At 42.2% G+C, this 71697-nt stretch overlaps 4 protein-coding genes, 1 long non-coding RNA gene and 4 other non-coding genes across 11 annotated transcripts in view; 5 read left to right on the forward strand and 4 right to left on the reverse strand.

Annotated features, from left to right (window-relative positions):
- LOC106599061 (two pore channel protein 2-like) overlaps nt 1-5867 on the reverse strand; it is a 6235-nt gene extending 368 nt beyond the window's left edge. For both annotated transcript variants that reach the window (XR_006757098.1, XM_045688462.1), the window contains exons 1-7: nt 5273-5867; nt 4758-4935; nt 4038-4154; nt 3744-3848; nt 3576-3648; nt 724-823; nt 1-62 (exon numbers count right to left, since the gene is read on the reverse strand). The exon at nt 1-62 is cut by the window's left edge. Coding sequence is in view for 1 of the 2 variants with exons in the window: in XM_045688462.1 (XP_045544418.1) it covers nt 735-823; nt 3576-3648; nt 3744-3848; nt 4038-4154; nt 4758-4935; nt 5273-5304 (594 nt within the window). In the remaining variant the exon portion in view is untranslated. The remainder of the gene's footprint in view (nt 63-723; nt 824-3575; nt 3649-3743; nt 3849-4037; nt 4155-4757; nt 4936-5272) is intronic.
- Nucleotides 5868-13245: 7378 nt separating this feature from the next.
- trnap-ugg (transfer RNA proline (anticodon UGG)) lies at nt 13246-13317 on the forward strand. Its single transcript has one exon. It is a non-coding gene; the product is annotated as a tRNA-Pro (tRNA).
- Nucleotides 13318-16247: 2930 nt separating this feature from the next.
- On the forward strand, nt 16248-16319 carry trnap-agg (transfer RNA proline (anticodon AGG)). Its single transcript has one exon. It is a non-coding gene; the product is annotated as a tRNA-Pro (tRNA).
- A 1385-nt stretch (nt 16320-17704) lies between these two features.
- Nucleotides 17705-19204, reverse strand: LOC123723869 (uncharacterized). The gene is made up of 3 exons (XR_006757100.1): nt 18853-19204; nt 18128-18192; nt 17705-17814 (listed from the first exon to the last, which is right to left on the reverse strand). It is a non-coding gene; the product is annotated as an uncharacterized lncRNA (long non-coding RNA).
- Nucleotides 19205-21524: 2320 nt separating this feature from the next.
- Nucleotides 21525-25459, reverse strand: LOC123723960 (two pore channel protein 2-like). The gene is made up of 4 exons (XM_045688464.1): nt 23347-25459; nt 22833-23010; nt 22112-22228; nt 21525-21922 (listed from the first exon to the last, which is right to left on the reverse strand). Exons 1-4 carry the CDS (start codon nt 23376-23378, stop codon nt 21800-21802), a joined length of 450 nt encoding a protein of 149 aa, XP_045544420.1. The 5' UTR covers nt 23379-25459; the 3' UTR covers nt 21525-21799.
- A 5713-nt stretch (nt 25460-31172) lies between these two features.
- Nucleotides 31173-31245, forward strand: trnap-ugg (transfer RNA proline (anticodon UGG)). The gene has a single exon. It is a non-coding gene; the product is annotated as a tRNA-Pro (tRNA).
- Nucleotides 31246-34140: 2895 nt separating this feature from the next.
- Nucleotides 34141-34212, forward strand: trnap-agg (transfer RNA proline (anticodon AGG)). The gene has a single exon. It is a non-coding gene; the product is annotated as a tRNA-Pro (tRNA).
- Nucleotides 34213-35500: 1288 nt separating this feature from the next.
- On the forward strand, nt 35501-49032 carry ric8a (RIC8 guanine nucleotide exchange factor A). Of its 2 annotated transcripts, XM_014125745.2 has the most exons (12): nt 35501-35749; nt 39312-39359; nt 39848-39865; nt 43576-43863; nt 44258-44647; nt 44844-44938; nt 45350-45500; nt 46219-46314; nt 46421-46565; nt 46816-46960; nt 47235-47354; nt 48065-49032. In XM_014125745.2, exons 1-12 carry the CDS (start codon nt 35666-35668, stop codon nt 48303-48305), a joined length of 1821 nt encoding a protein of 606 aa, XP_013981220.1. In that variant the 5' UTR covers nt 35501-35665; the 3' UTR covers nt 48306-49032. The 2 variants fall into 2 exon arrangements, with proteins under 2 accessions (XP_013981220.1, XP_013981221.1); XM_014125746.2 differs by lacking the exon at nt 39848-39865.
- Nucleotides 49033-51679: 2647 nt separating this feature from the next.
- Nucleotides 51680-55033, reverse strand: LOC106561622 (cytochrome c oxidase subunit 8B, mitochondrial). The gene is made up of 2 exons (XM_014125747.2): nt 54609-55033; nt 51680-51913 (listed from the first exon to the last, which is right to left on the reverse strand). The coding sequence occupies exons 1-2, from the start codon at nt 54717-54719 to the stop codon at nt 51818-51820; spliced, it is 207 nt and encodes a 68-aa protein (XP_013981222.1). The 5' UTR covers nt 54720-55033; the 3' UTR covers nt 51680-51817.
- Nucleotides 55034-71697: the final 16664 nt, after the last annotated feature.

A 71697-nucleotide genomic window follows, 5' to 3' on the forward strand; every position in this document is an offset into this window, starting at 1 on the left:
TAAGTATCCTCTAAACTGGTTGTATATGATGGCAGTCAGCAGGTTCATCAGGATGTATGTTCCTACAATAGAGTGTTAACATGTAAAGTAAGCATTTATTGAACATACAGATTGAATCAATTCAAACAGTTTGAAATATATTTATATCTAAATAATATTGTAATCAACACAATGGCACAGAAACACATCAAACAAACTCAACAAATGTCACGCTTGTTGAAAAGAGTGGACCAAGGCGCAGCGTGCGTAGAGTTCCACATTATATTTAATAGTGACACAACAAAACAACAAAGACTATAACAAACGTGCAGACACAGAGCGCACAAAGCACTAACCAAAACAAAATCCTACAAAGCAGGTGGGAGAAAGGGCTTCCTAAATATGATCCCCAATTAGAGGCAACGATTACCAGCTGCCTCTAATTGGGAACCATACAAACCAGCAACATAGAAAATGAATGACTAGAACACCCCCCTAGTCACGCTCTGACCTAAACACCATAGAGAACCGAGGGCTCTCTATGGTCAGGGCGTGACACCAAATCCACTGAAGAGGATGAAGAAGACAGAGAAAACTCTGTTTAAAGTGTAAGCTGGCATCATCACATTAGAGCAGAGAAAAACATGCCATGTCTAAAATGAAAAGCTCATCCACTTTGACTTACAGCAGTGATAAATTAAAATCTACACTAGCATATGAAAAACTTGTTATGAATAAGCCTACCGTCAGGGTTGTTAGCAGTTGTGAGAAGAACCAAAAGAGACGTAAGAGACCGAGAGAGGTTTTTGAAATAGAACTCCCATTCCATGTTCTTCTCTGGGTTCTAGAACAAGACACATCAGAGCAGGTATCACATAAGAACAATAACTACTTGCTATGCAGACTATGCACTTTGATTAGAATGTTCTATGTGTTTTCACTGATCTGCCCTTCTTGGCAAGGTCTCCCTTGAGAAAGAGGTCTTCTAACCTCAATGGCACCTCCTGGTTAAATAAAGATGAAATAAAAAATTATCAAATATTCTCATGAAATAAATCTTCTGAAAATCCTCTGAAGGCCACTGGCCTTCAACTAAAATTAGCAGATAATTACAAAAAAGACCCAAGGGCCTACACGCTTAAAAAAAAAACATTATTGTGACGATCGTCGTAAGGATCGACCAAGGTGCAGCGTGGTAAGTGCTCATGATTAATAATTTATTATAACTCAGAACACTAAATCAAAACAACAAACAAAGGAAAACGGACGTCACGTTCTGCAGGCTTTACTGAGCTGTGCAAAAACAAGATCCCACAACTGAAAGAGGGAAAAAGGGATGCCTAAGTATGATTCCCAATCAGAGACAACGATAGAAGAAATAGAAAACATAGAATGCCCTCCCCATGTCACACCCTGACCTAACCAAACTAGAGGAAATAAAACGTCTCTCACAGGACATGGTGTGCCGCAAACCTGAACCTATAAGGGAGGGTCCGGGTGGGCATCTAACCATGGTGGCGGCTCCACCCGCTGATCCCTCCGCTTTTGTATTACCGGACTGTGGATCGTTTTCAGAGGAACCAGACTGGGGACCGTCGCCGGATGCTCCGGACCGGGGACCGTCGCCGGATGCTCCGGACCGGGGACCATCGCATCCGCCAGATGCTCCGGACCGGGGACCGTCGCATCCGCCAGATGCTCCGGACCGGGGACCGTCGCATCCGACAGATGCTCCGGACCGGGGACCGTCGCATCCGCCAGATGCTCCGGACCGGGGACCGTCGCATCCGACAGATGCTCCGGACCGGGGACTGTCGCCGGATGCTCCGGACCGGGGACCGTCGCATCCGACAGATGCTCCGGACCGGGGACCGTCGCCGGATGCTCCGGACCGGGGACCGTCGCTGCAGACTCCGTGCCACGGATCGTCACTACAGGCTCCGCGCCATAGATCATCACTGGAGTCTCCGGGCCATGGATCATCACCGGAGGCTTCGGGCCATGGATTATCACCGGAGGCTTCGTGCCATGGATTATCACCGAAGGCTCCGGGCCATGGATTATCACTGGAGGCATCGGGCCATGGATTATCACTGGAGGCTTCGGGCCATGGATTATCACTGGAGGCTTCGGGCCATGGATCATCACTGGAGGCTTCGGATCATGGATCATCACTGGAGGCTTCAGATCATGGATCATCACTGGAGGCTTCGGATCATGGATCATCACTGGAGGCTTCGGATCATGGATCATCACTGAAGGCTTCGGATCATGGATCATCACTGGAGGCATACATTTTTTACATTTACATTCTTACGTGGAGCTGGAATCGGTCTCACCGAACTGGGGAGACGCACTGGAGACCGGGTGCGCAGAGCAGGCACAGGGTATACTGGGCCGTGGAGGCACACTGGAGGTCTGGAGCTAAGGGCTGGCACAACCCATCCTGGCTGGATGGTTACATTAGCCCGGCAAATGCGGGGCGCTGGCACAGGACAAACTGGGCTGTGAAGGCGCACTGGCGACACAGTGCGTAGAACTGGCACAGTATATACTGGGCTGTGGAGACCCACTGGAGGTCTGGAGCATATGGCTGGCACAACCCGACCTGGCTGGATGCTCAGTTTAGCCCGGCAAGTGCGGGGCGCTGGCACAGGACGAACTGGGCTGTGAAGGCGTACTGGCGACACAGTGCGTAAAGCTGGCGCAGGATATCCTGGACAGAGGAGGCGCACTGGAGACCAGGAGCGCTGAGTCGGCACAATCCATCCTGGCTGAATGCCCCCTCTAGCACGGCAAATGCGGGGCACAGGCACAGATCGCACCGGGCTATGAATGCGCACTGGCGATATAGTGCGCATCACAGCATAACTCGGTGCCTGACTGGTCATCTGCTCCCTACGGTAAGCACGGGGAGTTGGCTCAGGTCTGAACCCTGATTTAGCCAATCTCTCCGTGTGCCCCCCCGCCAAAAAAAGTGTGGCTGCCTCTCGTGCTTGCCTCGTTGCCGTGCTAGTTCCTGATCTCGTTGCCGCTCTGCTCTCGCTGCCTCCACCTGTTCCCATGGGAGGCGATCCCATCCAGCCTGGATCCCCTCCCACGTCCAGGATCCCTTGCAGTCCAGGATGTCTTCCCAGGTCCATGTCTCCTGACCACGCTGTTTGGTTCTTTTGTGGTGGGATCTTCTGTGACGATCGTCGTAAGGAGGAGATCAAGGTGCAGCGTGGTAAGTGCTCATGATTAATAATTTATTATAACTCAGAACACTAAATCAAAACAAAAACAAAGGAACAAGAACGTCACGTTCTGCAGGCTTTACTGAGCTGTACAAAAACAAGATCCCACAACTGAAGGAAAGAAAAAAGGCTGCCTAAGTATGATTCCCAATCAGAGATAACGATAGACAGCTGCCTTTGATTAGGAACCATACTCTGCTAAACACAAAGTAATTGAAAACATAGAATGCCCACCCCATGTCACACCCTGACCTAACCAAACTAGAGGAAATAAAACGTCTCTCACACGTCAGGGCGTGACAATTATAGTAATGTTCACACTATCCAATCAATAAACAGGTACTGGGGATGTTACTGTACCTCTCCCTTTGTGAATAGCAGCATTCCAAACATGGTGAAGACACACAGGTGGAGAACCACTACTAAGATCAAACTGGAGAGAAGAAGAAAGCCCTATAGTCAGCCAAAATGAAGGACCTTATGCATTTCTGTATTCACTAATCATTTGACTCAATTCAATACCATTACCTTGTTATTTCTGGTATTGTTCTTTTGATGCATTTCAACGTCTTCTTCATCAATTATGAGTTGTGAAGAGGAAAATGGCCGAAGAAGTTTTCTGATTCTCATAGTCTACGACACAAATGATGCAAAACATATCAGGACAGAAGAATCAGATGACCTTTCTACTTCATGAAACAAGCTTACTAAGTGTTGTACACTCAATATACTGTAGAATAGAATAGAATATGATTACATGAAAAAGCATATCAAGGTCCCAGAGGAGAGATTATAAAGGGGTATACATGTGACTTTGCTTACGTCATCACAAGCCATGTTCAAGGTCAAGGTCCGGTCAGTGACAGACACTGAGATGACCACCATGTAGCCCACCAGCCATTTACACTTCAAAAACTCCTCATGACGTATCAGGAACCTCTACAAAAAGAGTAAGGGGGAATCCCTTCCAACAAATAGGCTACTGATCCTCACAGCAGTAAATTAAGATGTCATGTAGCCTATGATGTGCCTACTAATCTACACTCTTAGAAAAAAGGGTTCCAAAAGGGATCTTAGGCTGTCCCTATAGTAGAACCCTTTTTGGTGCCATGTAGAACTATTTTCGGTTCAAGGTAGAACCCTTTTCAGTCCCAGGTAGAACCCTTTTTGGTTCCATGAAGAACCATTTGGGGTTTCATGTGGAATCCTCTGTGGAAAGAGTTGTACATGGAATCTAAAAGGTTCTACCTGGAACCAAAATGGTTCTTCCTGGAACCAAAAATAGTTCTTCAGAGGGTTCTCCTATGGGGACAGTCGAAGAACCATTTTAGTTTTTTTCTAAGAGTGTATGAAATTGATTGAGAAATGTACTCAAAAGCTGCATAACCATGACATTACACATGATCAATAGATATCTGATGATAACGGAATAATATGTTATATTAATAGTATTTGTTTAATAGTATTAAGGTATTACAGAGTGTAGTAATAGTTTTATTTGGTGGTTCACTACATCAGAAGTAGATTTAGAGTGTATATTACCTTAACGATGAGGTGGAACGTGAATATGAGAAGGCAGATGATCTCGATGCCCTTGGTGAGGCCACATGGGGGTTCCCAGAGGGTGTGTTTAGAACACAGGCCAGAAGTCACAGACAGGGAGGAGGGCCTCGCAATGAAGGCCAGGGCCAGGATGACAAATATCACCACATTCAGGCCCCTGAGGGCACAGAAGAAAACTGTTATGGGTTATAACTAATATGAAACAAGAACAGTAGACATTTCATGTCCTGTACTGTAGGGCTGTAGATAGCCTACACTAGAAAGTAACATGACTAGAACACACTTTTCACCAAGCAGATTGTGTGTCCGGATCTATCCATTTTATAATGATTTACTCATTGTACTTACTTACTAAAGAAAGCATTAACTATTTTTACTGTCAATAAATAAAAAAAGTTAAGTAGATATGGTAAGAGCAGTAATCAAGAGAGAAACAGAGCTGCTATACATGAACAAATATATATATTTATTATTGACAGAGCCTGGAGTAGTACCATCTGTAAAGTCCTATTGATCTTGGGTCCATGTGATGGTTGATAGATCGATACTACTACTATAAGGAATGTAAACAAATGTACTACAAAAGTGTTGATAAACAAAGTAATGTACAGAAACTGTATTTAAAAAGCAGCTCATGGTGGAAAATAGCAAGTTATTCCTAAATGTACAGCATCTTCGTTGAGGACCACAGCCTGTTGAATGTACAGCTCCTCATCTGTTGGAAAGGGAAACATGGGGAGAACATGGGTTTAATTGAATGATAGGGTTACTAGGCATTTTGTTGTTCTGATAGTGCTGTACATGTAGTGTTGTGTCTCTCTTGTTGTTCTGATAGTGCTGTACATGACTGTCGGTGTGCTTCACTTCGGCGAGGCGCTAAACATTCGGACTAAGGCACTTCACTCTGAAAGAGTCATAGTGAAAGTGAACCTACCTCACCAGCAATGAAAACACAGTACCTAGAGAAAGATTCATAGTGAAAGTGAACTTTCCTCACCAGTAATGAATACACAGTAACTAGAGAAAGATTCATAGTGAAAGTGAACTTTCCTCACCAGTAATGAATACACAGTAACTAGAGAAAGATTCATAGTGAAAGTGAACTTACCTCAACAGTAATGAAAACACAGTAACTAGAGAAAGATTCATAGTGAAAGTGAACTTACCTCAACAGTAATGAAAACACAGTAACTAGAGAAAGATTCATAGTGAAAGTGAACTTACCTCACCAGCAATGAAAACACAGTACCTAGAGAAAGATTCATAGTGAAAGTGAACCTACCTCACCAGTAATGAAAACACAGTAACTATAGAAAGAGCCATAGTTAAAGTGAACAATGTCAAGTCAGTGGGAGAAACAAGCTGTTTCAGTGCCTGTGTAAGCCCACTGTATTTCTAGAGAAAGAGCTGCACAAAGGAAAGGTAGATCTAGCCAGAAACACAACACTCAATTGAAAGTTGAGACACAAGTTGGTATGTTTTTACACAGAGAGAGTAGAGAGATGAAGTCACCCAGTTTCCAAAGCCCCAGCAGCAGCTAACCTAACCACCCCCTCACACCATGTCATCAGCTATCTTCAACATTCAGATGGTACCTGTCTATCTATTGAACTCCTCAAACTGAACAAAGAAAATCTTTGCGTCCATGACTGAATTATTAGGAGTTTAGTATAACCCTTTACGCAGAATGTAGAACTTAAAGCACTCAACAGGTGATGTTATATCGGACAATATTGTGTTTCAGAGTCAGTAAAAGAAGCAGTAGAGTTACAAAACAGTCTTTTGATCCACTCAGGAAACAATGCAAAAGCTCATTCATAGAACCGCAATTAAAGCAATAACCGGGAACCCGCTTCCATTACACCCAATATCTATATTTTATCCAGTGACGGACATAGTTAGGTGCTGAAGGTGTGGGTGGGCATGCAGTTTTGTGACAACTTTCTCTTCAGTAGGCTCTGCTATCTGTTGTCTGAAAAACTAGGGGTCAAAACACAAAGGCAAACCTTGCAGGGTACAGTTTGTGAAACAATCAATGAAATGTATTTATAAAGCCCTATTAACATCAGCAGACAGCAGTTGTCACAAAGTGATTCACAGTAACCCGGCCTAGTATATATAACCTGTATGAAATCGGTCCAAACCTTTCATATCTGAAATGACAAACTTGGCAACAGAACAGATAGTTCCATATTACATAATGCCAAGAGCACACTTCCTGTGTGTTGACAGATAATGTAATCAAGTGCAGTGGCTGCTGAGATAGCTCAGGTCTGCCAAAAGGCCCAGCGCATACTGCGGCCAATCATCAACTCAATTCATTAACACTAATGGCAGGACCAAAACACAGAGCAAAGCCAAAGCATAGCGTACCTACAATGTCATGAATGCCAAGTCAAAAGCAGAGCTAAAGCCTGTTGAGGGCAGACCCAAAAACACAAAGCCAAAACAAAAGCCAAAGCTAAAACCTGTTCAAGGCAGACCCAAAAACACTAAGCCAAAGCTAAAACCTGTTCTAAAAACACTGGTGTTACTGGTCCTACCTGAACATCAGCTGGATGGTAGTGTCATGACGTGGCCCTCTTTGGGTACAGCGAGCACCATCCCCCTCTCACCACCTCTCTCTCTTCCCCCTACACCCAGGCTCTGTTAGGCAGGTCATAAAGTCCTAGAGGAGTTTCTCGACTCACGGCCAGAGTATTGAGAGAGTGAGTTTCACAGGAGAACAAAGGAACCTCTTCCACATCACAGAACTTGAGAACTGAACAATGTCCATGTTTTGGAGAATGTGTACACGGTCTGGGAAGAATCCAGCTACGACCGGTCCATTTCATTTAATGTTTGTGAAACTCATGAGAGACAATACAGCCACATTACCATAACTCTGTTTATACAAGAGTCTCAGTTGTGAGGCTTGCATCTAACTGTTGTATAAAATGAATGAGTAAAGATGAAACTATTTGTGAAATTATGTCATGTGATTAAAAACTGTTTAATGAAGGAAACTCCAATTACCTTTGGGGTTTAACTAGGTCATAGGCCCGCCCCATGAGCACAGACATTGACCAGGCGTCATGGGACAGCGCTCTTCTGCTGTTACGAATATAACCCCCACCTGAAGGATTTCTTATCAGACCAGCTTACCTCGATTACCACGAGAGGGCTAAGGTTTGAGTGGATTGCTGAATCTTTTAACCATACCACGTGGTTAAACTCTGAGACTATCGATCCGATAGAATAAGAGCAAATCTTTGATACGAATTACTAGTCTGCAGCTAGGAATTCTATACCATTGAATGCGAAGGCCGACAACCGCCGAAACATATATTCTATAACAACAGTTTTGAATGGGACTCTGAACTATCCATTCTAACTACGGAAGAGAGAAAGTGTGGACAAACTCTCCAACAGAAACAAACTTTCCAACAGAGATCATGACGACACACTGAGCGTAAATATATATATAGATTGCAATTATTCCCGAACGAGTGAGTGTTCATGTGCAAAGGTTTAGCATTTCAATTGTTAGAATTATCAACTGTGTAGTGTCTTATCTTTCGCGCCCTTCTCAGTCCCATTGTCTACCAAGCCGCCATGCCGGTTTAGCCCACTAGGGCACATCCCCTATCATTTCCTTGTAACCATATCTACTTTGTTTGTTTGTGTGTGCATTTCTGTGATTATTTAGTTAGTTAATAAATAAATGATTGAGACCATTGATGTATGGATGATTCTTAGTAAAGACTGGGTTTGTGCAGATAACCAACAATTTATGACTTTTGGAATGAGACTAACGTGAGGTAAAGAATAATTCATTAACCTGTTAGGGCTAGGGGGCAGCATTTGCACGTCTGGATAAAAAAAATGTACCCGATTTAATCTGGTTACTAATCCTACCCAGTAACTAGAATATGCATATACTTATTATATATGGATAGAAAACACTCTAAAGTTTCTAAAACTGTTTGAATGGTGTCTGTGAGTATAACAGAACTCATTTGGCAGGCAAAACCCTGAGACATTTTCTGACAGGAAGTGGATACCTGATGTGTTGTATTGACTTTAAACCTATCCCATTGAAAAACACAGGGGCTGAGGAATATTTTGGCACTTCCTATTGCTTCCACTAGATGTCACCAGCCTTTACAAAGTGTTTTGAGTCTTCTGGAGGGAGATCTGACCGAACAAGAGCCATGGAACGATGATGTCCCATTAGACACCTGGCGCGCGAGTTCATGTTGGGTACCCTCGTTCCAATACGTTATAAAAGAGTATGCATTCGTCCACCTTGAATATTATTCATGTTCTGGTTAAAAAAAGGCCCTAATGATTTATGCTATACAACGTTTGACATGTTTGAACGAACGGAAATATATTTTTTCCCCTCGTTCATGACGAGAAGTCCGGCTGGCTTAGATCATGTGCTAACAAGACGGAGATTTTTGGACATAAATGATGAGCTTTTTTGAACAAAACTACATTCGTTATGGACCTGTGATACCTGGAAGTGACATCTGATGAAGAGAATCAAAGGTAATGGATTATTTACATAGTATTTTCGATTTTAGATCTCCCCAACATGACGTCTAGTCTGTATCGCAACGCGTATTTTTCTGGGCGCAGTGCTCAGATTATTGCAAAGTGTGATTTCCCAGTAAGGTTATTTTTAAATCTGGCAAGTTGATTGCGTTCAAGAGATGTAAATCTATAATTCTTTAAATGACAATATAATATTTTACCAATGTTTTCTAATTTTAATTATTTAATTTGTGACGCTGACTTGACTGCCGGTTATTGGAGGGAAACGATTTCCTCAACATCAATGCCATAGTAAAACGCTGTTTTTGGATATAAATATGAACTTGATAGAACTAAAAATGCATGCATTGTCTAACATAATGTCCTAGGAGTGTCATCTGATGGAGATTGTAAAAGGTTAGTGCATCATTTTAGCTGGTTTTATGGTTTTGGTGACCCTGTCTTTGACTTGACAAAACATTACACACAACTCTTGTAAATGTACTGTCCTAACATACTCTAAATTTATGCTTTCGCCGTAAAACCTTTTTGAAATCGTAATCTTTCAAATGGTGTAAAATAGTTGTATTTTTGAAAAATTTGAATTTTGACATTTATTTGGATTCAAATTTGCCGCTCTTGAAATGCACCTGCTGTTGATGGAGTGCACCACGGGTGGCACGCTAGCGTCCCACCTAGGCCATAGAGGTTAATTAAAAGACTAAATGATCAGATATTAAAGTATCTGAAAGTTATATTAGGAAAATTATAACTTTGTAATCTGAATATTTTCCTTGGTGCCCCGACTTCCTAGTGAATTACATTTACATGATTAGAATAATCACGTAATAATAATTACAGAGAATTGATTTGATAAACTAACAGTCTTCGGTTTTAATGATGCCAAAGACACGACAGTAGTCTCCAAGTCTGTCCTCTCCATATTACGGGTTGATTGAAGTGCCTTTGAATGGGGTATGGTAGTATGTTCCGGGAGCACTGGTTTAAGTGTGTCAAGAACTGCAGCGCTGCTGAGTTTTTTACGCTCAGCAGTTACCCTTGTGTATTAAGAATGGTCCACCATCCAAAGGACATCCAGCCAACTTGTGTTAACTAACCTCCAGACGAGCTTCAATGCCATACAACTCTCCTTCCGTAGCCTCCAACTGCTCATAAATACAAGTAAAACTAAATGCATGCTCTTCAACCGATCGCTGCCTACACCTGCCCGCCAGCCCAACATCACTACTCTGGACGGTTCTGACTTAGAATATGTGGACAACTACAAATACCTAGGTGTCTGGTTAGACTGTAAACTTTCCTTCCAGACTCACATCAAACATCTCCAATCCAAAGTTACATTTAGAATTGGCTTCCTATTTCGCAAAACAAAGCATCCTACACTCATGCTGCCAAATATGCCGTCGTAAAACTGACCATCCTACCGATCCTCGACTTCGGTGATGTCATTTACAAAATAGCCTCCAACACCCTACTCAACAAATTGGATGCAGTCTATCACAGTGCCATCCGTTTTTTCACCAAAGCCCCATATACTACCCATCACTGCGACCTGTACGCTCTCGTTGGCTGGCCCTCGCTTCATACTCGTCGCCAAGCCCACTGGTTTCAGGTCATCTACAAGACCCTGCTAGGTAAAGTCACGCCTTATCTCAGCTCGCTGATCACCATAGCAGCACCCACCGTAGCATGCGCTCCAGCAGGTGTATTTCACTGGTCCCCCCCAGGGTCAATTCCTCCTTTGGCCGCCTCGCCTTGAAGATCTCTGCTGCCAATGACTGGAACGAACTACAAAAATCTCTGAAACCGGAAACACTTATCTCCCTCACCAGCTTTAAGCAACAGCTGTCAGAGCAGCTCACAGGTCACTGCACCTGTACATAGCCCATCTATAAATAGCCCAAACAATTACCTCATCCCCTACTGTATTTATTTATTTTGCTCCCTTGCACCCTAGTATTGTCACGTCCTGAACACAGTAAGATGTTATTTTCTATGGTAGAGTAGGTCAGGGCGTGACAGGGGGTGTTTGTGTTTTTCCATGTTTTGTAGTTCTATGTTTAGGTTCTAGTTTCTATTTCTATGTTGGGTTTTTTGGGATGAACTCCAATTAGAGGCAGCTGGTCCTCGTTGTCTCTAATTGGAGATCATACTTAAGTAGGGGTTTTTTACACCTGTGTTTGTGGGTAGTTGTCTTCTGTTTAGTTTTCTGTACCTGACAGAACTGTGCACTTTCATTTTCTCTTTGTTATTTTTTCTTGAGTGTTCTGAGTTAAAATAAATATTCATCATGAGCAATCAACACGCTGCGCTTTGGTCCCCACTCTACGACAGCCGTTACAAGTATTTCTACTTTGCACATTCACCTACTGCAAATCTACAATTCCAGTGTTATTTAATTGCTATATTGTATTTACTTAGCCACCGTGGCCCTTTTATTGCCTTTACCTCCCTTATCTCACCTCATTTGCTAACACTGTATATACTTATTTTTCTACTGTATTATTGACTGTATGTTTGTTTTACTCCATGTGTAACTCTGTGTTGTTATATGTGTCGAACTGCTTTGCTTTATCTTGGCCAGGTCGCAGTTGTAAATGAGAACTTGTTCTCAACTTGCCTACCTGGTTAAACAAATATAAAATAAATAAACTTCCTGTGGCTATGGAACCCTGACCTTTTCACCAGACACGCTACCTTGTCTTGCTGCTGATCCAGTTTCAACTGTTCTGCCTGCGGCAATGGAACCCTGACCAGTGACGATTATTTGACAATGCTGGCCATCTGTGAACGTTTGAACATCTTGAACTGATCTGAGGACAAAAGGGGGTGCAACTCAATATTAGGAAGGTGTTCCTAATGTTTTGTACACCATATGTTTATTCATTTAGATTTTGTGGTAACTTTGTAAGGACCAACGTTGGAGATGAGAAGCAGGTATGGGGAGTCAACATTTAATCAGGAACAAACAGGTAACAAGAGAGGCACAACGTCAACACAGCGGGTAAAAAAATACATATGACAATCAATGTTGAAGCAGGGAACAGAGCGGGGAACCAGACATGTATAGGGAAGGTAATGACAGAGGTGATAGAGTCCAGGTGAGTCCAAAAGTCGCTGATGCTCGTGACGGGGGAAGGCAGGTGTGAGTAATGGTGGCAGGAATGCGCAATGCTGGGGAGCTTGTTGCCGTCGAACACCAGGGGGGAAGAGCGGGAGCAGGCACGACAAACTTTAGTTGAGTGATACTCACTGCAAAGTCATAAAAGTTGTTTGACCAGCAGCCAAGCTGTTCATAAGAACCACATTGTAGAGTTTTGTTTACAATCATTGTCATAATTCTGGGGTCGGCGGTAGTGCTGTAAGAAATAGATAATACATGATTTTTGAGACATATTTTCTTCATACCTCAGGTTACTTGCAGGTGCTATGATAGAGCCTTCGAACAACCAGACCCCAACCACAGCAAATACATAATAAACCACCTGCAAACAAAGACAGCACTTCTTTACAATCGTACCAGTTTAACAGCTCTGGTATGACCTATGTTATGTACTGGTTTTGACAGTGTTATGTAGCCCTTATGACAAAGGGGTCAAGTAAAGTGTTCCTGAATATGCTGTGGTATGGTTATATTTCTACTGGATATTTCAGCTCATTTGTGTTGAATATGCCTTGGGCAAGATATTATTGAGCTATACAGCATAGACAAAATATAAATATATAATAAGATATATGGCCTCGTTAATCTGACAAATCTAATGTTTTCAACAGGTCAGAACTTTACTATAGTGATGATGCTGTATAAATCACCACTAGAGGTGAGTAAAGTAACAAAGTTTCACTAAGGACACACCTCAGATTTCACACACGCTTGACATCAGTGACAGGGCAGAAAGGGAGTCTGTGTTTACCTTTCCTTCAACAAGGCTCGTTGGTCTAGGGGTATGATTCTCGCTTTGGGTGCGAGAGGTCCCGGGTTCAAATCCCGGACGAGCCCTTCTTTTCTGAACACTACAGGCTCAATGTACTATCCAAGATAATGATAGTCTACTTGGGTAAGTGGAGCAGACTGTGCATATTCAGCAGAAAAACTGACAATCAGTCATATATAGGTTTCTATAACAAAGAGCAGGCTCACAGGATACCAATCTCAACTATTTTGTATTATGAGAACTAGCCGAACGACGAGTCGTATAACCTAATTCATAAATACTCTTATCTGTCAGCCACTGAGAAACGTCCACATAGTTTTATTTGCAGCTGTAACACTGTAGTCCTGGAACGGTCTCAGTCCTCATAATGCAAATGATAACCTTCAGCACTTAAGATGTCAACCACAGACAACGGTTTAATTTGTAAATCTGACAATGTACTGTACACTGAGTGTACTAAACAACAGGAACACCTTCCTAATATTGAGTTGCATTCCCTTTTGTCTTCAGAAAAGCCTCAATTCGTCAGGGGCATGGACTCTACAGGGTGTCTAAAGTGTTCCACAGGGATGCTGTCCCATGTTGACTCCAATGCTTCCTACAGTTGTGTCAAGTTGGTTGGATGTCCTTTGGGTGGTGGACCATTCTTGATACACACGGGAAACTGTTGAGAGTGAACAAAACAGCAGAGTTGCAGTTCTTGACACACTCAGACCGGTGCGCCTGGCACCTACTATAATACCCTGTTCAAAGACACTTCAATATTTTGTCTTGTCCATTCACCCTCTGAATGGCACACATACAGAATACATGTCAAGGCTTAAAAATCCTTCTTTAACCTGTCTCCTCCCCTTCATCTACACTGATTGAACTGAATTTAACAGGTGACATCAATACGGGATGATAGAGTTCAGCTGGATTCACCTGATCAGTCTGTGTCATGGAAAGAGCAGGTGTTCATAATGTTTTGTACACACAGACTATTTATTTAGTTTTTTATGTAACCTTTATTTAACTAGGCAAGTCATTTAAGAACATATTCTTATTTACAGTGACGGCATACCCTGGCCAAACCCGGACGACGCTGGGCAATTGTGCACCGCCCAATGCGACTCCCAATCACGGCCGGATGTGATACAAATCCCTGACGAGCCCTCCTTTTAAGAAGTCAAATGACTTACAGACTACACACAGTCTATATGACAGACTACATACAGTCTATGACAGACCTGGTAAGTCTATGTCATGGAAAGAGCAGGTGTTCCTAATGTTTTGTGAGCTCAGTGTTTGGAAAACTTCCCAAAAGTGTCAGTTACCACTAGAGGGCAGTCTAATAGCAAAAACCTGCCACATCACAGATTCTGGAAGTTCACTCACAGGCTTATGAGGAGAAGGGGATGGGAAAATTGTAATGATAGGGTGGGTTTCCCTAAGCAGGCTTGTTGGTTTAAGGGTATGCTTCTCGCTTAGGGTGTGAGTAGTCCTGGGTTTAAATCCCAGATGAGCCCACCTTTTGAGAAAATATGTGATAGATGTATTTAGGGTTGTCCTAAGTGAGTTAGTATATTGAAAGATCCCAAACAAAGTGGGGAGAAAAATCTTACCAATAGGAAAATGGCAGACTAAGTAGCAAATATGGATATCTGTAGGCCCTTTGGTAAAACAGAGATATAAAACAATATCCAGTCAGTATGGAATATAATGTACAGTGTCGTAATGTCAACGAGTGTCTTTGAATTGTGTGACAGACGGTAATATAGATACATCAACTAGAATCTTCTCTAAATTGCCCATGCTTCAAAATGGACCCTGCATTATCCTTACATACAGTATATAATACTGAACTGCACCTACCAGTGAAAGAACTGTGAGAGATCCATCAAATACGTTACTCCCATAGGACACATATCCTGTCCAGACAAATGCTACCACCTTCAGCGCCATCTCCAGCAGGTAGTAAAGGATGAAGAAACAGTTGATTGTCTGAAAAATCACAGATCAGTGGAGGCTGCTGAGGGGAGAACGGTTCATAATAATGGCTGGAACGGAGCAAATGGAATGGCATCAAACCATCTGTTTGATACCATTCCACCGAATCCCCTCCAGGCAAAACCACGGGCTGGTCCTCCCCAATTAAGGTGCCACCAACCTCCTGTGACAGAAATACATATAAAGTCTGTGAATTGCACGGAGCTATTGACAAACTGTGCAAGACCCTTACCTGCTATACATGAGTCAGTCATGTCGGCAGTGCACTGCATGTACAGTAACTAATGTCCACTTGTAAATACTACTTGTAGTACATTTTACATTCAAATGGTCTTAAATGTTGAGCCTCTAAATAGTAGTTGTCTCGTTCAGACATTCTACTCACAGTCAATCACCAGGAGAATCTGGAGGAACATTGATGATGCTTAGATGCATATACGTTAGCTACATGCATATACTGTACATGACCTTTGACCTTACACATTTTCTAAAAATGGGATACAATGCACCCCTGAAAATTCTGAAGAAACACTCATTTTTAGACCAGAGACATCAAATGCAGAGAAGGTGAACAAAATGGATCAGGGCCTATGTCTACTGCCTTTCCAATTGAATCTAATGATGATCAACAACAGAGATAAATAGGACTTATCTTTGTGTCTGTGACAGCCTCAATGGCTCTGCCCATGCTATCTCCATTTTAAAGTAGTCAATTGTCTTCTTCAATGGCTGATTGCTCCCAACTCATAGGAATACCCACCCAGTTGACTAATTTAAAATAGTGGAAGCCCTCAAATGCAATGGCCATTCCAAATTGCGTTTTATCCATGATGAGTCCTCTGTCTGTTTCCATTTGATCAACATGTCTGTGCAGAGTCTAGAACAGCCACTAGGTGGGAGTCTCTGAGCAGTTTTACTGAGCATGAAACAGCATTAACTTGCCAGGAATTCCTTATACATGTGGCATGCAGTGGAATTTAAACTCTTGGTTCTTGACCATATGACAGGCTCGTTGGTCTAGGGGTATGATTCTCGCTTAGGGTGCGAGAGGTCCCGGGTTCAAATCCCGGACGAGCCCTCCTTTTAAGTTGTCAAATGACTTACAGTATTAACAGGCCTACATAGAGATACTTTAGTGAATTTACACTACTATGCTTTGTACCCTCTATCAACAATATTACTGTGAATAAGTAGCCTGGAATCTTAACAGATAAGCTCTGTTTCAATATTGTTATGGTGAAACAAAGCATGTCAGTTAGGATTCCAGGCTAGTGTCGTGACTAAGAGCTGTTAGGATCAAGCAGAAACAAACATTTAAGTGAATTCATAAAATATTGTGACATAGTGAACACAGATGCAGACAACATTGGCCAGGGCCACAGCATTCCCCACCACAGTGACATAATGCTGACTAAACATATACTGAACCTTGCACAGGAACTTAGATCAGTACTCAGACAATATAGGACGCTACAGAGGAAAACAATGACTTCAATATCCTGTTCAATCTCCTTTCACAATAACTTTTCAGGTTTGCATCTGTCCAAATGTTAGCTTTCATTACAAATACAAGCATAAAGGCAAATTATGAAAGTCTGACTTTGGACATACCAAAAGTGCTCACAATTCAGAGGTGTGGCCATGTACATATATAACTACATAAAACAACGTTTTTTAACGCTATATATTACACTATGTTGTTTCAGGTAAGGCGGGAACCATCTCACCTTCATGATGGCATCTCTGTAATAACCTTTCATCTGAACTCTCCTCATCACCTTCAAGACTGTCTGGACAATAATACACTCAACTGGAACACATTCGATCTTATTTTATACATACAGTAAGCGCTCCACCATTTTGCTGTTGTATATTAATAAAATAAACACGGTATCATCCTCAGAGAAGGTTGGTTCCTGGCTCTGACAGCGCAGCAGCTCAAAAGCTGCCCTGACGCCCAAACTCCTCCTCAGGATGGATGTCTGGATTGACATCTGCTAAAAAAAAGGGTTATCAATCAAATGTATTTATAAAGCCCTTCTTACATCAGCTGATGTCACAAAGTGCTGTACAGAAACTCAGCCTAAAACCCCAAACTGCAACCAATGCAGGTGTAGAAGCACAGTGGCAAGGAAAAACTCCCTAGAAAGGCCAGAACCTAGGAAGAAACCTAGAGAGGAACCAGGCTATGAGGGGTAGCCAGTCCTCTTCTGGCTGTGCAGGGTTGAGATAACAGAACATGGCCAAGATGTTCAAATGTTAATTGATGACCAGCAAGGTCAAATAATAATAATCACAGTGGTTGTCGAGGGTGCAACAGGTCAGCACCTCAGGAGTAAATGTCAGTTGGCTTTTCATAGCCGATCATTCAGAATATCTCAACCGCTCCTGCTGTCTCTAGAGAGTTGAAAACAGCAGGTCTGGGACAGGTAGCACATCTGGTGAACAGGTCAGGGTTCCATAGCCGCAGGCAGAACAGTTGATACAGAAGCAGCAGCACGGCCAGGTGGACAAGGGACAGCAAGGAGTCATCAGGCCAGGTAGTCCTGAGGCATGGTCCTAGGGCTCAGGTCCTCCAAGAGAGTGAAAGAAAGAGAGAAAAAGAGAATTAGAGAGCATTCTTAAATTCACACAGGACACGGGTAAGACAGGAGAAATACTCCAGATATAACAGACTGACCCTAGCCCCCAACACAAACTACTGCAGCATAAATAATGGAGGCTGAGACAGGAGGGGTCAGGAGACACTGACCCCTCCTGTTACCATGATCAATACTACTCACATACCTATGGAAAATTGGCTACCCACTGACAACACTCCCTACCCACTTACCTAAATATTTGTTAACTTTGTGAAGTACAGTCGACAACAAGCCAGTTACTCACCACTAAGTATCCTCTAAACTGGTTGTATATGATGGCAGTCAGCAGGTTCATCAGGATGTATGTTCCTACAATAGAGTGTTAACATGTAAAGTAAGCATTTATTGAACATACAGATTGAATCAATTCAAACAGTTTGAAATATATTTATATCTAAATAATATTGTAATCAACACAATGGCACAGAAACACATCAAACAAACTCAACAAATGTCACGCTTGTTGAAAAGAGTGGACCAAGGCGCAGCGTGCGTAGAGTTCCACATTATATTTAATAGTGACACAACAAAACAACAAAGACTATAACAAACGTGCAGACACAGAGCGCACAAAGCACTAACCAAAACAAAATCCTACAAAGCAGGTGGGAGAAAGGGCTTCCTAAATATGATCCCCAATTAGAGGCAACGATTACCAGCTGCCTCTAATTGGGAACCATACAAACCAGCAACATAGAAAATGAATGACTAGAACACCCCCTAGTCACGCTCTGACCTAAACACCATAGAGAACCGAGGGCTCTCTATGGTCAGGGCGTGACACCAAATCCACTGAAGAGGATGAAGAAGACAGAGAAAACTCTGTTTAAAGTGTAAGCTGGCATCATCACATTAGAGCAGAGAAAAACATGCCATGTCTAAAATGAAAAGCTCATCCACTTTGACTTACAGCAGTGATAAATTAAAATCTACACTAGCATATGAAAAACTTGTTATGAATAAGCCTACCGTCAGGGTTGTTAGCAGTTGTGAGAAGAACCAAAAGAGACGTAAGAGACCGAGAGAGGTTTTTGAAATAGAACTCCCATTCCATGTTCTTCTCTGGGTTCTAGAACAAGACACATCAGAGCAGGTATCACATAAGAACAATAACTACTTGCTATGCAGACTATGCACTTTGATTAGAATGTTCTATGTGTTTTCACTGATCTGCCCTTCTTGGCAAGGTCTCCCTTGAGAAAGAGGTCTTCTAACCTCAATGGCACCTCCTGGTTAAATAAAGATGAAATACAAAATTATCAAATATTCTCATGAAATAAATCTTCTGAAAATCCTCTGAAGGCCACTGGCCTTCAACTAAAATTAGCAGATAATTACAAAAAGACCCAAGGGCCTACACGCTTAAAAAAAAAAAAATATTGTGACGATTGTCGTAAGGATCGACCAAGGTGCAGCGTGGTAAGTGCTCATGATTAATAATTTATTATAACTCAGAACACTAAATCAAAACAACAAACAAAGGAAAACGGACGTCACATTCTGCAGGCTTTACTGAGCTGTGCAAAAACAAGATCCCACAACTGAAAGAGGGAAAAAGGGATGCCTAAGTATGATTCCCAATCAGAGACAACGATAGAAGAAATAGAAAACATAGAATGCCCTCCCCATGTCACACCCTGACCTAACCAAACTAGAGGAAATAAAACGTCTCTCACAGGACATGGTGTGCCGCAAACCTGAACCTATAAGGGAGGGTCCGGGTGGGCATCTAACCATGGTGGCGGCTCCACCCGCTGATCCCTCCGCTTTTGTATTACCGGACTGTGGATCGTTTTCAGAGGAACCAGACTGGGGACCGTCGCCGGATGCTCCGGACCGGGGACCGTCGCCGGATGCTCCGGACCGGGGACCATCGCATCCGCCAGATGCTCCGGACCGGGGACCGTCGCATCCGCCAGATGCTCCGGACCGGGGACCGTCGCATCCGCCAGATGCTCCGGACCGGGGACCGTCGCATCCGCCAGATGCTCCGGACGGGGACCGTCGCATCCGACAGATGCTCCGGACCAGGGACTGTCGCCGGATGCTCCGGACCGGGGACCGTCGCATCCGACAGATGCTCCGGACCGGGGACCGTCGCCGGATGCTCCGGACCGGGGACCGTCGCTGCAGACTCCGTGCCACGGATCGTCACTACAGGCTCCGCGCCATAGATCATCACTGGAGTCTCCGGGCCATGGATCATCACCGGAGGCTTCGGGCCATGGATTATCACCGGAGGCTTCGTGCCATGGATTATCACCGAAGGCTCCGGGCCATGGATTATCACTGGAGGCATCGGGCCATGGATTATCACTGGAGGCTTCGGGCCATGGATTATCACTGGAGGCTTCGGGCCATGGATCATCACTGGAGGCTTCGGATCATGGATCATCACTGGAGGCTTCGGATCATGGATCATCACTGAAGGCTTCGGATCATGGATCATCACTGGAGGCATACATTTTTTACATTTACATTCTTACGTGGAGCTGGAATCGGTCTCACCGAACTGGGGAGACGCACTGGAGACCGGGTGCGCAGAGCAGGCACAGGGTATACTGGGCCGTGGAGGCACACTGGAGGTCTGGAGCTAAGGGCTGGCACAACCCATCCTGGCTGGATGGTTACATTAGCCCGGCAAATGCGGGGCGCTGGCACAGGACAAACTGGGCTGTGAAGGCGCACTGGCGACACAGTGCGTAGAACTGGCACAGTATATACTGGGCTGTGGAGACCCACTGGAGGTCTGGAGCATATGGCTGGCACAACCCGACCTGGCTGGATGCTCAGTTTTGCCCGGCAAGTGCGGGGCGCTGGCACAGGACGAACTGGGCTGTGAAGGCGTACTGGCGACACAGTGCGTAAAGCTGGCGCAGGATATCCTGGACAGAGGAGGCGCACTGGAGACCAGGAGCGCTGAGCCGGCACAATCCATCCTGGCTGAATGCCCCCTCTAGCACGGCAAATGCGGGGCGCAGGCACAGATCGCACCGGGCTATGAATGCGCACTGGCGATATAGTGCGCATCACAGCATAACTCGGTGCCTGACTGGTCATCTGCTCCCTACGGTAAGCACGGGGAGTTGGCTCAGGTCTGAACCCTGATTTAGCCAATCTCTCCGTGTGCCCCCCCGCCAAAAAAAGTGTGGCTGCCTCTCGTGCTTGCCTCGTTGCCGTGCTAGTTCCTGATCTCGTTGCCGCTCTGCTCTCGCTGCCTCCACCTGTTCCCATGGGAGGCGATCCCATCCAGCCTGGATCCCCTCCCACGTCCAGGATCCCTTGCAGTCCAGGATGTCTTCCCAGGTCCATGTCTCCTGACCACGCTGTTTGGTTCTTTTGTGGTGGGATCTTCTGTGACGATCGTCGTAAGGAGGAGATCAAGGTGCAGCGTGGTAAGTGCTCATGATTAATAATTTACTATAACTCAGAACACTAAATCAAAACAAAAAACAAAGGAACAAGAACGTCACGTTCTGCAGGCTTTACTGAGCTGTACAAAAACAAGATCCCACAACTGAAGGAAAGAAAAAAGGCTGCCTAAGTATGATTCCCAATCAGAGATAACGATAGACAGCTGCCTTTGATTAGGAACCATACTCTGCTAAACACAAAGTAATTGAAAACATAGAATGCCCACCCCATGTCACACCCTGACCTAACCAAACTAGAGGAAATAAAACGTCTCTCACACGTCAGGGCGTGACAATTATAGTAATGTTCACACTATCCAATCAATAAACAGGTACTGGGGATGTTACTGTACCTCTCCCTTTGTGAATAGCAACATTCCAAACATGGTGAAGACACAAAGGTGGAGAACCACTACTAAGATCAAACTGGAGAGAAGAAGAAAGCCCTATAGTCAGCCAAAATGAAGGACCTTATGCATTTCTGTATTCACTAATCATTTGACTCAATTCAATACCATTACCTTGTTATTTCTGGTATTGTTCTTTTGATGCATTTCAACGTCTTCTTCATCAATTATGAGTTGTGAAGAGGAAAATGGCCGAAGAAGTTTTCTGATTCTCATAGTCTACGACACAAATGATGCAAAACATATCAGGACAGAAGAATCAGATGACCTTTCTACTTCATGAAACAAGCTTACTAAGTGTTGTACACTCAATATACTGTAGAATAGAATAGAATATGATTACATGAAAAAGCATATCAAGGTCCCAGAGGAGAGATTATAAAGGGGTATACATGTGACTTTGCTTACGTCATCACAAGCCATGTTCAAGGTCAAGGTCCGGTCAGTGACAGACACTGAGATGACCACCATGTAGCCCACCAGCCATTTACACTTCAAAAACTCCTCATGACGTATCAGGAACCTCTACAAAAAGAGTAAGGGGGAATCCCTTCCAACAAATAGGCTACTGATCCTCACAGCAGTAAATTAAGATGTCATGTAGCCTATGATGTGCCTACTAATCTACACTCTTAGAAAAAAGGGTTCCAAAAGGGATCTTAGGCTGTCCCTATAGTAGAACCCTTTTTGGTGCCATGTAGAACTATTTTCGGTTCAAGGTAGAACCCTTTTCAGTCCCAGGTAGAACCCTTTTTGGTTCCATGAAGAACCATTTGGGGTTTCATGTGGAATCCTCTGTGGAAAGAGTTGTACATGGAATCTAAAAGGTTCTACCTGGAACCAAAATGGTTCTTCCTGGAACCAAAAATAGTTCTTCAGAGGGTTCTCCTATGGGGACAGTCGAAGAACCATTTTAGTTTTTTTTCTAAGAGTGTATGAAATTGATTGAGAAATGTACTCAAAAGCTGCATAACCATGACATTACACATGATCAATAGATATCTGATGATAACGGAATAATATGTTATATTAATAGTATTTGTTTAATAGTATTAAGGTATTACAGAGTGTAGTAATAGTTTTATTTGGTGGTTCACTACATCAGAAGTAGATTTAGAGTGTATATTACCTTAACGATGAGGTGGAACGTGAATATGAGAAGGCAGATGATCTCGATGCCCTTGGTGAGGCCACATGGGGGTTCCCAGAGGGTGTGTTTAGAACACAGGCCAGAAGTCACAGACAGGGAGGAGGGCCTCGCAATGAAGGCCAGGGCCAGGATGACAAATATCACCACATTCAGGCCCCTGAGGGCACAGAAGAAAACTGTTATGGGTTATAACTAATATGAAACAAGAACAGTAGACATTTCATGTCCTGTACTGTAGGGCTGTAGATAGCCTACACTAGAAAGTAACATGACTAGAACACACTTTTCACCAAGCAGATTGTGTGTCCGGATCTATCCATTTTATAATGATTTACTCATTGTACTTACTTACTAAAGAAAGCATTAACTATTTTTACTGTCAATAAATAAAAAAGTTAAGTAGATATGGTAAGAGCAGTAATCAAGAGAGAAACAGAGCTGCTATACATGAACAAATATATATATTTATTATTGACAGAGCCTGGAGTAGTACCATCTGTAAAGTCCTATTGATCTTGGGTCCATGTGATGGTTGATAGATCGATACTACTACTATAAGGAATGTAAACAAATGTACTACAAAAGTGTTGATAAACAAAGTAATGTACAGAAACTGTATTTAAAAAGCAGCTCATGGTGGAAAATAGCAAGTTATTCCTAAATGTACAGCATCTTCGTTGAGGACCACAGCCTGTTGAATGTACAGCTCCTCATCTGTTGGAAAGGGAAACATGGGGAGAACATGGGTTTAATTGAATGATAGGGTTACTAGGCATTTTGTTGTTCTGATAGTGCTGTACATGTAGTGTTGTGTCTCTCTTGTTGTTCTGATAGTGCTGTACATGACTGTCGGTGTGCTTCACTTCGGCGAGGCGCTAAACATTCGGACTAAGGCACTTCACTCTGAAAGAGTCATAGTGAAAGTGAACCTACCTCACCAGCAATGAAAACACAGTACCTAGAGAAAGATTCATAGTGAAAGTGAACTTTCCTCACCAGTAATGAATACACAGTAACTAGAGAAAGATTCATAGTGAAAGTGAACTTTCCTCACCAGTAATGAATACACAGTAACTAGAGAAAGATTCATAGTGAAAGTGAACCTACCTCACCAGTAATGAAAACACAGTAACTATAGAAAGAGCCATAGTTAAAGTGAACAATGTCAAGTCAGTGGGAGAAACAAGCTGTTTCAGTGCCTGTGTAAGCCCACTGTATTTCTAGAGAAAGAGCTGCACAAAGGAAAGGTAGATCTAGCCAGAAACACAACACTCAATTGAAAGTTGAGACACAAGTTGGTATGTTTTTACACAGAGAGAGTAGAGAGATGAAGTCACCCAGTTTCCAAAGCCCCAGCAGCAGCTAACCTAACCACCCCCTCACACCATGTCATCAGCTATCTTCAACATTCAGATGGTACCTGTCTATCTATTGAACTCCTCAAACTGAACAAAGAAAATCTTTGCGTCCATGACTGAATTATTAGGAGTTTAGTATAACCCTTTACGCAGAATGTAGAACTTAAAGCACTCAACAGGTGATGTTATATCGGACAATATTGTGTTTCAGAGTCAGTAAAAGAAGCAGTAGAGTTACAAAACAGTCTTTTGATCCACTCAGGAAACAATGCAAAAGCTCATTCATAGAACCGCAATTAAAGCAATAACCGGGAACCCGCTTCCATTACACCCAATATCTATATTTTATCCAGTGACGGACATAGTTAGGTGCTGAAGGTGTGGGTGGGCATGCAGTTTTGTGACAACTTTCTCTTCAGTAGGCTCTGCTATCTGTTGTCTGAAAAACTAGGGGTCAAAACACAAAGGCAAACCTTGCAGGGTACAGTTTGTGAAACAATCAATGAAATGTATTTATAAAGCCCTATTAACATCAGCAGACAGCAGTTGTCACAAAGTGCTTCACAGTAACCCGGCCTAGTATATATAACCTGTATGAAATCGGTCCAAACCTTTCATATCTGAAATGACAAACTTGGCAACAGAACAGAGAGTTCCATATTACATAATGCCAAGAGCACACTTCCTGTGTGTTGACAGATAATGTAATCAAGTGCAGTGGCTGCTGAGATAGCTCAGGTCTGCCAAAAGGCCCAGCGCATACTGCGGCCAATCATCAACTCAATTCATTAACACTAATGGCAGGACCAAAACACAGAGCAAAGCCAAAGCATAGCGTACCTACAATGTCATGAATGCCAAGTCAAAAGCAGAGCTAAAGCCTGTTCAGGGCAGACCCAAAAACACAAAGCCAAAACAAAAGGCAAAGCTAAAACCTGTTCAAGGCAGACCCAAAAACACTAAGCCAAAGCTAAAACCTGTTCTAAAAACACTGGTGTTACTGGTCCTACCTGAACATCAGCTGGATGGTAGTGTCATGACGTGGCCCTCTTTGGGTACAGCGAGCACCATCCCCCTCTCACCACCTCTCTCTCTTCCCCCTACACCCAGGCTCTGTTAGGCAGGTCATAAAGTCCTAGAGGAGTTTCTCGACTCACGGCCAGAGTATTGAGAGAGTGAGTTTCACAGGAGAACAAAGGAACCTCTTCCACATCACAGAACTTGAGAACTGAACAATGTCCATGTTTTGGAGAATGTGTACACGGTCTGGGAAGAATCCAGCTACGACCGGTCCATTTCATTTAATGTTTGTGAAACTCATGAGAGACAATACAGACACATTACCATAACTCTGTTTATACAAGAGTCTCAGTTGTGAGGCTTGCATCTAACTGTTGTATAAAATGAATGAGTAAAGATTAAACTATTTGTGAAATTATGTCATGTGATTAAAAACTGTTTAATGAAGGAAACTCCAATTCCCTTTGGAGTTTAACTAGGTCATAGGCCCGCCCCATGAGCACAGACATTGACCAGGCGTCATGGGACAGCTCTCTTCTGCTGTTACGAATATAACCCCCACCTGAAGGATTTCTTATCAGACCAGCTTACCTCGATTACCACGAGAGGGCTAAGGTTTGAGTGGATTGCGGAATCTTTTAACCATACCACGTGGTTAAACTCTGAGACTATCGATCCGATAGAATAAGAGCAAATCTTTGATACGAATTACTAGTCTGCAGCTAGGAATTCTATACCATTGAATGCGAAGGCCGACAACCGCCGAAACATATATTCTATAACAACAGTTTTGAATGGGACTCTGAACTATCCATTCTAACTACGGAAGAGAGAAAGTGTGGACAAACTCTCCAACAGAAACAAACTTTCCAACAGAGATCATGACGACACACTGAGCGTAAATATATATATAGATTGCAATTATTCCCGAACGAGTGAGTGTTCATGTGCAAAGGTTTAGCATTTCAATTGTTAGAATTATCAACTGTGTAGTGTCTTATCTTTCGCGCCCTTCTCAGTCCCATTGTCTACCAAGCCGCCATGCCGGTTTAGCCCACTAGGGCACATCCCCTATCATTTCCTTGTAACCATATCTACTTTGTTTGTTTGTGTGTGCATTTCTGTGATTATTTAGTTAGTTAATAAATAAATGATTGAGACCATTGATGTATGGATGATTCTTAGTAAAGACTGGGTTTGTGCAGATAACCAACAATTTATGACTTTTGGAATGAGACTAACGTGAGGTAAAGAATAATTCATTAACCTGTTAGGGCTAGGGGGCAGCATTTGCACGTCTGGATAAAAAAAATGTACCCGATTTAATCTGGTTACTAATCCTACCCAGTAACTAGAATATGCATATACTTATTATATATGGATAGAAAACACTCTAAAGTTTCTAAAACTGTTTGAATGGTGTCTGTGAGTATAACAGAACTCATTTGGCAGGCAAAACCCTGAGACATTTTCTGACAGGAAGTGGATACCTGATGTGTTGTATTGACTTTAAACCTATCCCATTGAAAAACACAGGGGCTGAGGAATATTTTGGCACTTCCTATTGCTTCCACTAGATGTCACCAGCCTTTACAAAGTGTTTTGAGTCTTCTGGAGGGAGATCTGACCGAACAAGAGCCATGGAACGATGATGTCCCATTAGACACCTGGCGCGCGAGTTCATGTTGGGTACCCTCGTTCCAATACGTTATAAAAGAGTATGCATTCGTCCACCTTGAATATTATTCATGTTCTGGTTAAAAAAAGGCCCTAATGATTTATGCTATACAACGTTTGACATGTTTGAACGAACGGAAATATATTTTTTCCCCTCGTTCATGACGAGAAGTCCGGCTGGCTTAGATCATGTGCTAACAAGACGGAGATTTTTGGACATAAATGATGAGCTTTTTTGAACAAAACTACATTCGTTATGGACCTGTGATACCTGGAAGTGACATCTGATGAAGAGAATCAAAGGTAATGGATTATTTACATAGTATTTTCGATTTTAGATCTCCCCAACATGACGTCTAGTCTGTATCGCAACGCGTATTTTTCTGGGCGCAGTGCTCAGATTATTGCAAAGTGTGATTTCCCAGTAAGGTTATTTTTAAATCTGGCAAGTTGATTGCGTTCAAGAGATGTAAATCTATAATTCTTTAAATGACAATATAATATTTTACCAATGTTTTCTAATTTTAATTATTTAATTTGTGACGCTGACTTGACTGCCGGTTATTGGAGGGAAACGATTTCCTCAACATCAATGCCATAGTAAAACGCTGTTTTTGGATATAAATATGAACTTGATAGAACTAAAAATGCATGCATTGTCTAACATAATGTCCTAGGAGTGTCATCTGATGGAGATTGTAAAAGGTTAGTGCATCATTTTAGCTGGTTTTATGGTTTTGGTGACCCTGTCTTTGACTTGACAAAACATTACACACAACTCTTGTAAATGTACTGTCCTAACATACTCTAAATTTATGCTTTCGCCGTAAAACCTTTTTGAAATCGTAAAACGTGGTTAGATTAAGGAGATGTTTATCTTTCAAATGGTGTAAAATAGTTGTATTTTTGAAAAATTTGAATTTTGACATTTATTTGGATTCAAATTTGCCGCTCTTGAAATGCACCTGCTGTTGATGGAGTGCACCACGGGTGGCACGCTAGCGTCCCACCTAGGCCATAGAGGTTAATTAAAAGACTAAATGATCAGATATTAAAGTATCTGAAAGTTATATTAGGAAAATTATAACTTTGTAATCTGAATATTTTCCTTGGTGCCCCGACTTCCTAGTTAATTACATTTACATGATTAGAATAATCACGTAATAATAATTACAGAGAATTGATTTGATAAACTAACAGTCTTCGGTTTTAATGATGCCAAAGACACGACAGTAGTCTCCAAGTCTGTCCTCTCCATATTACGGGTTGATTGAAGTGCCTTTGAATGGGGTATGGTAGTATGTTCCGGGAGCACTGGTTTAAGTGTGTCAAGAACTGCAGCGCTGCTGAGTTTTTTACGCTCAGCAGTTACCCTTGTGTATTAAGAATGGTCCACCATCCAAAGGACATCCAGCCAACTTGTGTTAACTAACCTCCAGACGAGCTTCAATGCCATACAACTCTCCTTCCGTAGCCTCCAACTGCTCATAAATACAAGTAAAACTAAATGCATGCTCTTCAACCGATCGCTGCCTACACCTGCCCGCCAGCCCAACATCACTACTCTGGACGGTTCTGACTTAGAATATGTGGACAACTACAAATACCTAGGTGTCTGGTTAGACTGTAAACTTTCCTTCCAGACTCACATCAAACATCTCCAATCCAAAGTTACATTTAGAATTGGCTTCCTATTTCGCAAAACAAAGCATCCTACACTCATGCTGCCAAATATGCCGTCGTAAAACTGACCATCCTACCGATCCTCGACTTCGGTGATGTCATTTACAAAATAGCCTCCAACACCCTACTCAACAAATTGGATGCAGTCTATCACAGTGCCATCCGTTTTTTCACCAAAGCCCCATATACTACCCACCACTGCGACCTGTACGCTCTCGTTGGCTGGCCCTCGCTTCATACTCGTCGCCAAGCCCACTGGTTTCAGGTCATCTACAAGACCCTGCTAGGTAAAGTCACGCCTTATCTCAGCTCGCTGATCACCATAGCAGCACCCACCGTAGCATGCGCTCCAGCAGGTGTATTTCACTGGTCCCCCCCAGGGTCAATTCCTCCTTTGGCCGCCTCGCCTTGAAGATCTCTGCTGCCAATGACTGGAACGAACTACAAAAATCTCTGAAACCGGAAACACTTATCTCCCTCACCAGCTTTAAGCAACAGCTGTCAGAGCAGCTCACAGGTCACTGCACCTGTACATAGCCCATCTATAAATAGCCCAAACAATTACCTCATCCCCTACTGTATTTATTTATTTTGCTCCCTTGCACCCTAGTATTGTCACGTCCTGAACACAGTAAGATGTTATTTTCTATGGTAGAGTAGGTCAGGGCGTGACAGGGGGTGTTTGTGTTTTTCCATGTTTTGTAGTTCTATGTTTAGGTTCTAGTTTCTATTTCTATGTTGGGTTTTTTGGGATGAACTCCAATTAGAGGCAGCTGGTCCTCGTTGTCTCTAATTGGAGATCATACTTAAGTAGGGGTTTTTTACACCTGTGGTTGTGGGTAGTTGTCTTCTGTTTAGTTTTCTGTACCTGACAGAACTGTGCACTTTCATTTTCTCTTTGTTATTTTTTCTTGAGTGTTCTGAGTTAAAATAAATATTCATCATGAGCAATCAACACGCTGCGCTTTGGTCCCCACTCTACGACAGCCGTTACAAGTATTTCTACTTTGCACATTCACCTACTGCAAATCTACAATTCCAGTGTTATTTAATTGCTATATTGTATTTACTTAGCCACCGTGGCCCTTTTATTGCCTTTACCTCCCTTATCTCACCTCATTTGCTAACACTGTATATACTTATTTTTCTACTGTATTATTGACTGTATGTTTGTTTTACTCCATGTGTAACTCTGTGTTGTTATATGTGTCGAACTGCTTTGCTTTATCTTGGCCAGGTCGCAGTTGTAAATGAGAACTTGTTCTCAACTTGCCTACCTGGTTAAACAAATATAAAATAAATAAACTTCCTGTGGCTATGGAACCCTGACCTTTTCACCAGACACGCTACCTTGTCTTGCTGCTGATCCAGTTTCAACTGTTCTGCCTGCGGCAATGGAACCCTGACCAGTGACGATTATTTGACAATGCTGGCCATCTGTGAACGTTTGAACATCTTGAACTGATCTGAGGACAAAAGGGGGTGCAACTCAATATTAGGAAGGTGTTCCTAATGTTTTGTACACCATATGTTTATTCATTTAGATTTTGTGGTAACTTTGTAAGGACCAACGTTGGAGATGAGAAGCAGGTATGGGGAGTCAACATTTAATCAGGAACAAACAGGTAACAAGAGAGGCACAACGTCAACACAGCGGGTAAAAAAATACATATGACAATCAATGTTGAAGCAGGGAACAGAGCGGGGAACCAGACATGTATAGGGAAGGTAATGACAGAGGTGATAGAGTCCAGGTGAGTCCAAAAGTCGCTGATGCTCGTGACGGGGGAAGGCAGGTGTGAGTAATGGTGGCAGGAATGCGCAATGCTGGGGAGCTTGTTGCCGTCGAACACCAGGGGGGAAGAGCGGGAGCAGGCACGACAAACTTTAGTTGAGTGATACTCACTGCAAAGTCATAAAAGTTGTTTGACCAGCAGCCAAGCTGTTCATAAGAACCACATTGTAGAGTTTTGTTTACAATCATTGTCATAATTCTGGGGTCGGCGGTAGTGCTGTAAGAAATAGATAATACATGATTTTTGAGACATATTTTCTTCATACCTCAGGTTACTTGCAGGTGCTATGATAGAGCCTTCGAACAACCAGACCCCAACCACAGCAAATACATAATAAACCACCTGCAAACAAAGACAGCACTTCTTTACAATCGTACCAGTTTAACAGCTCTGGTATGACCTATGTTATGTACTGGTTTTGACAGTGTTATGTAGCCCTTATGACAAAGGGGTCAAGTAAAGTGTTCCTGAATATGCTGTGGTATGGTTATATTTCTACTGGATATTTCAGCTCATTTGTGTTGAATATGCCTTGGGCAAGATATTATTGAGCTATACAGCATAGACAAAATATAAATATATAATAAGATATATGGCCTCGTTAATCTGACAAATCTAATGTTTTCAACAGGTCAGAACTTTACTATAGTGATGATGCTGTATAAATCACCACTAGAGGTGAGTAAAGTAACAAAGTTTCACTAAGGACACACCTCAGATTTCACACACGCTTGACATCAGTGACAGGGCAGAAAGGGAGTCTGTGTTTACCTTTCCTTCAACAAGGCTCGTTGGTCTAGGGGGTATGATTCTCGCTTTGGGTGCGAGAGGTCCCGGGTTCAAATCCCGGACGAGCCCTTCTTTTCTGAACACTACAGGCTCAATGTACTATCCAAGATAATGATAGTCTACTTGGGTAAGTGGAGCAGACTGTGCATATTCAGCAGAAAAACTGACAATCAGTCATATATAGGTTTCTATAACAAAGAGCAGGCTCACAGGATACCAATCTCAACTATTTTGTATTATGAGAACTAGCCGAACGACGAGTCGTATAACCTAATTCATAAATACTCTTATCTGTCAGCCACTGAGAAACGTCCACATAGTTTTATTTGCAGCTGTAACACTGTAGTCCTGGAACGGTCTCAGTCCTCATAATGCAAATGATAACCTTCAGCACTTAAGATGTCAACCACAGACAACGGTTTAATTTGTAAATCTGACAATGTACTGTACACTGAGTGTACTAAACAACAGGAACACCTTCCTAATATTGAGTTGCATTCCCTTTTGTCTTCAGAAAAGCCTCAATTCGTCAGGGGCATGGACTCTACAGGGTGTCTAAAGTGTTCCACAGGGATGCTGTCCCATGTTGACTCCAATGCTTCCTACAGTTGTGTCAAGTTGGTTGGATGTCCTTTGGGTGGTGGACCATTCTTGATACACATGGGAAACTGTTGAGAGTGAACAAAACAGCAGAGTTGCAGTTCTTGACACACTCAGACCGGTGCGCCTGGCACCTACTATAATACCCTGTTCAAAGACACTTCAATATTTTGTCTTGTCCATTCACCCTCTGAATGGCACACATACAGAATACATGTCAAGGCTTAAAAATCCTTCTTTAACCTGTCTCCTCCCCTTCATCTACACTGATTGAACTGAATTTAACAGGTGACATCAATACGGGATGATAGACTTCAGCTGGATTCACCTGATCAGTCTGTGTCATGGAAAGAGCAGGTGTTCATAATGTTTTGTACACACAGACTATTTATTTAGTTTTTTATGTAACCTTTATTTAACTAGGCAAGTCATTTAAGAACATATTCTTATTTACAGTGACGGCATACCCTGGCCAAACCCGGACGACGCTGGGCAATTGTGCACCGCCCAATGCGACTCCCAATCACGGCCGGATGTGATACAAATCCCTGACGAGCCCTCCTTTTAAGAAGTCAAATGACTTACAGACTACACACAGTCTATATGACAGACTACATACAGTCTATGACAGACCTGGTAAGTCTATGTCATGGAAAGAGCAGGTGTTCCTAATGTTTTGTGCGCTCAGTGTTTGGAAAACTTCCTAAAAGTATCAGTTAGCACTAGAGGGCAGTCTAATAGCAAAAACCTGCCACATCACAGATTCTGGAAGTTAACTCACAGGCTTATGAGGAGAAGGGGATGGGAAAATTATAACGATAGGGTGGGTTTCCCTAAGCAGGCTTGTTGGTTTAAGGGTATGCTTCTCGCTTAGGGTGTGAGTAGTCCTGGGTTTAAATCCCAGATGAGCCCACCTTTTGAGAAAATATGTGATAGATGTATTTAGGGTTGTCCTAAGTGAGTTAGTATATTGAAAGATCCCAAACAAAGTGGGGAGAAAAATCTTACCAATAGGAAAATGGCAGACGGTAAGTAGCAAATATGGATATCGGTAGGCCCTTTGGTAAAACAGAGATATAAAACAATATCCAGTCAGTATGGAATATAATGTACAGTGTCGTAATGTCAACGAGTGACTTTGAATTGTGTGACAGACGGTAATATAGATACATCAACTAGAATCTTCTCTAAATTGCCCATGCTTCAAAATGGACCTTGCATTATCCTTACATACAGTATATAATACTGAACTGCACCTACCAGTGAAAGAACTGTGAGAGATCCATCAAATACGTTACTCCCATAGGACACATATCCTGTCCAGACAAATGCTACCACCTTCAGCGCCATCTCCAGCAGGTAGTAAAGGATGAAGAAACAGTTGATTGTCTGAAAAAACACAGATCAGTGGAGGCTGCTGAGGGGAGAACGGTTCATAATAATGGCTGGAACGGAGCAAATGGAATGGCATCAAACCATCTGTTTGATACCATTCCACCGATTCCCCTCCAGGCATAACCACGGGCTGGTCCTCCCAATTAAGGTGCCACCAACCTCCTGTGACAGAGATACATATAAAGTCTGTGAGCTATTGACATAAACTGTGCAAGACCCTTACCTGCTATACATCAGTCAGTCATGTCGGCAGTGCACTGCATGTACAGTAACTAATGTCCACTTGTAAATACTACTTGTAGTACATTTTACATTCAAATGTTCTTAAATGTTGAGCCTCTAAATAGTAGTTGTCTCGTTCAGACATTCTACTCACAGTCAATCACCAGGAGAATCTGGAGGAACATTGATGATGCTTAGATGCATATACAGTAGACTTAATACATGCATATACTGTACATGACCTTTGACCTTACACATTTTCTAAAAATGGGATACAATGCACCCCTGTAAATTCGGAAGAAACACTCATTTTTAGACCAGAGACATCAAATGCAGAGAAGGTGAACAAAATGGGTCAGGGCCTATGTCTACTGCCTTTCCAATTGAATCTAATGATGATCAACAGAGATAGATAGAGGACTTATCTTATATCCATTTTAAAGTAGTCAATCGTCTTCTTCTTCATTGGCTGATTGCTCCCAACTCATAGGAATACCCACCCAGTTGACGACTTTGAAATGGTGGAAGCCCTCAATTGCAATGTCCATTCCAAAATTGCGTTTTATCCATGATGAGTCCTCTGTCTGTTTCCATTTGATCAACATGTCTGTGCAGAGTCTAGAACAGCCACTAGGTGGGAGTCTCTGAGCAGTTTTACTGAGCATGCAACCGCTTTAACTTGCCAGGAATTCCTTATACATGTGGCATGCAGTGGAATTTAAACTCTTGGTTGTTGACACTATGACAGGCTCGTTGGTCTAGGGGTATGATTCTCGCTTAGGGTGCGAGAGGTCCCGGGTTCAAATCCCGGACGAGCCCTCCTTTTAAGTTGTCAAATGACTTACAGTATAAACAGGCCTACATAGAGATACTTTAGTGAATTTACACTACTATGCTTTGTACCCTCTATCAACAATATTACTGTGAATAAGTAGCCTGGAACCTTAACTGATAAGCTATTTTTCAATATTGTTATGGTGAAACAAAGCATGTCAGTTAGGATTCCAGGCTAGTGTCGTAACTAAGAGCTGTTAGGATCAAGCAGAAACAAACATTTAAGTGAATTCATAAAATATTGTGATATAGTGAACACAGATGCAAACATTGGCCAGGGCCACAGCATTCCCCACTACAGTGACATAATGCTGACTAAACATATACTGAACCTTGCACAGGAACTTAGATCAGTACTCAGACAATATAGGACGCTACAGAGGAAAACAATGACTTCAATATCCTGTTCAATCTCCTTTCACAATAACTTTTCAGGTTTGCTTCTGTCCAAAATGATGAAAGTCTGCTTGGTGTTAGACTGACAGTCTGCCAATTGCATAGTTTTAAAGAAATGAACATTGTCTTAGAGATAAAATAATATTACCTGTTTGATCCTGTCCTTGTCCAGCTCATCAAACAGTCTCTGGAAGGCCTCCCTCGGGATGAAGCCACTGGATGACTGAGACGCTTTCTGAGGAAATTACACTTTTAGAATCTTTTGACATACCAAAAGTGTTCACAATTCAGAGGTGTGGCCATGTACATGTATAACTCAAATCAAATCCAAGTGTATTTGTCACGTGCGCCGAATACAAGAGGTGTAGACCTTACAGTGAAATGCTTACTTACAGGCTCTAACCAAAAGTGCAAAAAAGGAATTAGTTGATCAATAGGTAAGTAAAGAAACAAAAACAACAGTAAAATAACAGTGAAAAATAACAGTAGCGAGGCTATATACAGTAGCAAGGCTATAACAGTAGCGAGGCTGCATACAGGCACCGGTTAGTCGGGCTGATTGAGGTAGTATGTACATGTAGATATGGTTAAAGTGACTATGCATATATGATGAACAGAGAGTAGTGCAAGAGAGGTGCGGGTGGTGGGTGGCGGGACACAATGCAGATAGCCCGCACTGGTTGGTCAGGCCAATTGAGGTAGTATGTATATGAATGTATGTAAAGGGACTATGCATACATAATAAACAGAGAGTAGCAGCAGCGTAAAATACTGGTTGGGGGGGGTCATCTTATGTGTAAATAATATCTCCATATTATGCTGTTTACCGAAAAAAGGAACTACAAATCCCAAGGTGCAAAGCAGTAAATTTTCAACCCTCCGCTAATCTTATCATCGCTGGTTTTTGAGTTCCAGGATCAGAGCCGAGTGACTATCACACAGAGTCATATGTGCATATAGCTATCAGTACGGTAGAGTCCTGTACATGACATCGGCGAGGCGCTAAACATTCGGGTGAACCGGGAACACAACAAAAATAAACATGGATTTAAATGCTATAATAGAAAACATGGAAACGAGCGATCAAGACGCCGCATTGATGGCACTGCAGACCTACAATAAAAAGGTACATTGTTGTCGTTATCGTTATCAAGTACAGTATAAAAAATGTTTTCTTCTAAGTTGAATTCCTATGCAATTTGACAGTAATAAGATTGAACATCTCTTTGACGATAATGTAACGTCATGACACTTTGATGATCAATTGCAACAGAAACATGCGAACATATTGTTCAACCTCGTAGACGTCCTGAGCTCTTATAATAAGTGTTATTATAGGGAGCGACACATAAACGCACACGCACTTACATAGGGTAGGTACTACAGTGTGACAGTCAACTACCTGTCCGTTGAGCACCAGCAGCCATAACAGATCAGTAACTGTTTCGAGTCTTCTGTTCTGTTGTAGGCCTATTCATAAATATGGCAACATGTCATTGTAGCATTTTGTGCAAATCATGCTGTTGTCATGGATGGGAAGGCTACAGTAGCTTTCTCTCTCTCGATATCATTACAGGCACTGATTTGTAGGATATCTGTATGATATCATAGCAGGAGAAAGCCAAGGGAAGCCTAGCAATATGCAGACACACTTTGAGTATATATCCCTGAGGCTGAGCCAGTCAGCCTTCCTAACCCTCAGACTACCACCCATAAGTATCATTTAATGGGATCTCTATGCTACCACCCTGCTGTCTGCTCAGTCTACTCTGTGGAGGCCATTGCCTGGGCAACCGACCTCATACCCTGTAACCCTCTTTAGTCAACAATCCCCACTGTGTGTGTGTGTGTGTGTGTGATATTACTGTATTATTCCCATCGTATTCCGCTGTATTATTATTTATAGTAGGTATTCAGCCTACATACGTCTGTGGACAAACACATTAGCCCCAGTTCTGACATCCTTATGTTATGATGTCTGACTGGAAATGGTTGATCAGTATAATGTTAGGGCCATATCTCAGTAGTGGACGAGTATCCTGTTCCTGCACACACAAAGTGCCTTTCACAACATACACTTCTCTGCATAGACGTATGCCATGTGACCATTACTAACATGTGACTTTGAAACAGGCATAATCGAGTCCAAATGGATTGAAGGCAAAGCAGAAACAATTCAGCTTTACAAATTCATCTCAATGAGTCAATACTTATTGAGTCATAGTTTAGAGTGATGCTTGTGTGATTTGTCTTTCCTTAGACAGAGTTACCTCACAGAGACTACCCACCGAGCATCAGTAGTCAGCCCTACCTATACTTCTGTGGGTTCGTATCTATTGGCATAACAGGATTAAGTCTTTTGAGAAACGCAAATAGATTCCTGAAGCTTTGAGGCCCTTCAAATCCTGTCCATCTAAATGGTTCTCATTTGATCCTGTAGCTTTAGCCTGGCCCCCAGAATGCTTCTGCTCTCTTTCCAACTCCAAATGGTATTGTCATGGCAACCATTGTTTGGTGTGCCAATGAGTGACAAGGAGTTGGCAAGATAGCACAAACAGATCTGGTACCAGGCTTACTGTAGAATAACAAAGGGTTGGTCTGGTACCAGGCTTACTGTGGAATAACAAAGGGTTGGTCTGGTAACAGGCTTATTATAGAATAACAAAGGGTTGGTCTGGTAACAGGCTTACTGTAGAATAACAAAGGGTTGGTCTGGTAACAGGCTTACTGTGGAATAACAAAGGGTTGGTCTGGTAACAGGCTTCTGGTAACAGGATTACTGTAGCATGACAAAGGGTTGGTCTGGTAACAGGCTTACTGTAGAATAACAAGGGGTTGGTCTGGTAACAGGCGTACTGTAGAATAACAAAGGGTTGGTCTGGTAACAGGCTTACTGTAGCATGACAAAGGGTTGGTCTGGTAACAGACTTACTGTAGCATAACACAGGGTTGGTCTGGTAACAGGCTTACTGTAGCATAACAAAGGGTTGGTCTGGTTATTAGGCGTACTGTAGAATAACAAAGGGTTGGTCGAGTAACAGGCTTACTGTGGCATAACAAAGGGTTGGTCTAGTAACAGGCTTGCTGTAGCATGACAAAGGGTTGTTCTGGTAACAGACTTACTGTAGCATAACAAAGGGTTGATCTGGTAACAGACTTACTGTAGCATATCAAAGGGTTGGTCTAGTTCTTAGGCGTACTGTAGAATAACAAAGGATTGGTCGAGTAACAGGCTTACTGTAGCATGACAAAGGGTTGTTCTGGTAACAGACTTACTGTAGCATAACAAAGCGTTGTTTGGTAACAGGCGTACTGTAGCATAACAAATGGTTGGTCTGGTAACAGGCGTACTGTAGCATACAAAGGGTTGGTCTGGTAACAGGCTTACTGTAGCATAACAAAGGGTTGGTCTGGTAACAGGCTTACTGTAGCATAACAAAGGGTTGGTCTGGTAACAGACTTACTGTAGAATAACAAAGGGTTGGTCTGGTAACATGCTTACTGTAGCATAACAAAGGGTTGGTCTGGTAACAGGCTTACTGTAGCATAACAAAGGGTTGGTCTGGTAACAAGCTTACTGTAGTATAACAAAGGGTTGGTCTGGTAACAGGCGTACTGTAGCATGACAAAGGGTTGGTCTGGTAACAGGCTTACTGTAGCATACAAAGGGTTGGTCTGGTAACAAGCTTACTGTAGCATAACAAAGGGTTGTTCTGGTAACAGACTTACTGTAGCATAACAAAGGGTTGTTTGGTAACAGGCGTACTGTAGCATAACAAATGGTTGGTCTGGTAACAGGCGTACTGTAGCATACAAAGGGTTGGTCTGGTAACAGGCTTACTGTAGCATAACAAAGGGTTGGTCTGGTAACAGGCTTACTGTAGCATAACAAAGGGTTGGTCTGGTAACAGACTTACTGTAGAATAACAAAGGGTTGGTCTGGTAACATGCTTACTGTAGCATAACAAAGGGTCGTCTGGTAACAGGCTTACTGTAGCATAACAAAGGGTTGGTCTGGTAACAAGCTTACTGTAGTATAACAAAGGGTTGGTCTGGTAACAGGCGTACTGTAGCATGACAAAGGGTTGGTCTGGTAACAGGCTTACTGTAGCATACAAAGGGTTGGTCTGGTAACAAGCTTACTGTAGCATAACAAAGGGTTTGTCTGGTAACAGGCTTACTGTAGCATAACAAAGGGTTGGTCTGGTAACAGGCGTACTGTAGCATACAAAGGGTTGGTCTGGTAACAGGATTACTGTAGCATAACAAAGGGTTGGTCTGGTAACAGGCTTACTGTAGCATAACAAAGGGTTGGTCTGGTAACAGGCTTACTGTAGCATAACAAAGGGTTGGTCTGGTAACAGGCTTACTGTAGCATAACAAAGGGTTGGTCTGGTAACAGACTTACTGTAGCATAACAAAGGGTTGGTCTGGTTATTAGGCGTACTGTAGAATATCAAAGGGTTGGTCTGGTAACAGACTTACTGTAGCATAACAAAGGGTTGGTCTGGTAACAGGCTTACTGTAGCATAACAAAGGGTTGGTCTGGTAACAGGCTTACTGTAGCATAACAAAGGGTTGGTCTGGTAACAGACTTACTGTAGCATAACAAAGGGTTGGTCTGGTAACAGGCTTACTGTACCAAATGTGTTATAATATTTTCTCTTTACTTTCTTGCCTCCTCCTAGATGACCCGGTGCTTCACATTTACCACAGATGAAGAGGAGCAGAGAGAGGTACGGATTTTATTTTTTCAATGGATGTGTCATAAACGGCACCCTATTCCCTATGTAGTGCACTTCTTTTGACCGGAGCCCTATGGTGCCTAGTCAAAAGTAGTGCACTATCTAGGGAATAGGCTACATCTGAAAAGGCACCCTATCTCCCTTGTACTGTCGTTGGTCAGTGAGGCATTGGAATGATCAGCTTTTTAACTATACTGTTTGCTTGTAATCTGGATTATGTAGAATCACAGTAGGATACAGTACTCTCATTGGTCAGTGAGGCATTGGAATTATCAGTTTTTTAACTATACTGTTTGCTTGTAATCTGGATTATGTAGAATTGCAGTGGGATACAGCCCAAACACCAACATTGATAGTTGGTATCTACCATACTGTATAGAGTATAGTATAACCCATGCTGGTCAGTCTCACCAAATCCCCTCTGCACTAACTCTCCTTTTCATCTTTCATCTCTTTCTTCTTGCGTGCCTGTACACTAGGATGGGAAGTTACAAGAGGTATACGTGTGTAATGGTAGTGTTTCAGTATATTTGAACCCAAAGTTTATCTCTACAACAAATTCAATTCTTAATGATGTATTTAGACATTTGGCATAATGTAAGTAATTAATAATTGTTGTTACATTATATCAAGAAATACACTTTGGGTTCGTAGAAGTAGACATATAACATTCTTTTCATGAGAGACAACCTGCAGCAAGTGACCAAGACTTTGTCTTTACATCTACAGGGGTATCAGACCCTCTTCCTGGATGTTTTTACAGCTAGTTGATGATGGCTCACCCATGTTCTGCTGCACTTCTGCCACTATTGACAGCATGTTGTCTGATATCCATCACAATTAGGCTTATCAGTCTTATCACTGACGTGTTGAAATTTACTTAGGCCCATTGCTCCTCGCGGTGTGTTGAAATATAGCCCATACTTATTTGAGAGTCCATATCATTTGGTCATCCTTGGAGATGCTGTCCATAGCTGTATGTAATGTTATAGTTCCTCTCCACAAATGTTATTGCCACATACTTACTTAGGGCTTACTACTGCTGGAGTATAGGCCGTCATCAACAGCAGCTTTCCAGCATATCCGGGACTGGACGATTTGTTCAAGTTTTCTCAATGCCATGGTCAAGTTTTCTCAATGCCATGGTCAAGTTATCTCAATGCCATGGTCAAGTTTTCTCAATGCCATGGTCAAGTTTTCTCAATGCCATGGTCAAGTTATCTCAATGCCATGGTCAAGTTATCTCAATGCCATGGTCAAGTTTTCTCAATGCCATGGTCAAGTTTTCTCAATGCCACGGTCAAGTTAAATGTCGGATGCGGTTAGTCCACTGTTGACACAGCACCCTATCTGAAAGAAGGCATTATGAGAGAACTTAGCAGATACCGGGATGTATCCCAAATGGCCCCCTATTCCCTATGTAGTGCACTACTTTTGATCAGGGTCCATTATGCTCCAGTCTAAAGCAGTGCACTATATAGGAAATAGGGGGCCATTTAGGACACAACCACTATTCCGTGGTGAATTTATTTAGGTTTGGAGCTACCTGGAGAAGTCTTGACTGACAGGAAGTGTGCATTCATGTACTGTGTTTTGGAGAAATAGGGATCTGTGACTTGTATCTGTGACTTGTATCTGTGACTTGCTTCAGCCTAATTGGTTACAAGCAGTTACAAGCTATTATGTAATTCTTATCTGATGTCCTACATTTGCTGTGTCCTATCCCTCAAAGCTATTTATTTCGGTAGCCACATGCTATCTCTGGAGACCTCACACAACGCAAGCTATTTAGGCAATTCATTGATGAGGGCATTGTCGATTCTCATTATCATCATTTCCCCTAGAGCAAAGCACAGGCAAGCTGAGTGAGCAGCAACCATCAATCATTCTCAACATTCAACAACTGACTCATCCTGACTCTGTCTCCCAAAGGGGAGGGAAAGACATTATGCTGTGAGCCCTACATTTGATGGGTTCAAATGGTACCCTATTCCCTATATAGTGCACTACTTTTGACAAGAGCCCTGGTCAAAAGTAGTGCACACCAGAGAGAATAGTGTACCATTTGGGAGGCATTCTAAATGGCCCAGACTCCTGACTTAGGCAGCTATAATTCTGTTTCTGAAGCTTACTGCCTCAGGACATTCAGGGCCCACTGGGTGCACTGTGTTATATCGGGATAGGAAAACATCTGACGTGCACAGACTCATGATCCTGAACTTTACTTGGTTATGGATGGGTTATGGCGTGTCTTTCTGACGATGACATAGCGATGCTAGACTGTAGACTACCTTCATAATGACAAATCGATGCTGGACTGTAGTCTACCTTCATAATGACAAAGCGATGCTGGACTGGAGACTACCTTCATAATGACAAAGCGATGCTGGACTGTAGTCTACCTTCATAATGACAAAGCGATGCTGGACTGTAGTCTACCTTCATAATGACAAAGCGATGCTGGACTGTAGTCTACCTTCATAATGACAAAGCAATGCTGGACTGTAGTCTACCTTCATAATGACAAAGCGATGCTGGACTGTAGTCTACCTTCATAATGACAAAGCGATGCTGGACTGTAGACTACCTTCATAATGACAAAGCAATGCTGGACTGTAGTCTACCTTCATAATAACAAAGCGATGCTGGACTGTAGTCTACCTTCATAATGACAAAGCGATGCTGGACTGTAGACTACCTTCATAATGACAAAGCGATGCTGGACTGTAGTCTACCTTCATAATGACAAAGCGATGCTGGACTGTAGTCTACCTTCATAATGACAAAGCAATGCTGGACTGTAGTCTTCCTTCATAATGACAAAGCGATGCTGGACTGTAGACTACCTTCATAATGACAAAGCGATGCTGGACTGTAGTCTACCTTCATAATGACAAAGCGATGCTGGACTGTAGTCTACCTTTATAATGACAAAGCGATGCTGGACTGTAGTCTTCCTTCATAATGACAAATCGATGCTGGACTGTAGTCTACCTTCATAATGACAAATCGATGCTGGACTGTAGACTACCTTCATAATGACAAAGCGATGCTGGACTGTAGTCTACTTTCATAATGACAAAGCGATGCTGGACTGTAGTCTACCTTCATAATGATAAAGCAATGCTGGACTGTAGTCTACTTTCATAATGACAAATCGATGCTGGACTGTAGTCTACCTTCATAATGACAAAGCGATGCTGGACTGTAGTCTACTTTCATAATGACAAAGCGATGCTGGACTGTAGTCTACCTTCATAATGACAAAGCGATGCTGGACTGTAGTCTACTTTCATAATGACAAAGCGATGCTGGACTGTAGTCTACCTTCATAATGACAAAGCGATGCTGGACTGTAGTCTACTTTCATAATGACAAAGCGATGCTGGACTGTAGTCTACCTTCATAATGACAAAGCGATGCTGGACTGTAGTCTACTTTCATAATGACAAAGCGATGCTGGACTGTAGTCTATTTTCAACACTTAATTTGATTTAGATTGATTCAAATTCACAACGATGGCATTCAAATATACTGGCTATTGATTACTTGGCCTTTGTACTTTATTTATGTGCATTGGAAGCATCTGAGACCCCAGTGAATAATAAGTCCAAGCTCGTCCCAGTGTGGCAGCTTTTGTGTAGACAGCTGCCAATCACTATCACGGCCCACAGACATGCAGAGATTTGATCTAGACTGTTTCCCGTCATCATATCAGTCAAACGAGACAGTTCTTTGTCAGAGGCATCGTGTGTATTATTAATTAAAAGGCTTTTTATAGGGTGTTACTGTGATATCTCTAGAAAGGAAGAGAGAGTGTCTGATAATTAAATGATTGTTGTTACTCACAGATCACAGGGTAGCTTAGTGGCTTTGATTCTGACTTGGTCTATTTTACACAGTTTTAAGCCCAAACAGAGGACTTTCTGGAACTTAAAACCTATACCTTATGCAGAACTAGTGGAAGAACCTCCTAAACACCTATTCCCCATTGATGTTGAATCTCATGAAAATAAGCAATTTTCCCATCCCATCCTCTCTTCTGGAGATGGGGAAAGGCCTGTTTGGGACTGTACTGACATGCATGTACTTTAGTTACACAGACAAGCACCCCATTGGTATAGAAACGTTTGGAGGTGTCGTCATACTTGCATACTGAGTAGCTAGGTCTAGTGACGCTATCTCTTTGGTCCACCTGTGTCCTCAGAGGTTAGGAGAGCTAGTGCTGGGCTTCCTGGAGCGAGACCTCCAACCGTCCTGCCAGCTTGCCTGTCTGGAGACCATCCGCATCCTGTCACGTGACAAGAACAACGTGGCGCCCTTCATCACGCACACCGCCATGCAGACCCTCAGCCGGCACGCTGGCATCGCGATCTCCCACGGCAACGTGGACTGCGAGGGCAGCGTGGTCCTCGTCCCTTTCGCTGAGAACCCGGACCTGGAGGTTATCGTAGAGGCGCTGAAGAGCATCTGCAACATCTGCTTGCACAACAAGGTGGATAAAAAAAACAAAAAAACAGGGTGATGTGATGATATAGGCTTAACCACACTGGAGAATACCGGTCGGTGCTGTGCAAAAATAATATTTAGATAAAGAAGTAACAGGTCTGAATATAGAGAATGCTGTGTATAACTACTCCCCAGAGCTTTTTATTCCTGCACCATAATGATATAGGCTGTGTTCCAAATGGCACCCTGTTCCCTTTAAAGTGCACTTATTTTGACCAGAGTCTAAAGGGCTTTGGTCAAAAGTAGTGCACTATATAGGGAATAGGGGGTTATTTGCGACACAACCTATATGCGGCCAGATTCAAAAGTAGTGCACTGTAATATGAATAGAGTGTGATTTAGGATGCATTCCTAATGATTTCTCTCTTTCTTTAACCAAGGTGGCTGTGCAGGTGGGCCAGGACTTGCAGCTGATTGTTGGTATCGCGGAGCGTCTCAAGCAGTGTGGCGAGGACCAGTGGAACCACTACGTAAGGTTCTTCGACCTGCGCCTCATGTTCCTTCTCACCGCTCAGCGCGTGGCGATGCGAACCCAGCTGTTGAGGGAGTTGCGGGGGGTCAGTCTGCTGTCCAACCACCTGGATGCTACATTGGGGCTGTATTGGCCTGATACCTTCGAGGTGGGGCGGGCCGGGGTGGAGGTCGATCCGGACTCTGAGGAACCGGCCGAACTGCCCCCTCTTAGCCGGGAGAAGATCGAGAGAGCCATGGAGATCCTCAAGATCCTCTTCAATATCACCTACGACGCCAACCGCCGTGAGGTGGACGAGGTGAGCACTGAAGAGAGGATCCGCCATCAGGGTTTGGGTCAATTTCATCATTGCAGGAGGTAAACTGAATTGAAATGGAATTGGCTCTAACCTTGTCCTCCATAGCATATTACTGTGTATTGTAAACCTTGCATAGTGTTGTTTTCATACATCAATATAATGATAATGAATCACAGTTCCTCTGCTGAACCTATAGGAGGAGGCAGCGGCGTTCAGACACCTGGGAGCCATCCTCAGACACTGTCTGATGAGCAGCACTGACGCACAGGACGACACAGAGGAGTTTCACAGGTAACAGGTCTTATTATCTTAGTAAAGGCGTTCTGAACCTAAACCAGGGGTGTGAAACTCACTTCCTGGAGGGCTGTCTCTTCCTGGAGGGCTGGCCATGTCTCTGCTGGTTTTGTTATTTCCTTTCAATTTGTGTCCAATTAACACCTAGACAGCCAGGTGACCACCAGGTTGACCTTAATTGTTCAATCAAGTAAGGGAGCAGCGAATCCCCGATGACACTTTGCCCTCCAGGAATTGAGTTTGATCTGAGCTAAACTGTGTCTTGTGAAAACCCTTTGTGTTTCCCCTGGGCTGCATTCCTGTGATAACCCTTTGTGTTTCCCCTGGGCTGCATTCCTGTGATAACCCTTTGTGTTTCTCCTGGGCTGCATTCCTGTGATAACCCTTCGTGTTTCTCCTGGACTGCAGTCATTCACTGAACCTACTGGGGAACCTCCCTCTGTCCTGTCTGGATGTGCTGCTGATGCCCAAGGTTCAGCAGGGCTCAATAGAATACATGGGGGTCAACATGGATGCCGTCAACATGCTCCTGGAGTACATGGAGAAGAGGCTAGACAGGGTGAGCTGGATTTTAACCCTCAACAACAGGTTGAGATGCTGTTAGAAATGCTCAGTGGAGATTTCAATCTTGTTCTGATGGCATCTTTGCCTCGAGGGCAGAACTAATGCGATTGGTCAGATGAAAGCTCAACGGTCAGTGGGCGTAGTTTACGGTGCTCTAAAATGGAATGAAGGAAAACTCTAATCAGCATTACATAGACAATGTGTTTTCATAAAGGTGCCATAAACAGTTGCATACACACATTGTTTGGACGTGCATTAGTGTGTATCAGTTTATTGCCATCTCTTGGATCTCTTGTATAGTCTTTGCTCTTGGAGCTGCTCTCTGTGTGCCGTCCACCGAGGTGTTTACAGGTGATATAATAATGTCCCTGCAGAGGGTGTCTGGCTGTGTGGTTGGGATATGATTACCTCTCCAAATGGGATGTTGTTCTTGAAGGTTGTTACGAGGGTGTTCCGGAAGGCACACCAGTGTCTTTGGGGATATGGGTAAACAACCAGGACACAGCTGGAAGGCCTCAGTAATGAAACAGTCTAGTCTCATCCATAAGAGACATGTCAATAATTCATCTCAGCATGCAGAACCAAATCTTGTGAGAGACTTTGATGATATCTTTCAAATAACATCCACCGTATCGGTCGGTGTGGGTCTAGCTGCTAGCTGAAGAGGTTGTTGTATTATCTGTCTAATAACAGTTATGTGTGTGGGTCTCCAGGGCAAGAAACTGAAGGAGACCATGCTCCCCTCTCTTAACCTGCTGACTGAGAGCGCCCGCATCCACAGGGAAACCAGAAAGTTCCTCAGGATGAAGGTAGGTGATTGGACGTTTCATCTCCTCATTCATCCAATTGCACGTCAATTACTGAATGTCCCATTGAGTTGGTTCTTCGTTTGTGTGTGTGTGTGTGTGTGTGTAGGTACTCCCTCCTCTGCGGGACGTGAAGAATCTACCAGAAGTGGGGAACGCCCTTCGCAACAAGCTTGTTCGCCTGATGACCAACATTGACACTGATGTCAAGAACTGTGCAGCAGAGTTCCTATTCGTCCTGTGCAAAGAAAGTGGTGAGTGGTGGTGTTTTTCTCTGCTTTCTAATTTTCTACAATTCATAAAGCCCTGACGTGTGTACCCTCTATTGCTATGTTGTTCACTGTTGTCCATCATAGTAGGAACCTTGATTTCTGGCTTTCTCAATAGCCGAGTGATGAACCACATTTGGAAGTATGGTAACATGAGACTACCATAATAAGGAAACTGTAGGATTTGTAATATAATTATTGTCCCCCATCCACACCCCCTTTCCATCCCGTGCAGTGTCCAGGTTCATTAAGTACACAGGCTATGGCAATGCAGCGGGTCTCCTGGCCGCCCGGGGGCTTCTGCGAGGGGGGGGCAACCCAGGCGTCTACTCTGAGGACGAGGACAGTGACACAGAAGAGTACCGTGAGGCCAAATCTCAGTGAGTTGAATTTAACTTTATTAATAATGGACAAATCTCAGTGATTTGAATTTAACTTTATTAATAATGGACAAATCTCAGTGAGTTGAATTGAAGTTTATTAATAATGGAGCCCTGCTCTGTTCTCTGTCCTTGGAGGAAACAGACACAGCTTTCGCTCTTGAAATTAATACATACATGCCTTATTTAGAAGAGTTAAAAATCATTGACATTTAGGTTCGGCCATCTTGGCCTTATTCAGAATGAGTAGCATTGTGTTCTCTGTCCTGGCCAGAATTAACCCTGTGACAGGCAGAGTGGAGGATGAGCAGCCCAACCCCATGGAGGGAATGACAGAGGAACAGAAGGAGCTGGAGGCCATGAAGCTGGTCAACATGTTTGATAAGCTCTCCAGGTAAAGATGCATTTTCAAAGTAGCCTAATCGCTGATCTGAAATGGTTGGATAGGTGAAACCCAGGACTCCGCTAGATATCCTACAGCAACCCAGTCGTGTGAGATCAGGGATTACTCTAAAGAACAACGTAAGGAAGGATGCATTTATTGGAACAGGGCCACAGACACAGATAGCTCACTGCAGCAGTGCCACAGTCTCCCAGCAGGTGTCCTCATCGCTTCCCTTCCCACTGTGGTTCATGCATCATTAATGAGCTGAGGCAGGAGCTGTTACCAACAGCTAACAGAGTATATATATAGACATTTAAAAAAAGAAAATGATGCAGACAATTACATTGATGGAAGCTACAATCTATCTGCAATATTAAAGTTGATCTACCCTCTAAAAAAAACAGCTAACAGAGTATTCATGTACGATTGTGCAACATAGTGTCATAAAACTGGTTAGCAGACTATAATCTGGAAATGGACTGTAGACATGTGGAAATGGACTGTTGAAATGTGGAAAATGATTTTGGAAATGTGGAAATAGATTGTCTACCTGTTGCTTAATCCACTACCTCCTTTCCTAACAGTAGTGATGTTCAATACAATGTAAACATGTAATATTATAAATAATACACAGTAATGATCACAGCACTGCAGCCATATGTATTGGAATAATGAATCATCATAAATGTCTTTTGAATTGAGACTTTTCTATCTTTCAGGTCCAATATTATCCAGCCAATGATGCTGGGGAGTGATGGTTCGATGACACAGATGAATTCTGGCGACCTGCGACGAATGAGAGACCAGATACCACAGGGACAACAACTACACCTACAAACACAACTACGTCTAGAACCACAACAACAAGAAGAACAAGAAGAACATCAAAAACAACAACAAGATCAACAACAACAGCAAGGCTCAGGCAGCGAGGACGAGGACGAGGGTGAGGTAGAATGAATCAAATGGACTGTCACCTGTTGTCTGTCACAGGCTCTGAAGCTTATCGGTGCAGGCACAATCATCATCTGATGTAAGACAATGACTGTGTACTAAAATAGCTACAGTGTTTGAGTAGCATGTGAAATGTTAACTATCTTTCTTAAGCCTATAGTAATGTTCTGGGTTGTGATTAACTTCCATCAGTGTGTTTGGGTATGTTTTCTGCCTTTTGTAGGTGAAATACTTTACATATCGGGCTCCTTTCACATTAAATGTTGTTTCAAGACTTTAATCTTCTTTACATTCTCAAAAGACAGAATGGAACTGCGTGATGAGTTTCCCTTTATTTGACCCTGTTTTTTTTTGCGTTGTTCTTATACTGAGCAAATTATATTGAAATTATTTATAGAATTAAATTATGAATCAATTAATACTGTTTCAGTAGTTGCATTGTTCTAAACTAGTTATCAGAGAACCTCAAAATGAAGTATAATATCTGATTATATTCTGAGGTGTTTTTCATGTTATGTGATACCTGACGTTTTGGGGATGGGTGATCTTGATATGGTGTGCCACTATGCTATCTCAGTTATGTACACATTTCAGTTCAGAATGGGAATGAGAAAACAATCTGTTGATTTTAGGTGGTTTCATGTCAATTTAAAGGTTGGATGATATATATTTACCCTAATTTATATTGCATACCAAATCTAATGTGAGGTTCAGTAAAAATGTTTCAAAAACATTCTCTTGAATTGGCATCTTTTATAAATAAATATTCTTGGCATTTTATTTGCCTTTTACAGTAATTATCAGGTATCTACCAAGAAAGTCCATGGCAGAATGGTAATTAAACAGTAATAAAGATGAATTATGAATTAATATGTTATATTACAAAAAAGATTTGTTGCTGTAAACATTGTGCTATATTAGATTTAACCTCCACCTATAATTATTCATTGACCACTAATACAATAGAGAGGGAAATGGGGATTTCCATGGCTACAGGAAGAGAGCGCGTAAGGCACTTGGTTCAAGGCCTGGGTTGTGTTCATTAGGGCACACCCAACAGGAAACACTGTAAAAAATGTTTGCCATGGAACTTACAACTGAAGGATTCTTATTGGACAACTCCAGGTAGTCCCTCCCTGTTTCAGTCCATTTTCTTCCTTTTGGTGCCTAATGAACACGACCCAGGTCTTATCAAGCGTTCACTTTACTGGCCACTGACGCATAACAAACACCAGCCTCCCGGCTCAGAATTAGAGGTGTCATTTTAGGTGAACACAGGTATACTGCAGAGATGAGATGAGCTTCTTCTGTCTTCTGACATTATGTAAATAGCGGAAGAGGAGAATCAGACTACCATGTCAGGGCTGCACAACCTTCTTCCTGGAGTTCTACGTCATGTAGGTTTTCAGTCCCAACTCTAATTTCTCTTATTAGCTGTTCACCAAGACCTTAACTATCTGAATCATGTACGTTAGGTTAGGGTTGGATTGAAAACCTACAGAATGGTAGATCTCCAGGAAGAGTAGTGGGGGCAGCCCTGTCATATGGATACATAACCTGTCTCGTTGACAGTAAAAGCTGCCCTCTGGTGGCTGATGCAATGTACTGGAAAGTGTTTTCTGGGTGGATTCAAAGTTCTTTTCAGTAGCTTCAGGAATATCATTAAAAAAGTTAGGCAATGTTGTTTACATATTTTAAAAATCTAAACGTATACAACACATTTATGTCACAAAAACAATTTTTATAATCAAATCTATACTGAACAATAATATAAACGCAACATGCAACAATTTCAAAGTTTTTACTGAGTTACAGTTCATCTAAGGAAATAAGTCAATTGAAAAAAAAGTATTGGGCCCTAATCTATGGATTTTACATGACTGGGCAGGGGTGCAGCCATGGGTGGTCCTTGGAGGGCATAGGCCTACCCACTTGGCAGTCATGCCCACCCACTGGGGTGCCAGGCCCAGCCAATCAGAACTATTTTTCTCCTAGAAAAGGGCTTTATTACAGACAGAAATACTCCTCAGCAATAAAGGTTAAATGAAAAAAAAATGTGTTGTGGTTATTGTAAATGCACCATGAGACCTTTAGCTATCAGAATATAATAATAGCATTTATAATAGAATAGATACGATGTCCATTTTTGTGAGGAACAGAAATGTCTCTTCTGCCTACTGATCTACTAGAAAATATACACTACATGACCAAAAGTATGGAAGGCTTTCCACTAGAAGTTGGAACTTTGCTGTGGGGACTTGCATCCATTCAGCCACAAGTGCATTAGTGAGGTAGGGCACTGATATTGGGTGATTAGGCCTGGCTCGCAGTCGGCGTTCCAATTCATCTCAAAGGTGTTCAATGTGGTTGAGGTCAGGGCTCTGTACAGGTCAATCAAGTTCTTCCACACCAATCTCGACAAACCCTTTCTGTATGGACCTCGTTTTGTTCACGGGGCATTGCAATGCTGAAACAGGAAAGGGCCTTCCCCAAACTGTTGCCACAAAGTTGGAGGCACAAAATTGTCTAGAATGTCATTTTATGCTGTGGCGTTAAGATTTCCCTTCACTGGAACTAAGGGGCCTCCCCCGAACCATGCAAAACAACCCCAGACCATTATTCCTCCTCCACCAAACTTTACAGTTGGCACTATGCATTGGGGCAGGTAGCATTCTCCTGGCATCCGGCAAACCCATATTCGTCTGTCAGACTGCCAGATGGTGAAGCGTGATTCATCACTCCAGAGAATGCGTTTCCACTGCTCCAGAGTCCAATGGCGGCGAGCTTTACATCACTCCAGCCGACGCTTGGCATTGCACATAGTGATCATAGGCTTGTGTGCGGCTGCTCGTCCATGGAAACCCATTTCATGAAGCTCCTGAATAGCAGTTCTTGTGCTGAAGCTGCTTCCAGAGGCAGTTTGGAACTCGGTAGTGAGTGTTGCAACCGAGGACAGCCGATTTTTACGCGTTACACGCTATGCACTTCAGCACTCGGCGGTGCCGTTCTGTGAGCTTGTGTGGCCTACCACTTCGTGGCTGAGCCGTTGTCGCTCCTAGACGTTTCCACTTCACAATAACAGCCCTTACTTGACCAGGGCAGCTCTAGCAGGGCAGAAATTTGATGAACTGACTTGTTGGAAAGGTGACATCTTATGACGGTGCCATGTTGAAAGTCACTGAGCTCTTCAGTAAGGCCATTCTACTGCCAATGTTTGTCTATGGAGATTGCATGGCTGTGTGCTCAATTTTATACACTTGTCAGCAACAGGTGTGGCTGAAATAGTCAAATCCACTAATTTGAAGGGGTGTCAACATACTTTTGTATGTGCTTTACATGTGCATGTGTGTGATGGTTTAGATCAGAAGATGAGACAGTCGTAGTATTGGGACATTCATTTATTGGTACATTCATTAATATAATCATCCCTCATATAAAGGGTTTAGGAGACTTCAGGAGAAGCCATCTGGAGTAATTCATCGGTGAAGTGGATCGGGGGTCAGTCCGGACAGGTCCACTTAGGAGTGGTGCTTGTAGTCCTCCAGGTGGGCCAGGACATAACCAGACGGACCCAGGATGGTGATGAAAAAGACTGTCAATGCAATGGCTTGCTCCTGGATGAAAACAACACCATTTACATCATTTTTAGGCCTACAATTATTTGATCTTGAAAATATTATCTTTCAATATTAAGTTTCAATAGAGATAAAAATGTATTCATCAATTCATCTGACTCTGGGTAAGTAGACAAATGATCTACATCTCGAAATCTCACAGTATCCCATAAAAAAAAATGTATACACCATAACAGAGTTGTTGTTTTTTTATGAATAATTTGAAGGATGTTAAAGGTATAGTTGACTTTTTTACACCTTATAGTCAGATGGCTAACATAACAGCTATGGGGTTGATGGGGGCAATTAGTCAAAGTTAAATGTTCATGGCCAAATCCCCCTCATGTTATTAGTGCCTATTTAAACACCTCTAAATCATGGATTACAGTTTCTCCTGGCCCGTGGACAGGGTAAGGAACCATCTGACTGACAATAAGGGGTAAAAAAGTGAACTTATGCCTTAAATTAATTTACAAATCAATCATTGCAAATAGGGCATTAATGGTCATGTTTTTTTGGTTTTGTGTCATTTGTTCTGTTTTATTACCATGACTGAAATAATGCTCCCATAATATACACAGTACCAGTCAAAAGTGTGGACACACCTACTCATTCTAGGGTTCTTCTTTATTTTTACTATTTTCTACATTGTAGAATAATAGTGAAGACATCAAAACTATTAAATAACACATATGGAATCATGTAGTAACTAAAAAAGTGTTAAACAAATCAACATATATTTGAGATATATCAACATATATTTGAGATATATCAACATATTTTTGAGATTACTACATGATTCCATATGTGTTATTTCATACTTTTGACTGGTACTGTATATATATATATATATATATTGCCAAGTATTACTTTTCCGTATGGGATGTTTCAATATTATGTTTCAATTGTATTTCAGTCATTTTTGTTGTGGTCCCACTTTACCAACCATAGCTAGCTAAAGTAGGACAGCATGGAGTAGCTAAAGTGGGACAGTCTTATAGGCTTTTCCAATGGAGGAAAGAGATCCAGTTTACATTTGGGACCCCCTGTACTGGTGCCCTGGTTCTTCTAGTACTCTATCCTGTTAATTTTTCATTGTAGTACTGTTATTAGTACTGTTATTAATACTGTTATTAGTACTGTTATTAGTACTATTATTACTACTGTTATTAGTGCTCTTATTAGTACTGTTATTAGTACTATTATCAGTACTTTTATTAGTACTGTTATTAAAACTGTTATTAATTCTCTTATTAGTACTATTATTAGTACTCTTATTAGTACTCCTGTTAGTACTCTTATTAATACTGTTATTAATACTGTTATTAGTACTCTTATTAGTACTCTTATTAGTACTCATATTAGTAATCTTATTTGAGTGAATTCAGAAAGAGATTTTAGATTGTTCTGTCTTCTGTAACCTCTTCAGACATCTATCCAACATATTAACCCAACACAGAATCCATTTCTGAAATCCTCAGATGTTTCCTAATCACATCAAATGGAATTGAATTGTCATTGGGGTACAGTTACATTTACATTTTTTACATTTTAGTCATTTAGCAGACGCTCTTATCCAGAGCGACTTACAGTAGTGAATGCATACATTTAATATATATATATTTTTTTGTACTGGCCCCCCGTGGGAATCGAACCCACAACCCTGGCGTTGCAAACACCATGCTCTACCAATTGAGCCACAGTTAGTACTATAATGGTGTGCAGTTGATCTAACCTGCTGTCCCAGTCTACAAAATGCAAGCTGCAACTATGGTTTTGATTCAATGTACACACATGGGTGTGTCATGCCTCCTGTGAATATCCACATGTTTTTGTATGTGATCTTGAGGGTTTCAGAAAATGCATCATGTGTTGGGCTAATATGTTGGATAGATGTCTGAAGAGGTTACAGAAGACCTAAATGCAAAAAGTCTCCATACTTGTTCTGAATTCACCCTAGATGAGAATGTGGACTTTAAACAGTGGTGAGACATTTCTGTCAGTATCGTTCCCAACGTCCCAGCTGTAGATTTAAATCAAACTGGGCACAGTTTGACTATATTTGGCAAAGTCCTACAAGGTCACATTAATGGCACAATTTCAAGTAGGCTCCACGCACATGAACTAGACCACAAGGCAGGAAATGTGCGTAGCTTAGTTATCCGATGCCAAACACATAAAACAAATGTCAAACACACTTTAAAATAAAGGACTTGAATTATCCATGCATGCAACAGACTAGCCTACGTGAAGGAATTTACAGTGATAATGGCGTTATGCGCACTTCCCCTATAGACCAGCCTGGTGTTCACTAGATGGGATACAGCTTTTGTCAGATTTCCCTTTTCGTAGCAGGTTAGGAGAATTAGGTTAAGGTTAGGAAAGGGGTTAGGGGTAGGGTTAGCTACAATGCAAGAAAAATAAACGTTTGACCTTAATTTGACAAAAGCTGTATCTTTTCTAGCCATGGACCCTATAGCCTAACCGTGTGAGACGTCCTAAAACTGTAATAGTCAGTTATTAATATCACCATCTTTACATTAACCCCATATGACTTTGATATAGTCTTATAATGCAAAATCATGCTTCAAATAGACAGAAATCAAATGGATTTGTGAAGGACGAGCTTTTACGCGCACTGCGGGGAGCATTCTAGGATAGGGAAGGTGCTCAGCAACCTGCTGCATGTACTTACGCCCGCGGATATGTGGTGCTTCGCAGGCTTGTGTGACAGGGCGGCTTTGGAGACGATCTGCGACCTCACTGCGACCCTCAGCAAATTCACTGAACTCTTGATCCCAGACATGTTGCCTCTTTAGTGGCTGATTTCAATCCAATCGGCCTAATCGTGGTGAGACTTTAACTCTAGTGTGCCCAGGAAAAAGTCAACAATGTCCTTCAGAGGTAGCAGTTGTTTTTCGTTGTCTACCTGCCAAGTGTAATAAACGATTTAGCAAATAAAAGAGTCTACGTATCGAAGTACACTCCCGTTGAAACAGTCTTCTGGCATTCAATTGGTCAATTCAACTGCGTTGGAGGCACTGCTCCAGACAGAGGCTGATATCAACAGCTGTTCCAGTTGGTCGGCTGTCTGTCTGTCTGTCTGTCTGTCTTCATGTTACCCTGCAGAGTGAGTCAAAGGAACAAAACCAACTGTAGCCTAAACGCGACCCTAATTAAAAAATGAAACTAATGTGTGCGTAGTTTTGAAATAAACGTGCATGGTGCGGGCTATATTCTGGTAAACTGTTTGAAAGTACATTTGTTTATGTGTATGAGTGTGTGGTGTCAATTCATTTGTTTATTGGGGGGGAGGATGTAGTCTGTAGAGCTGTCACCGCTGTGTGGCTCAGCCTGTTGTGTGGTGTGGTTTTCATATAAACCCTTGGGTTTCCAACCACACCTGCACATGTATTAGTTTTTATCTGTATTGTTGTTTATCACTTCTTTTCTTTGGTACAGATAAATTAAACCTTAATAGAACAGTAAACAAGTATATTTGTGTCATACCCGTGGTATATTGTCTGATATAGTAAACTTGTTCACAGACTATTGCACACATATGTCTGGTGGAGAGAGATTGCAGCTGTAGGACAGTAGCTGACTGTACTTAAACTGTTTTTCAAGATGTAGCACATTATAAACAGGGTGGTCTGAGCCTTGAATGCTGATTGGCTGACAGCCGTGGTATATCAGGGGTATGACAAAACATATTTTTAACCAGTTTATAATAGCAATAAGGCACCTCCGGGGTTTGTGATATATGGCCAATATACCACGGCTAAGAGCTGTATCCAGGCACTCCACGATGCGTCGTGCATAAGAACAGCACTTAGTCGTGGTATATTGGCCATATACCACATCCCCTCGTACCTTGTTGCTTAATTATACACAGGGTCGTTTGGGTCATGGATGCTGATTGGCTGAAAAAAGCATTTCAGCTGTGTGTATATCAGACAATATACCACGGGTATGACACAAATATACTTGTTTACTGTTCTATTAAGGTTTTAGGTTTAATTTATCTGTACCAAAGAAAATAAGTGATAAACAACAATACAGATAAAAACGAATAAATGTGCAGGTGTGGTTGGAAGCCCAAGGGCTTATATGAAAACCACACCACAAAGAAAACAATATACAAGACATAAGTTCAAAAATAAAAAAGTTTTGTTAAAACATAACAAAACACACTAATCATAAATGTACTGATGAACCGATCAACAATCACAATAAAAATAAACAGCATATGTTTTGTTAAATGTGTGTTTGGATGTGAGTGTGTGAGAGTTGGGCTATATGGAGGAGATTACTGAGTAGTTTGGTTTATCAAGCTGACACCCAGTCTTCGCTTGAAGTTATTGAGGTATGATGATGTTTTGGCAATGTGAAGATAAGAATTCCAGAGTATGGTACCTCTGTATCTGATAGAGAATGGACTATGTGAGGTGTGGCAGAGGGTAGGGTGAAGGTTATCACAGTGTCTGGTGTTAGATAGATGGATTTCATAATTAACCTGGAAGAATCCATTGAAAGGTTTAAGTAAACTGTCTTGGAGGTATGAGTATTTGTAGGTGAAAATGCATAATTGGCGTACATTGATGACGTAAATGTTGGTAACCAGTTTATAATAGCAATAAGGCATCTCAAAGGCAACTCGGAGTTCCTGGACACAGCCCTTAACCTTGCTACATTGTCCATATATCACAACCCCCCGAGGTGCCTTATTGCTATTATAAACTGTTTACCAACGACATTGGCGCAGTAAAAATAACTGTTTTGTCATACCACAGCTATCAGCCAATCAGCATTCAGGGCTCAAACCACCCAGTTTATAATATGGCCAACACACCAAGGCTATATCCAGGAGTTCCGGCTCGGGTCGAACAGCTCTTAGCCAATATACCACACCCACTCAGGCCTTAAATCAATTGTTGCAAATTCTGGGGGAATCCCCAACCAGTGACTGGCAAGCTAACGCCTTAACCGTTACGCCCGGGGGTCCAAACTGTTTAATGAAGTCACTAGGTGTTGTGTTAAGGTCGCTACAATATAACTTTTATCTCAATAGGATCCAGGCTACCTGTATAAATAAAATATACATTAAATGAATAAATGTCTATGTGCATTGTGCAATGTCCTGATTTCAAAACGAATCACATAAGTCCACATAGTTATTCTATACTGCGTGTAAAGTCAGGTGATGTTGTAGCCATTGTGAACCATGTAACCTATATTCCGCTGTCCTTAGTTAAAGGGTTTCCACACTATGAGGTTGAAATAACACTGTGAAATTGTGAATATGACGATTATACCCTTTTGTGTAAGAGCTGTTTGAATGAAATGCCTGGAATTTCAGACTGTTCAGATGGGATTGTCACGCCTGCTCCCGCTCTCCCTCTCTGGCGCTCGAGGGCGCTAGCCTGTCCTTCATTACTCACACCTGTCACCATCATTACGCGCAGCAGCGCTCATTGGACTCACCTGGACTCCTTCCCTTTATTGATTGCCCCGTCTATAACTGTCTGCTTCCCCGTTTGTTCCCTGTGTCTGCATTAATGTCGTTATGTGTTCATATCCAGACGCTGTGTTGTCCTGTTCCATGTCCGTTGACATTAAATGTTCACTCCCTGTACCTGCTTCTCGTCTCCACCAGTGTCGACCCTTACAGGGATGGAGTTTTTGGCCCAGATCATGACGTCCCAATCGGATCTGATTATAATAAATACACCAATGACTGTTCATCTGGGTAAGGGGGTAGGCTCTAGACCATCCTATCAGCCAATCAGGGCTGCATATGTAAATGAGTTGTTCGACATTGCAGCCAACAGTGCAGGCGACTGTCGACTGACTGATCTACAAAGAACCTTGCATCATAAATAACTACTCATTATTATTTGTAGATCAGTCAGTCAGTCAGTCACAATTTACCCATGATACATTACAGGTTTGATCCTCTCGAACACGGTCAATATCTTAAAATTAGTTTCCTAAGGCCTACACAATCAGACCGAGCATGTCAATGGCCAAAAGAGGCGCAGGGAAATAAATTATTAAAATCAATTAACATTTTAATTAAATAAACACACAAATTGATTTATTAGACATACAGTGATGATTTAAAATACAAAATACTTAATGCGTGCTTTAAAGATTATTCTCTTTCACCATCCTGTCCAACAGTTGAAGCTGTTGTGCTTGTTGTGACATTTGCTTTGGCAGCTTAACAAAAGATAAGAAATCCCCATGACCTTATCTAAAGCTGGCTTGTTATCATAAAAAATGGAAGAAATATCTGTCATTGCCCACAAATCACTGGGCTGTGTGTTGATAAACACAATAGAATGGGGCCTTCAGGAGTTCAGCTGCTGTGCTCGGTACATGTAAACAAGCATTCATCTAGGAGCAGAAAACTGGAGGAGAGATGCCAAATATTAAGTGGATAACATCCTTTGAAAATCTTTCTATGGAAACCTCCATGTTTATTTCACTCTGACAAACACACACACAGGCTTGGATTTAGCAGCTGTTGTGTCTGTCTATGGCTGTGTTTACACAGGCAGCCTAATTCTGATCTGTTTTTCACTCATTGGTCTTTAGACGACGCAGTCTCAATTCCACTCTACAGTCGTGGCCAAAAGTTTGGAGAATGACACAAATATTCATTTCTACAAAGTTTGCTGCTTCAGTGTCTAGATATTTTTGTCAGATGTTGCTATGGCATACTGAAGTATAATTACAAGCATTTTATAAGTTTCAAGGGCTTTTATTGAGAATTACATGAAGTTAATGCAAAGAGTCAATATTTGCAGTGTTGACCCTTCTTTTTCAAGACCTCTGCAATCCGCCCTGGCATGCTGTCAATTAACTTCTGGGCCACATCCTGACTGATGGCAGCCCATTCTTGCATATCAATGCTTGGAGTTTGTCAGAATTTCTGGATTTTTGTTTGTCCACCCGCCTCTTGAGGATTGACCACAAGTTCTCAATGGGATTAAGGGCTGGGGAGTTTCCTGGCCATGGACCCAAAATATCAATGTTTTGTTAACCGAGCCACTTAGTTATCACTTTTGCCTTATGGCAAGGTGCTCCATCATGCTGGAAAAGGCATTGTTCGTTACCAAACTGTTCCTGGATAGTTGGGAGAAGTTGCTCTCGGAGGATGTGTTGGTACCATTCTTTATTCATGGCTGTGTTCTTAGGCAACCCCACACATGAATGGTCTCAGGATGCTTTACTGTTGGCATGACACAGGACTGATGGTAGCGCTCACCTTGTCTTCTCCGGACAAGCTTTTTTCCGGATGCCCCAAACAATCGGAAAGGGGTTTCATCAGAGAAAATGACTTTACCCCAGTCCTCAGCAGTCCAATCCCTGTACCTTTTGCAGAATATCAGTCTGTCCCTCATGTTTTTCCTGGAGAGAAGTGGCTTCTTTGCTGCCCTTCTTGACACCAGGCCATCCTCCAAAAGTCTTCGCCTCACTGTGCGTGCAGATGCTGTCACGTAGAGTAGGCCAGAAGGCTAAACTGGAAAACCTAACCTCCATAAAAAGAAAAAGATGGCGGAGCCGCAAAAGTTCTTCTGTGCAAGGGTGTTTATTTACATAGTGATTCCGGAACAAAAACAACAGTACTGCCATCAAACGTATACCTTATGGGACAGCTTAAAAAACAAAGCTGCCCCACCCACAGCTCAATCCAAAATGCCTCTCCTTGAACTGAAAGAGAGGCTCCTTTTGTAGGGGTAGCCCCTCCCCTCAGAACAATTAATTAATTAATTAAGCAATTACCTATTCAACCTACAGTTTCCATTTATCTAAACATACCAAAATATATACATTGCAACACGTTTATGAAACAACATCACAATATAACATTTACATAATTACATCACTACTGACAGTGTCTTCCAATATGCCCATTTACATTAATGAGCCATTCCGGACAGGCACTACAAAGTAAGCCTAATTCCCTTAGCTCGGGTCCTTATCCAGCATACCCGGAAGCTACAGAGATGGAGAGAGAGAGGAACAGAACAAACAACGCGCTCATCCATAACATCTAAGTATAAATATTGCTTATGTTAAATATGAACACTTGTCTGTTTATTTCTTTATACCCTAACCGGTTACTGACGTAAGTGTGAAATGTATGTACTAAGATAGAGAAGTTAACTTGTGTGTCGACCCACATTGTTAACTTATCTGATAATGGAGCAGGGAGGAGTGATGAATGTGTGCGTGCGTTAAAATACCAAATGCTGCCTGCGGCCAGTGACGGAATTCTACGTCACAGATGCACTCACACCTGCCTGCTGCCATTCCTGAGCAAGCTCTGTACTGGTGGTGCCCCGATCCCGCAGCTGAATCAACTTTAGGAGACGGTCCTGGCGCTTGCTGGACTTTCTTGGGCACCCTGAAGCCTTCTTCACAACAATTGAACCGCTCTCCTTGAAGTTCTTGATGATCCGATAAATGGTTGATTTAGGTGCAATCTTACCAGGCAGCAATATCCTTGCCTGTGAAGCCCTTTTTGTGCAAAGCAATGATGATGGCACGTGTTTCCTTGCAGGTAACCATGGTTGACAGAGGAAGAACAATGATTCCAAGCACCACCCTCCTTTTGAAGCTTCCAGTCTGTTATTCGAACTCAATCAGCATGACAGAGTGATCTCCAGCCTTGTCCTCATCAACACTCACACCTGTGTTAACGAGAGAATCACTGACATGATGTCAGCTGGTCCTTTTGTGGCAATGGAAATGTTTTTTGGGGGAGTCAGTTCATTTGCATGGCAAAGAGTGATTTTGCAATTAATTGCAATTCATCTGATCACTCTTTATAACATTCTGGAGTATATGCAAATTGCCATCATACAAACTGAGGCAGCAGACTTTGTGAAAATTAATATTCGTGTCATTCTCAAAACTTTTGGCCACGACTGTACACTGCCCTCACCCACCTAGATAAGAGTAATATCTATGCGAGAATGCTGTTCACCAAGCTGGGACTAAAACACCTCCCTCTGCAACTGGATCCTGGACTTTCTGATGAGCCGACCCTAGGTGGTGAGGGTAGGCAACCTCACCTCCGCCACGCTGACCCTCAACACGGGGCCTCACAGGGGTGTGTGCTTAGCCCCCTCCTGGAGACCAAGCATGACTCCAAAACTATTATCAACTTTGCTGATGACGGTGGTAGGCCTGATCACCGGCAACGATGAGACAGCCTATACGGAGGAGGTCAGTGACCTGGCTGTGTGGTGCCAGAACAGCAACCTCTTCTTCAATGTCAGACCAAGGAGCTGATCGTGGACTACAGGAATGGCGGGGCGAGCATGCCCCATCCACATCAACGGGTCTGCAGTGGAGCAGGTCGAGAGCTTCAAGTTCCTTTGTCTAAATCGCTAAAAACTTAAAATGGTCCACTCACACTCGCACAGTAGTACAAACCCACTCACATACAACCACCATATATGCCGCTGCTACTATATATATATCCTGATGCTGGTTATATATCCTGATGCTGTTTATTATATATCCTGATTCTGGTTATTATATATCCTGATGCTGGTTATTATATATCTTGATTCTGGTTATTATATATCCTGATGCTGGTTATTATATATCTTGATTCTGGTTATTATATATCCTGATGCTGGTTATCATATATCCTGATGCTGGTTATTATATATCCTGATGCTGTTTATTATATATACTGATGCTGTTTATTATATATCCTGATGCTGGTTATTATATATCCTGATTCTGGTTATTATATATCCTGATGCTGGTTATTATATATCCTGATGCCTAGTCACCTTAACACTATCCATATCTACCTCTATCACTCCAGTCTCCCTGCACATTGTATGGTACTGGAACTGACCCTGTATATAGCTTACTTACTTTATTGTGTTCTTATTTTTATTTGTTGTGAGTTATTGTGCTACATTGTTATTTTAAATTGGTTTTATTTAACTTTTATTGATTACTGTATTGCTGGGTTTAACACTTGCAAGAAATGCGTTTCACTGTACTTGTGCACGTGACATTAAAGCGTGAAACTTGAAGCAAACCACCTTTAATTAATACAGTAAGCGAAACACGTTTTTCTTATTGCCGAACTGTACCATTGATGGCCACTAGATGGCAATGGAGCGTCACATAAAATGGATGGGCCTTTTTTTTCACTCTGTTGATCCTGTGTAGACTGGCCTAGTAGGCGCCACCCTGTGGAACATTACTGTGGGAGATATGAAACAAGTAGGTTGAATCTGTATATCAGATATTCTTGCTTCAGTAATGCTATTTAAAGTGTACCTGGTATTTTCCATTTGCTTTAAACCCAACATTTGACAAACACACCCACAAACAGACACCTGTGGGGTTGGAAGATCAAATGGGGTGCAGGAGATGGATTGCAGCAGTTCTTCTGTATCAATGTTAATTAAAACGTGACAGATCATGAAGGCTTCAGAATCCCAGCATTTTTTTGAACACATTATTGCAAAATATTCACTGCCAACTGGCAACCGAGCCCACATGTAGTATTATACTGTACTGTCTGTATGTTTGTCAGAGATGTGCCCATACAGTGCTTTCAGAGACATAGGAGTATCAACTTTGACAATAAACGAGACGGACTGAAATTGGTCATTATTAGGTATTGGGTTACATGTCTAAAACGTCCATTTGTAACAGCTGCATACAGTATGATGTGGGGGGGGGGGGGTGGATTCCAGCACTGGTCTAATGCAGAGTGTGGTAGCAGTTCAAGTGTGTGTGTGTGTGTGTGTGTGTGTGTGTGTGTGTGTGTGTGTGTGTGTGTGTGTGTGTGTGTGTGTGTGTGTGTGTGTGTGTGTGTGTGTGTGTGTGTGTTTCCTTTCTTTTTTCTCATCAGACCTGCCTAATTCTCACTTTGTTTTTGTGTTTAATAGGCAAAATTACACATTCTGTTAACGTATAGGATCTTAATTTGACCACCTTGTTGAAGTGTATTTGCGATTTAAATAGGCTTCTGAAGATTGTAATTTCCACTTTGACATTTTCAGACTTGATATTCCCTTTACTGGAAAATTCACATTTCCTGTTGCTGCATGAGTCTTTTCCTGCTGTAGCGATCTGGCTAAAATTCAGATCCTACATCTGTATGACTCCAGAATGATCGCTTCTTGCAATTTGCAGTCTATGACATTTCAGATTTAAATATGATAATTTATCACAAAGTAGTTTGGATGTAGTGAACTACTTTTTTTCTTGAGGGTAGGTTTAGTGTAGCTTAACTTCTTCCAGTGTGAAGTAATTGGTAGCTTGGTAAACTATACTTTCAGAGTAGCTTCCCTTTACTTTCAAAGTACGTGTGAGCATACATGTGCATGTAGTTGTGTGTGTGTGTGTGTGTGTGTGTGTGTGTGTGTGTGTGTGTGTGTGTGTGTGTGTGTGTGTGTGTGTGTGTGTGTGTGTGTGTGTGTGTGTGTGTGTGTGTGTAACGCACTACAAGCCTGTGTGGCGTGGTGTCAGAATGGTCCAACCAGGCGAAACGTGGGAGGTTTGAGAAGGGTGGACCCCAGGGGTTCAGTGGAATGTGCGAACAACTTGAGTGTGAATGTGGTCCATGGAAAATAGACCGATATTATTTAATCCATGACTGTGGTGTGAATCATACATTATCACATACATCACGTAAATCAGCCATTTTAATCCAACAGTAGATACCAACTATTTATTCCGTGATTTTATCTCAGGAGACACTCTGCAATGCATATGATGAAACTTTGAGCAACGACTCTAGAGATATACAGTGAGGGAAAAAAGTATTTGATCCCCTGCTGATTTTGTACATTTGCCCACTGACAAAGAAATGATCAGTCTATCATTTTAGTGGTAGGTTTATTTGAACAGTGAGAGACAGAATAACAACAAAGAAATCCAGAAAAACGCATGTCAAAAATGTTATAAAATGATTTGCATTTTAATGAGGGAAATAAGTATTTGACCCCTCTGCAAAACATGACTTAGTACTTGGTGGCAAAACCGTTGTTGGTAATGACAGAGGTCAGACGTTTCTTGTAGTTGGCTAGCAGGTTTGCACACATCTCAGGAGGGATTTTGTCCCACTCCTCTTTGCAGATCTTCTCCAAGTCATTAAGGTTTCGAGGCTGACGTTTGGCAACTCGAACCTTCAGCTCCCTCCACAGATTTTCTATGGGATTAAAACCTCTCTAGGGAAGGTGGGACGAAATCGTCCCACCTACGTAACAGCCAGTGGAATCCTGTGGCGCGTTATTCAAATACCTTAGAAATGCTATTACTTCAATTTCTCAAACATATGACTATTTTACACCATTTTAAAGACAAGACTCTCGTTAATCTAACCACACTGTCCGATTTCAAAAAGGCTTTACAACGAAAGCAAAACATTAGATTATGTCAGCAGAGTACCCAGCCAGAAATAATCAGACACCCATTTTTCAAGCTAGAATATAATGTCACATAAACCCAAACCACAGCTAAATGCAGCACTAACCTTTGATGATCTTCATCAGATGACAACCCTAGGACATTATGTTATACAATACATGCATGTTTTGTTCAATGAAGTTCATATTTATATCAAAAACCAGCTTTTGACATTAGCATGTGACGCATGTGAACTAGCATACGAAACTTCCGGTGAATTTACTAAATTACTCACGATAAACGTTCACAAAAAGCATAACAATTATTTTAAGAATTATAGATACAGAACTTTTCTATGCACTCGATATGTCCGATTTTAAAATAGCTTTTCGGTGAAAGCACATTTTGCAATATTCTAAGTAGATAGCCCGGCATCACAGGGCTAGCTATTTAGACACCCACCAAGTTTAGCCCTCACCAAAGTCAGATTTACTATAAGAAAAATGTTATTACCTTTGCTGTTCTTCGTCAGAATGCACTCCCAGGACTTCTACTTCAATAACAAATGTTGGTTTGGTTCAAAATAATCCATAGTTATGTTCAAATATCCTCTGTTTTGTTCGTGCGTTCAAGACACTATCCGAAGTGTAAAGAAGGGTGACGCGCCCAACGCGTTTCGTGACAAAAAAATTCAAAATATTCCATTACCGTACTTCGAAGCATGTCAACCGCTGTTTAAAATCAATTTTTATGCAATTTTTCTCGTAAAAAAGCGATAATATTCCGACCGGGAATCTGTGTTTTAGTACAAAGAGAGAGAAAATAAAAACATGGGGTTGCCTTGTGCACGCGCCTCAGTCTCATTGTCCTCTGATAGACCACTTACTTAAGGCGCTAATGTTTTTCAGCCAGGGGCTGCCTCGACATCATTCAGCTTTTTCCCGGGTTCTGAGAGCCTATGGGAGCTGTAGGAAGTGTCACGTTACAGCAAAGATCCTAAGTTTTCAATAAAAAGAGTCAAGAAGCCCAAGGAATGGTCAGAGAGGGGACTTCCTGTACAGAATCTTCTCAGGTTTTTGCCTGCCATATGAGTTCTGTTATACTCACAGACACCATTCAAACAGTTTTAGAAACTTTAGGGTGTTTTCTATCCAAAGCCAATAATTATATGCATATTCTAGTTTCTGGGCAGTAGTAATAACCAGATTAAATCGGGTACGTTTTTTTCTCCGGCCGTGTAAATACTGCCCCCTAGCCCTAACAGGTTAAGGTCTGGAGACTGGCTAGGCCACTTCAGGACCTTAATGTGCTTCTTCTTGAGCCACTCCTTTGTTGCCTTGGCCGTGTGTTTTGGGTCATTGTCATGCTGGAATACCCATCCACGACCCATTTTCAATGCCCTGGCTGAGGGAAGGATGTTCTCACCCAAGATTTGACGGTACATGGCCCCATCCATCGTCCCTTTGATGCGATGAAGTTGTCCTGTCCCCTTAGCAGAAAAACACCCCAAAGCATAATGTTTCCACCTCCATGTTTGACGGTGGGGATGGTCGTCTTGGGGTCATAGGCAGCATTCCCCCTCCTCCAAACACGGCGATTTGAGTTGATGCCAAAGAGCTCCATTTTGGTCTCATCTGACCACAACACTTTCACCCAGTTGTCCTCTGAATCATTCAGACGTTCATTGGCAAACTTCAGACGGACATGTATATGTGCTTTCTTGAGCAGGAGGACCTTGCGGGCGCTGCAGGACTTCAGTCCTTCACGGCGTAGTGTGTTACCAATTGTTTTCTTGGTGACATGGTCCCAGCTGCCTTGAGATCATTGACAAGATCCTCCCGTGTAGTTCTGGGCTGATTCCTCACCGTTCTCATGATCATTGCAACTCCACGAGGTGAGATCTTGCATGGAGCCCCAGGCCGAGGGAGATTGACAGTTCTTTTGTGTTTCTTCCATTTGCGAATAATCGCACCAACTGTTGTAACCTTCTCACCAAGCTGCTTGGCGATGGTCTTGTAGCCCATTCCAGCCTTGTGTAGGTCTACAATCTTGTCCCTGATATCCTTGGAGAGCTCTTTGGTCTTGGCCATGGTGGAGAGTTTGGAATCTGATTGATTGATTGCTTCTGTGGACAGGTGTCTTTTATACAGGTAACAAACTGAGATTAGGAGCACTCCCTTTAAGAGTGTGCTCCTAATCTCAGCTCGTTCCATGTATAAAAGACACCTGGGAGCCAGAAATCTTTCTCATTGAGAGGGGTCAAATACTTATTTCCCTCATTAAAATGCAAATCATTTTATAACATTTTTGACATGCGTTTTGCTGTTTTTTTGTTGTTGTTATTCTGTCTCTCACTGTTCAAATGTACAAAATCAGCAGGGGATCAAATACTTTTTTCCCTCAATGTACAGTTGAAGTCTGAAGTTTACATACACTTAGGTTGGAGTCATTAAAACTCAACCACTCCACAAATTTCTTGTTAACAAACTATAGTTTTGGCAAGTCGGTTAGGACATCTACTTTGTGCATGACACAAGTAATTTGCCCAACAATTGTCAACAGACAGATTATTTCGCTTATCATTCACTATATCAAAATTCCAGTGGGTCAGAAGTTTCCATACATTAAGTTGACTGTGCCTTTAAACAGCTTGGAAAATTCCATAAAATTATGTCATGGCTTTAGAAGCTTCTGATAGGCTAATTGACATCATTTGAGTCAATTGGAAGTCTACCTGTGGATGTATTTCAGGCCTACCTTCAAACTCCGTGCCTCTTTGCTTGACATCATTGGAAAATCAAAAGAAATCAGCCAAGACCTCAGAAAAAGAATTGTAGACCTCCATAAGTCTGGTTCATCCTTGGGAGCAATTTCCAAGCGCCTGAAGGTACCACATTCATCTGTACAAACAATAGTACGCAAGTATAAACACCATGGGACAACGCAGCCGTCATACCGATCAGGAAGGAGATGTGTTCTGTCTCCTAGAGATGAATGTACTTTGGTGCAAAAAGTGCAAATCAATCACAGAACAACAGCGAAGGACCTTGTGAAGATGCTGGAGGAAACAGGTACAAAAGTATCTATATCCACAGTAAAATGAGTCCTATATCGACATAACCTGAAAGGCTGCTCAGCAAGGAAGAAGCCACTTCTCCAAAACCGCCATAAAAATGCCAGACTACGGTTTGCAACTGCACATGGGGACAAAGATTGTACATTTTTGAGAAGTGTCCTCTGGTCTAATGAAACAAAAATAGAACCGTTTGGCCAGAATGACCATCATTATGTTTGGAGGAAAAAGGGGGAGCCGAAGAACGCCATCCCAATCGTGAAGCACAGGGGTGGCAGCATCATGTTGTGGGGGTGCTTTGCTGCAGGAGGGACTGGTGCACCTCACAAAATAGATGGCATCATGAGGGAGGAAAATTATGTGGATATATTGAAGCAACATCTCAAGACATCAGTCAGGAAGTTAAAGCTTGGTCGCAAATGGGTCTTCCAAATGGACAATGACCCCAAGCATACTTCCAAAGTTGTGGCAAAATGGTTTAAGGACAACAAGGTCAAGGTATTGGAGTGGCCATCACAAAGCCCTGACCTCAATCCTATTGAAAATTTGTGGGCAGAACTGAAAAAGCATGTGCGAGCAAGGAGACCTACAAACCTGACTCAGTTACACCAGCTTTGTCAGGAGGAATGGGCCAAAATTCACCCAACTTATTGTGGGAGGCATGTGGAAGGCTAACCGAAACGTTTGACCCAAGTTAAACAATTTAAGGCAATGCTACCAAATAGTAATTGAGTGTATGTAAACTTCTGACCATCTGGGAATGTGATGAAAGAAGTAAAAGCTGAAATAAATCCTTCTCTCTACTATTATTCTGACATTTCACATTCCTAAAATAAAGTTGTGATCCTAACTGACCTAAGACAGGGAAGTTTTACTATGATTAAATGTCTGGAATTGTGAAAAACTGAGTTTAAATGTATTTGGCTAAGGTGTATGTAAACCTCTGACTTCAACTGTAGCTATGCATTTTGGCTATAGAAGTCATTAAATGGTTCAACTTAACAATGAACAATGCAAATATTTCAACATTGGATTAAGTAATAGATTTTTACAGTATGAACAATTATCTAAAGCCTATTGGGATTTTTGTTGCTTTGAAAAACGTACTGGTTGAAAACAAAATGTTTAGAATAACTACAAACTCATGGCGTGGGGATTATACTTTATTTGTGGAAAATGTTTTCCCATAGTAAAACTAGAGGCAATTAAGGAGTGTGGAAAAAGGTGAATGGGTCGATGTAGTTAAACTGGTCAACAAATAAAGTGATAAACCTGACCAGGCTGTTGTTTCTTTAGTCGAACACACACACACACACACACACACACACACACACACACACACACACACACACACACACACACACACACACACACACGAGATACATACCTAGATACAGCATAATGCAAGTGGTTCCACTAGGAGAGGAAAAAAGCTCATTCTTTTTAATGGGTTAACACTCCAACGGAGTGGTCTAGCTATCTGAACACTTCAACACACAACACCGTTGTCTCCCACGTCATTGGGGCATATTAAAGCCACTAAACAGAATGATGTCTTTGTTTCTTCTGCTGTGAAACTAACAAGAAGCCTGTGGTGGGGAGTCTGTGGACTCTCCAGGCTAGTCAATCACACACCCACAGCTTGGTGATGACAAGGACAACAGAACAAACAAGCAACTGAACACGAGTCATGGTAACAAACAATGCCACCTTTCTCTCTGTTGTCACTCCGTTATTCACAATGTGCTTCTTTCTTTGGTAAAATGTTGGAATGGAAGGCAAAGCTAAAGTGCTCAGTCTGCAGTATTTGCCGTAAACGTTTGTTCTTTGAAAAAAAGTTTCAAAAGATAAAGCTAGCTGACACACAGGGGGATTATTGTTCTGTCCTAGACCAACCAACAATATCTCTCCCCTTTTCTGTTCAGTTTGCCAGACAATGTAGATCTTCATGACCATGGAATAGTTAGGTTGCCCTTGCGTCATACCAGCAAAGGAGGGCACTGTTGTTCTCAGTAAGCATATACCCAGATTTGCTGCATGTATGCACTACTTTCTCATAAACAGTCTTTCAAAGGCCATCTTTGAGTGTAGACTTAACGAAGAGATATTTTGCACAGAAATAACAGAAACAATAACTGGAAAAAACAACTACTACTGATATCAGTTTCATCTAAGATGGGTGCTTGAAGAGCAGTTGGAAATGATTAACGTCCCTTTAGTGCTGATTAATATCCTTGACTCTGACAAGGTCACCTCAGATCAATCACTAGACTGAAAGGGACCTATTTTCTCCAGTCTAAAAGACTCAACTCTTTCTCCTCCATGCTTTGAACAAATGATAGGTTTTGTTTGTTGAGGACTGCGAGACACTGAGCTGCTCTTCTTCCCAGTCAAGTGTCTGGACAACAAACAACATTTCTTGAAATTCCAAGAGAAGAAGAAAAAGAAGAAGATGAAGAAGAAGAAGTTGAAGAAGATGGTGAAGAAGAAGATGAAGATTTGTTCCAACTGAGATAACAGGTCAATAAAGTGCAACATCATACAGGTCATGTTGTTGTGGTCCTGTTTAGACCAGACTGTTTGGTAAGACATACGTCTTTCCTGGCTGTCATTTAACCAATCAATCAGATAAAGTTTTAATACCACAATGCAGATACACAGATATAGAGATCTGTGGAACATAATGGAATATGTCTGGGTCCAAAAAGGCAATACCTGCTCCCAAAATAACACAACACGCCCTATTTGACTTTCTTCCTGTACAAAAATTCACCTCTTAGCACATCCTCCACACACTCACCAAATCCCAACTTTGTTTTCCCACTACAAGCTTGACATTTTTAGTTCTGTACTTTGTCCAACAAGGTACTCTGTCAAATCCTACCAATTTCCCATCGCCCCATAGGTTCCCCCTCCTGTCTGTCAGTGCTGTCTCTCCCATATCGGTGCTGTTTGAGGGGCACGGTGTCCCCCTCCTGTCTGTCAGTGCTGTCTCTCCCATATCGGTGCTGTTTGAGGGGCACGGTGTCCCCCTCCTGTCTGTCAGTGCTGTCTCTCCCATATCGGTGCTGTTTGAGGGGCACGGTGTCCCCCTCCTGTCTGTCAGTGCTGTCTCTCCCATATCGGTGCTGTTTGAGGGGCACGGTGTCCCCCTCCTGTCTGTCAGTGCTGTCTCTCCCATATCGGTGCTGTTTGAGGGGCTGAACGATGACTTACTCAGCCTGCATCCAAAATGGCACCTGTTCCCTTTATAGTGCACTACATTTGAGCAGAGCCCTATGAGCTCCGGCCAAAAATAGTGCACTATATAGGGAAAAGGGTGTCATTTGGGACGGATCCAGGCTCTTTCTGTTTGAGGTAGAGTACCTGCATGGCCTTAAATGGGGTTCTCATCCATCGTCATATATCCCTTCACTGCAGACTGAAGCCACTTCAGTGAGGACAATACAAGGCCATTATAATGGAAACCTTTCAACACACTACAGCCTCTACATCAGCACACTCTGTTTGGAGATAGTTTGTCGTTCACTGGCGTCATATAATGTAGTGCCGCCATGTAGTGCCGCCACTTTATCAATGGCCTTGATACTGTGTGCAGCAATAGAGAACTGACTCCAATGCATATGCAAATACCTCTAACCACCCACCCACCCCATACTACACCTGACAAGCAGTTGTTTTCTAAGGAAGCTCAAACCGAAGCCTGGTGACAGCGACAGATATCACTCATTGTCCCATTTCCATATGCATTATACATCCTGTGTTGGATCTATTTTACAGTTCAGTGGGAAAATGTATAGGGGTTTCCCATGTCTTTATAAGCATCTGAGTGTTATTTCCTTTTAGAACCCAGCACAACTCTGCATGGTACCTTCCCCAGCTGCCTGTGGGCTCAGTAATGCTGACCGTGTTGGTCTGTCTGTCTGTCTAGCACAAAGTCGCCATAAGCAGAGGATGTGACCGGATTTAATAGGTGTTTAACTTGCAAGACACTGGATGTAACCGACTCTAATGACTGAAGTCAAAATCAAATCAAATCAAATTGTATTTGTCACATGCGCTGAACACAACAGGTGTAGACCTTGCAGTGAAATGCTTACTTACAAGCCCTTAACCAACAATGCAGTTTTAAGAAAAATATGTGTTAAGTAAAAAATAGACAAGCAAAAAATTGAAAATAAAAGTGACAAATAGTTAAACAGCAGCAGTAAAATAAAAATAGTGAGGCTATATACAGGGGGTACCGGTACAGAGTCAATGTGCGGGGGCAACGGTTAGTTGAGGTAATTGAGGTAATATGTACATGTAGGTA

The sequence above is a fragment of the Salmo salar genome, chromosome ssa10, assembly GCF_905237065.1.
Source record: "Salmo salar chromosome ssa10, Ssal_v3.1, whole genome shotgun sequence".
NCBI lineage: Eukaryota > Metazoa > Chordata > Actinopteri > Salmoniformes > Salmonidae > Salmo > Salmo salar.

Coding starts and splice junctions, on each gene's coding strand:
- LOC123723960 (XM_045688464.1), bottom strand. CDS start 23,378: ATGGACCCAAGATCAATAGGACTTTACAGATG. Junction 22,229..22,832: donor CGTTCCACCTCATCGTTAAG/GTAATATACACT, acceptor CTCTTTTTGTAG/AGGTTCCTGATACGTCATGA. Junction 21,923..22,111: donor TGAACATGGCTTGTGATGAC/GTAAGCAAAGTC, acceptor TTTGTGTCGTAG/ACTATGAGAATCAGAAAACT.
- ric8a (XM_014125745.2), top strand. CDS start 35,666: ATGGATTTAAATGCTATAATAGAAAACATGGAAACGAGCGATCAAGAC. Junction 44,939..45,349: donor GACACAGAGGAGTTTCACAG/GTAACAGGTCTT, acceptor CCTGGACTGCAG/TCATTCACTGAACCTACTGG. Junction 46,566..46,815: donor CGTCCTGTGCAAAGAAAGTG/GTGAGTGGTGGT, acceptor CATCCCGTGCAG/TGTCCAGGTTCATTAAGTAC.
- LOC106561622 (XM_014125747.2), bottom strand. CDS start 54,719: ATGTCTGGGATCAAGAGTTCAGTGAATTTGCTGAGGGTCGCAGTGAGG. Junction 51,914..54,608: donor AGCACCACATATCCGCGGGC/GTAAGTACATGC, acceptor GTTTTCATCCAG/GAGCAAGCCATTGCATTGAC.